The following is a 72,089-nucleotide window of genomic DNA, read 5'->3' as shown; positions in this document are numbered from 1 at the left end:
CCAAAGTTCTCCTGTCATTATAATTTTATGCACATGCGCATTCTGTGCTACACACTTCCTGGTTCCCGAGTTGTTTGCGACGAGTCTTTTTTTCTGCGAGTGTTGGCGTTAATTATTAATCTTTTTTTAAAAAATTTCTACAAATAATTTTCCAGTATCCTCTTCATTTTTATTGTACTGTTGCTTTCCTCTTTGTACTTTACACTTTCGCTTTCCTTTTTTGTTTTTTTAATCTCTATCTCTTTTCGGACGAATGCCGAGACCGGAAGCTTATTTTTTTTCTTCTCCTCCTGCATAAAGACCACAAGCGGAGGCCAACCACATTGGATCTGCTTTAATATCAACAGATCTTCGAATAAGGTATGTGAATCCTTTCATCATGGCACACCTTCAACCTGTTCAGTGTGCTAAGTGCATGATGTTTAGTCATTCTTCCTCCGTCACTAGCGACAGCTTTATTTGTGATAAGTGCAGATTAGTTAGCTCTCTGATGGAGAAGATTATAGTGCTAGAAGCGTGTGTCCAGGCTTTAGAGAAGGCCAGTGAGCGTTAGAACAGTGTAGTTTCTGTAGGGGAAAGTCTGGATGCCCTAGGTGGAGTTAGCAATCCCCCAACTCTGGCATTAGAGCCCTTACAGCAGGGTGAATGGGTGATGACTTGGCGGCATAAGCGTACAGCCAAAGCTACCGCTGAGGCTCACCCACGGGAGCACCATTCCTCTCCGCGTCATGTGTCGAACAGGTTTGCTCTCCTTAGTGATGCACCCACTGAGAAACATGAAAGAGCTCTGGTTATAGGGGACTCTATCATATGGCACATGAAATTAGCTCAGCCTTTAGGGGCACCAGCAGCTTTAGTCAGGTGTATACCGGGAGCCAGGGCGCCGGACATAGCAGGTAATCTTAGGGTCCTAGGCAAGCACAGGTTCTCAAAGATAGTTGTCCATGCAGGAGCTAATGATATATGCCTTCGTCAGTCTGAGGTTACTAAGAGTAACTTTGTAGAGGTGTTTAAATTAGCGAAGGTGATGTCCGAGGCTGTAGTATGCTGTGGCCCCATCCCAATGTGGCATGGCGATGTAGCTTACAGCAGGTTATGGTCACTGAACTGCTGGTTGTCCAGGTGGTGCTTTGAAAACAGTGTGGGCTTTATAGATAATTGGGCTAATTTTGAGGGCACTGCTGGCCTGTTAGGATGAGCAGCACCTTCCTGAGTGGGATGGATACCGATCCATCCCACTCAGGAAGGTGCTGCTCTCATTTCTTGCAGCATAGGTCATAGTCTCAGAACAGGCCTAGTTAATTTCTGACAATCCAGAGCCAAGGCCAGGGAGCAGACGAACAGGCTAAACTGACTGTCTGCTAGCTGCACAGAGTTGTCACTCAGGGTCCACTACATCGAGACTGTGTCTGTTCGCTGTGCTCAACAAAAAAGTAGAAATACTCAGAGTGTTTATTCCAGTAACCTAATCAGTATAAAATTAGATCATACTGACTGTACAGCCGCTGCCAGCACCTTTGATCTAAAGGTGGGGCTATTAAATATTAGATCTCTTACATCTAAAGCGCTGATGGTTGATGAACTTATTACTGATCAGGAGTTTAATCTACTGTGTTTAACAGAAACATGGATGATGCTCAATGTATAGCATTAAATGAAGCGAGTCCTCCTGGATACAGTTATATACACCAGCCTCGTCAAACTGGCAGAGGAGGAGGCGTTGCGGTTATTTATAATGATTATCTAGGTGTAACACAAAAACCTGGTTATAAATTTAATACATTTGAAGTTCTTCATACTAATATAATGTATGTAGCCTCGAAAAATAGGTCTACCCAGTTAATTCCGTTACTTATTATTTACAGGCCCCCAGGGCCATATTCTGAGTTTCTTTCTGAATTTGCAGATTTTATCTCAGATCTGGTTATTTCCTTAGACAAAGCTTTAGTTGTCAGAGATTTTAATACTCACTTCGATAACCCAGAAGACCCTTTAAAAACAGAGTTTGTGCCCATTTTAGATTTAGTAGGGATTAATCAGAATGTTATAGGATTGACTCATAATGGTGGTCACACCCTCGATCTAATACTAACATTCGGGTTAAATGTAGAAAATATAGTCATACTTCCACAGTCTGAAGTTATCACAGATCATTATCTCATCTCATTCAAAATATGTCTGAGTAATAATATATGCACCTCACCACGCTACTATATTAAACGTACATTCACGTCAACTACTGCACAGAGCTTTATAAATGATCTCCCAGAGTTATCAACTTTGATTGGGTCACTGTCAGCCCCTGCAGAACTTGATCAGGCAACTGAATGCTTAGAGTCAACATTCTGCCATACCTTAGATAATGTAGCTCCTCTTAAAAGGAAAATGGTCAGACACAAAAAATTAGCACCCTGGTATAATGATGACACTCGCACATTAAAACGGACCACACAAAAATTGGAACGTAAATGGCATCAAACAAAATTGGTAGTGTTCAAATTATCATGGAAGGAGAGCTTCCTGAAGTTAGAAAAGAAAAGCTCTTCGTGCTGCTACATCAATATATCTCTCCTCCCTAATAGAAGATAACAAAAATAATCCTAGATTCCAATTTAATACTGTAGCAAAATTCACCAGGAATAAGTCCACTATAGACACATGCACACCTGTAGTATGTAGTAGTATGTAGATTTCATGAATTTTTTAATGACAAAATTGAGAATATCCGACAAAAAATTCAAACTACTCATGTAAGGTCAGACAATGTAGGTGACTCTGTAGTTAACAATATAACTCTATCAGATCATCAATTAGAATGTTTTACTCCCCTAAAAGAAACTGAATTACTTTCATTAATCTCCACATCAAAAGCCTCGACTTGTGTACTAGATCCCTTACCTACACATCTATTCAAACAAATAATACCTGAAGTAATTGAACCACTTCTAAAAATAATAAATTCTTCTCTTAGGATTGGCTATGTACCCAAATCCTTTAAACTAGCAGTTATCAAACCCCTGATTAAAAAACCTGATCTTGATCCCTGTCAGCTGTCCAATTATTGGCCAATATCAAATCTCCCCTTTATCTCCAAGAGCCTTGAAAAAGCTGTGGCACAGCAGTTATGCTCATATTTACATAGGAATAACATCCATGAAATGTATCAGTCAGGATTTAGACCTCATCATAGCACAGAGACATCTCTGGTTAAAGTAGTAAATGACCTACTGTTGGTGTCTGATCAGGGCTGTATCTCGCTGCTTGCAGGGACGTGCACAGGATTATAGAGGGGCAGGGGCTCAAAGTCAGAAAAAGGGCAGCAAGTGCATGATTTTTTTTTCCCGGTCCTTTCCAAAATATGGAAATGTAGAATTAAATTTAACATACTAATAGGAAGGTAAGTACTTACAGTAGCTATGTGTCCTGTGTTGATGAAAGTGATATGCAATTGCCATTTCTTTTGTGTCAGCAAAATTGTCACTCACATTATCATAGGCTTGGAAGACATGCAAAGCAATAAAACACTGGTGCATTATTAGGCTTTTTTTACTGTTAAAGATTTAACATTGAACAGTGAAACCTGAACTTTGAACAAATAAGTAAATAGCCTAATGGACAAAATGATAAAAATCAGTTAGGCTTCTACCTTATGAGAATAAGGTAGAAGCCTAACATTCCAGCGGCCTTAAAGCAGTAACCTTCTGGGGGCCTTGTCCCTGTAGATATTAATGACCTCATTGTGATTTATGGATATGTCTTTTTCAATCGAGAGGAGAAGGAGATCAGAGAGCCACATTTGATTTGAGCACGTTGCGGAAGAGGTCGACGACTAGTTATATATACAAGAGGAGGATGTAAGCTTCCCGACGATATATGATCCTTGCATGTTCACCGAAGCACGGCCGAGGCAATCTATTGTGAACAGTAACAGGTCAGGTCACGCCAGTTAACAAGCAGATTATTAAACTACAGAGACTTAAATTACTCGCACAAATGTCAGTAGCCCTACAAACGCCCAAATGTCATGTACATACAGTTTGAAAGGGCTAACTGTTAGACCATAACTCACATGTTCAAGCTGCCTCACTGTCACATCTCCTCTGTTATCATTGTGGCAGCGCGCGCAGCGGCTTCTTCCCTCTCACTCCTGTCCGTGCGCCCCCTCTCTCTGGCCACACTCGAGCGAAGCAGCAATGGACAGAGAAGCAGCAGCTCAACACACACAACCACCCCGTATTACAAGAAAATTGGTTGATTGCCATGGAGTTTTTGTACCGCCGTTGTTTTAAACTTCTAACAGGACTGTATTATTTATTATTAGGATTATTATTATTATTTTAAAAGGGCAACATTTAATTAGAGGCAAAAAGGGCAGGGGCTCAAGCACCCCTAAAGCCCTATGTGTGCACGTGCCTGGCTGCTTGTGTTGTTTGACCTGAGTGCAGCATTTGATACCACTGATCATTTCATTCTTCTGGATAGACTAGAAAATGTTGTGGGAGTTAAGGGAACGGCCCTCTCCTGGCTCAGGTCTTATTTAACTGATCGCTATCAGTATGTTGATATAAATGGTGATATTTCTCGACGTACTGAGGTAAAGTTTGGTGTTCCACAAGGTTCTGTCTTGGGTCCACTGCTTTTTTCTCTATATATGTTACCTCTGGGTGATATTATTCGTAAACATTGTATTAGTTTCCACTGTTATGCTGATGACACACAGTTGTATGTTTCTGCAAAACCTGATGAGAGACACCAGCTTAATAGAATTGAGGAATGTGTAAAGGACATTAGACACTGGATGTATATCTGTGAAGATACTCAGTCATCCAGGTACATAGTAATCTGTGGTTGGTAGAAGAGAGCAACTGGACTTGCTTGAAAAGTCTTGAAGACGTTTCGCCTCTCGTCCAAAAGGCATCCTCAGTTCTGTCTGTCTAATAGGGAGTATCAAGTATTTATCATCTCATGGATCATCATAGAATCCGAATCAGAATGCTGATGGCTGCATTGTAGGTGGCTGATAGATGTCATAGACACCCACCTCTGTTCAGTGATGGTCGTTCCAGGTTGACAAAAATGAACAATCCTCTCTGGCTAAGATGTCTGCCAGTTTTCTGGAAGTCCTTTCATACTCCCGCACCAGTCGAAGGGAACTCATCCCAAAGTGCGTAGAAACATATCTGTGAAGATACTCAGTCATCCAGGTACATAGTAATCTGTGGTTGGTAGAAACTGGCAGACATCTTAGCCAGAGAGGATCGTTCATTTTTGTCAACCTGGAACAACCATCACTGAACAGAGGTGGGTGTCTATGACATCTATCAGCCACCTACTGTACAATGCAGCCATCAGCATTCTGATTCGGATTCTATGATGATCCATGAGAGGATAAATACTTGATACTCCCTATTAGACAGACAGAACTGAGGATGCCTTTCGGACGAGAGGCGAAACGTCTTCAAGACTTTTCAAGCAAGTCCAGTTGCTCTCTTCTACCAACCACAGATTACTATGTACCTGGATGACTGAGTATCTTCACAGATATGTTTCTACGCACTTTGGGATGAGTTCCATTTGACTGGTGCGGGAGTATGAGAGGACTTCCAGAAAACTGGCAGACAGCCAGAGAGGATCGTTCATTTTTGTCAACCTGGAACGACCATCACTGAACAGAGGTGGGTGTCTATGACATCTATCAGCCACCTACAATGCAGCCATCAGCATTCTGATTCGGATTCTATGATGATCCATGAGAGGATAAATACTTGATACTCCCTATTAGACAGACAGAACTGAGGATGCCTTTCGGATGAGAGGCGAAATGTCTTCAAGACTTTTCAAGCAAGTCCAGTTGCTCTCTTCTACCAACCACAGAATAGACACTGGATGCTTATTAATTTCCTTCTGCTTAACTCTGACAAGACTGAAGTTCTAGTACTCGGACCACATGCAGCTAGAAGTAAGTTTTCTGATTACACAGTAACTCTGGATGGCCTTTCTGTTTCTTCACGTGCAGCAGTAAAAGACCTCGGAGTGATTATTGATCCCAGTCTTTCATTCAAAACTCACATTGATAACATTATCCAGATAGCTTTCTTTCATCTTAGAAATATTGCTAAGATAAGAAATTTAATGTTACTACATGACATGGAAAAACTAGTTCATGCTTTTGTTACCTCCAGGTTGGATTATTGTAATGCCTTACTGTCTGGATGTTCCAATAAGTGCATAAACAAGCTCCAGTTAGTTCAAAATGCAGCAGCAAGAGTCCTTACTAGAACTAGAAAATATGACCACATCACCCCTATCTTATCCACATTGCATTGGCTTCCAGTCAAATTTCGTACTGATTATAAAATACTACTATTGACCTTTTAAGCACTGAATGGTCTCGCACCACAGTGCCTGAGTGAACTTCTGCTCCTCTATGACCCGCCATGCCTACTTAGAACAAAAGGTGCAGGCTATCTGCTGGTACCTCGTATAGTGAAGGCTACATCAGGGGGCAGAGCCTTTTCTTACAAAGCCCCACAGTTATGGAACAGCCTTCCAAGTAGTGTTTGGGAATCAGACACAGTCTCAGTGTTTAAGTCTAGGCTGAAAACATATCTGTTTAGTCAAGCCTTTTGTTAATGGTGTTCACGAGGTAAAGGTGTAGATCTGGAGGGTCCTCAGACATAGAGTGTTTTGGTAAACTGGGATGTATGGATGCTGTCAGTCCCCCACTCGCTTGCTCACTTGAGTTTGTTGACGGTGTAGTGGCTGGCTGCTTTATGTTCCGGGGCTCCCTCATGCCTGTGTTACCTTCTGGCTCTCCCCTTTTAGTTATGCTGTCATAGTTAGTTGCCGGAGTCTCTGCTTGTACTCAGTGCAATATGTATACTGTTCCTACTTATTCAGGTGACATTGGGCATACCTAACAACCTATGTTTTCTCTCTCTTCTCTCACCCCCCCCAAATCTGTCCCTCAGAGTTATATGTCGGTCCTGGGATCAAGATGCTGAACTCTTCTGCTCCTCGGACCTGCCTGATCCATCCTGGTGCCCTGTGTCTGGTTGGAGTCTCATTGCATTGCTCCTGTGGAGGGCGGCCCCATGTGGACAGTTGGGAGTCACGCCTGGAGGATGCTCTGGACTCTTGCAGTGGTGCTTTTGTGGCTGAGGACTGCAGTTGACTTGCTGACTTTAGGACTGCAGTTGACTTGCTGACTTTGGGACTGCGGTTGTTGTGGGCGGTTTTGCGCTCATGTTTCCATCGGTGGGAGGTTTATAGCATCAACGAAGCTGACTTTATGTTAGGACTGTTAATGTTATAGTCATATTGTCTGTTGTTGCCCAAATGAGGCTGGGTTCCCTTTTGAGTCTGGTTCCTCTCGAGGTTTCTTCCTCATGTCGTCTGAAGGAGTTTTTCCTTGCCACTGTCGCCACAGGCGTGCTCATTGGGGATAGATTAGGGATAAAATTAGCTCATATTTTAAGTAGTTCAAATTCTGTAAAGCTGCTTTGTGACAATGTTTATTGTTAAAAGCACTATACAAATAAACTTGACTTGACTAGTTCCACAATCACGATTCATGTCATTTATTTGAAGGCATGGTCTACATTCACCAAATATCTGATGATATAATAAAGCTGTAAGTCTTAACATAAAATTGGATATTGTTAACTACCCTGGTGCAGTTAACAAGATCCGGCATGTTTTTCATGAACACCATATGTGGGCCTTCCTCAAACTGTTGCACAAAGTTCGAAGCACACAGTTGTATAGAATGTCTTTGTATGCTGTAGCAATAAGGTTTCCTTTCCCTGGATCTAAGAGATGTGACCATGTTCCAGTATGACAGTGCCCCTGTACACAAAGTGAGATCCATGAAGGCTTACCAAGGTTGGAGTGGAAGAACTCAAGTGGGCTGCACAGAGCCCTGACCTCAATCACAACTGAACACTTTTGGAATGAATTGGAATAATAACTTCACACCAGACCACCTCCACAATATCTGTCCAAAGTCTTGTGCTATTTTGGCTGAATGGGCAAAACTCCTCACATTCACTTTCCAAAATCTAGAGGAGTGCCTTCCCAGAAGAGTGGAGGCTGTTAAAGCAGCGGGGGGGGGACAAATTAACATCAGTAGCCATGGTTTTTGAATGGAATGTTCAAAACTCCGGTGTCTACATCCATTTGGCCATATAGTGCACGTCCCAGAATATACCAGTGGGTGGTTTGGCTATGTTATATTGTTCCTAGCTGTGAAAGAGAGTGTTAAGGTGTGTGTATGTTGCTCTGCAAAGGACTGGTGTATATTCCTGCTTTATACCCATTATTTCTGGGACAGACTCCAGATGCACCATGATCTTGACAAGGATGAAGCATTTACAGATGAAGAATGAATGAACCTCAAGTAATGCTGCTAGATGTTTGAATTTTTAGAAGCAACGCACCTCACTCACACTAACACACATACATTTGGCTTGTCTATGAGAAAGATGTCTTTAATATTCCAAATATCAAATGTTTCCTTTGTTTTATATTTTTCAAAATTCTAAAACTTTCCATTTATCTAATTTTAAAATTTAAAAAAATCCCATATTTACAATTTAGTCTCTGACATTTGGACCCCACTGCATGTAAAATAAAAAATAAAAAAAAGTTATACATAAGGGTCCTTCACCTGTGTGTGTTTGATTTAAATAACTTTTAAATATATCTATATATTTTTAAAAACCTACAAAATCTGCAGCACTTATAAAACTTTTTTAAAGGCAAAACATAATTATACGTTAAATATAATCTTATTGTTACATTAATGTATTGATCCATATAAAAGGGTTTAAACATCATTTACATCCATTATGGAAAAATGTGAAGAAATAAATATTTAGAATTTCACAAGTCACATGTTCAACAAGAAATTTCATCACCGGACTTTCCTGAAGAAGAAAAGTATGGGGTTTTTTTTCTTGATTTTAATATTGACTGATGAAGTCACACAACTCTGTTAACCAAATTATAAATTGAAAGTAAATATTAACTTCACAAAACATACATTTTAGTTTTTTTAAACAAGCCACAACTCATAATTTTAGGTAACTCAGTGTTCTCATGTAATTAGCAGGCTAGTTAAACACACTTTGTGAATATGCTAATTTGATGCTAAAATATAAAATAAGAAAACCGCTGATATTGGTACAAAAAAGGTATAAGAAAAAAAATCTTAAACTCCTTCGACAAGGGGCATTCAACTAAAATTCAATTTTAAAAAAGCCCAGTTATATTAAATTCCTTATTTACAAAGGTCTGGGTTAACAACTAATGTGACTGAGTGGTGAACAGTTATCCAGTTGTCCTGTAATGCTGTAATGATTCCTCTGTGGACATAAGACAATTTAAAGTGTTGTGTTTCACACTGGTGCTTCATGTTACCACTTTTGACTTACGCTATTATTTAGACAATGAACAGATGAGATTCCTGTTTTGAATAAACACATACAATCCCGATTCCAAAAAAGTTGGGACAAAGTACAAACTGTAAATAAAAACGGAATGCAATGATGTGGAAGTTTCAAAATTCCATATTTTATTCAGAATAGAACATAGATGACATATCAAATGTTTAAACTGAGAAAATGTATCATTGAAAGAGAAAAATTAGGTGATTTTATATTTCATGACAACAACACATCTCAAAAAAGTTGGGACAAGGCCATGTTTACCACTGTGAGACATCCCCTTTTCTCTTTACAACAGTCTGTAAACGTCTGGGGACTGAGGAGACAAGTTGCTCAAGTTTAGGGATAGGAATGTTAACCCATTCTTGTCTAATGTAGGATTCTAGTTGCTCAACTATCTTAGGTCTTTTTTGTCGTATCTTCCATTGTATGATGTGCCAAATGTTTTCTATGGGTGAAAGATCTGGACTGCAGGCTGGCCAGTTCAGTACCCGGACCCTTCTTCTACGCAGCCATGATGCTGTAATTGATGCAGTATGTGGTTTGGCATTGTCATGTTGGAAAATGCAAGGTCTTCCCTGAAAGAGACGTCATCTGGATGGGAGCATATGTTGCTCTAGAACCTGGATTTACCTTTCAGCATTGATGGTGTCTTTCCAGATGTGTAAACTGCCCATGCCACACACACTAATGCAACCCCATACCATCAGAGATGCAGGCTTCTGAACTGAGCGCTGATGACAACTTGGGTCATCCTTCTCCTCTTTAGTCCGAACAACACGGTGTCCCTGATTTCCATAAAGAACTTCAAATTTTGATTCGTCTGACCACAGAACAGTTTTCCACTTTTCCACAGTCCATTTTAAATGAGCTTTAGCCCAGAGAAGATGTCTGCGCTTCTGGGTCATGTTTAGATTCGGCTTCTTCTTTGAACTATAGAGTTTTAGCTGGCAACGGCAGATGGCACGGTGAACTGTATTCACAGATAATGTTCTCTGGAAATATTCCTGAGCCCATTTTGTGATTTCCAATACAGAAGCATGCCTGTTTGTGATGCAGTGCCATCTAAGGGCCCGAAGATCACGGGCACCCAATATGGTTTTCCGGCCTTGACCCTTACGCACAGAGATTCTTCCAGATTCTCTGAATCTTTTGATGATATTATGCACTGTAGATGATGATGATATCTAAGAGGCTGGAAAAGTTAAAGGTACAAAAAAGGAACAGCTGGAGGACCAAATTGCAACTCATTAGGGCAATTGGCAAATGTTTGTCGGCACAGAATTAGGCGAATTGGTGATCCTCTTCCCATCTTTACTTCTGAGAGCTGCTGCCACTCCAAGATGCTCTTTTTATACCCAGCCATGTTAATGACCTATTGCCAATTGACCTAATGAGTTGCAATTTGGTCCTCCAGCTGTTCCTTTTTTGTACCTTTAACTTTTCCAGCCTCTTATTGCCCCTGTCCCAACTTTTTTGAGATGTGTTGCTGTCATGAAATTTCAAATGAGCCAATATTTGGCATGAAATTTCAAAATGTCTCACTTTCAGCATTTGATATGTTGTCTATGTTCTATTGTGAATACAATATCAGTTTTTGAGATTTGTAAATTATTGCATTCTGTTTTTATTTACAATTTGTACTTTGTCCCAACTTTTTTGGAATCGGGGTTGTACATCTCTTTTCACTTGTCTTTAAACATTATATTTTCATCATCAATTTTATTTTAAACAAGCCATGTCAGCAATGCGCTAATCTGACAAGAAAGCGTAAATAAACAGAAAAATCAATTAAACTCTTTTCTTTCTGTTGTAATGTCTCTAGCCCTGTAGCTAGTCTCTGGTCTGATGAGCTGCCTTCAGCTAAATCATTTTCAACCTGATTTTGTTGTTTTAGATAAAAGTCACACATTGTGAAAATAATTTTTTGGCCATGGATTGAACCAGGTGTTAGAACAAATAATTCTGGCAACGTGAGAATTTTTTTATTAAAATCTCACTGTAAGATGCCTTTACAACGTTCATCTAAAAACACGTAGGGGCAGCTTTAAACATTGTAATAGCAATGGCACAACATAAAACATGCAAATAAATAAAAAAATATCTTTATTACCTCAAGCTGATTGATGACATAAGTAGAATGTAGGTGTTTTTTTTTTTTTTTTTGCAGGTCTGTTGTTTGACAACAGGTCTGTTGTATGACAAGTATCAATCTTAAAATACCACTGAACTTGCACACTGGTTTAAGATGTGATCAAGGATCTGCTCTAGAAATTGAGCTAGTTCATGTTTCGAAAACTCGAATCAATGAAACAATCTTTTTTTTTCCCCACATTTATCAGCTCTGCTGCATTATTTTTCAAGTATTTGTTTCTGTCTGAAATTCATCTGTTATGATGGGTGAGATTCACCACTAGGAATGCTCTAGGGTCATGAGTAAAAGAACAAGAAGAGGATATGAGCATACAAGGAACCAGAAACTTATTTGACTTTTTTTTTTCTTTTCAAACCTTCTGATGTGCTCAGGTCAAAATGAGGCATTTCATTTTCTCAAAACAGGTATACACATTAGGAAACAGACCAATGACAGGACAGGAATGGAGACGAGACTAGAACCAAAACAAAGGTACATAGCAAAACAGAAATAGAAACATATGAACTCAAAACTAACAACATAAGCAGTGCTCATTGCACTGAATAATGTGACATGCACTGGGAGGAATTTGTGACAGACAGTAGAACTGGGAATTCCCTCAACAACTTTGATTTTCTTCCTCTTTCCTGAAGTTAATAAAACCAAAAATTCAGCTTGTTTTAGTCTTTTGTCCTAAAAGGAGCATCTGCTATTATAAGCACCTGCAGGGTAGTGTCAGTAACAGCGCTGAAAACCTGAGTTCAGAGCAGCCTCCAAACATGGCCACTCCGGACTACATTTCCCAAACACCACAGCACCCCTTGTCACCAGAGTATTAACAACATCACCTGTCTCTCATTAGCCTGCAATCACTTTTAAGCTCAGCATTCACACTCACTCAAAGCAAAGTATCATTCTGTGTCCTAGTACCTGGCTTTACTGAGCCTTCTGACTTTCCACCTGACTTCTCATTATTAGACTCCATTTACGTTTATTTCCGACTTCGTTCTCTTGCCTGACCTTTGATATTCTGTTCACCAATCAACTGACCCTTGCCCGTCCCTGACTATGTTTTCAGTTTCTTGATTTGGTTTTGTTGCCAGTTTGCTATGCACCTGCCCTACGCTTGCATCTGTAAGTGCCTGCACCCTGACGGGATACTTCGCCAGCAATGGATGCAGCAGAGGAAGTTAAGCAAATCGTGATTAACACTTGGGGCAATTGTTAGGAGAACACCAGCAGATGATCAGCAATCTTAACACCAAGATGTCACAACTCACTGCTGCTGTGTCACAGGCCATCCTCACATGCCCCTCATCCTCCACTAATACAGCTCAGATGGTTCCACCACCTGAAAATTATTCAGGTGAAGTGTCTAACTGCAAAGGATTTCTGCTCCAATGCTCCCTGTATTTCTCTGCTCTCACAGGAGCCACAGAAGATTGCCCAGTTCATCAATCTCCTCGCAGGCAAGGCTTTATTGTGGACTAGTGCTGTTTGAAAGCGTGGGGGTCAACACACCACCTCCTATGACTGATTCATAGAGCTTTTCAAGTGTGTTTTTGATGAAGTTGGTGAGAGTTTGTTGACCATCAGACAGGGAGATAGGAGAGTTGCTGATTATGCTTCGGAATTGTGCACGCTAGCCGCTGGCAGTGCTTGGAATGAGCCAGCACTGAAGGCTAATTTTCATCAAGGTCTATGCCCAGAAGTGCTCACCAAACTGGCATGCTGTGATGAACATCTCTCCCTAGACTCCCTGATTGCTATTCACCTAGACCACCTCATAAAGAACCAACCTTCATTACAATCTACTCCGGCCCCTTCTACTACCTTGGCTCCCCTGACTTCCATGGAAGACTCCCATGGAGGTCTCTCATGCTCACTTACAACATTAAGAGAGAGAGAGACAGGAGATGCCAAAAAGGGCTCTGTTGCTATTGTGGTGAGTCCGGCCATTAGATAGCTAAGTGCCCATCTAACCCTAAGCGGGAGAGTCAGATCTGCCAAGAAACTAGTGCCTGGTGAGTCCTGAAGTAATTCACAAGTCACATTCTTTCAAGGTACCTGTTTAATTAAAACTGCCAGACTTGAGGCATGTTCTCTCTGCATTCAGAGACTCAGGGGCTGAAGGGAATTTCATCAGTAGCACGATCGTCCAGAAATTCCGTTTGTCCACAGAAGACCCCCAAAGACCCATCAACTTGAAAGCCATTGATGGGGGCCCCACTGGTGATGGGCTTGTAACCTCACACACATCACCCCTCGAAATTCAGGTGGGAGAAATTCATTCTGAGCTCATTTCCCTGTTATTTACCTACACTGCCCATCATGATCTCATTTTGAGTTTCATGTGGCTTCAGCTTCACAATCCTCTCATCTCATGGCAACACAAAGAAATCCATCAGTGGTCCCTGTCCTGTTTCCAAAACTGCCTGGAACTCCCCCAGCCCTCTGACTACCTGCCTGACAATGTTCCTTCTTGTTATCTAGACCTCAAGGAAGTGTTCAGCAAGGGCAAAGTTAGTGGCCTGCCTCCTCACCGATCCTATGACTGTGCCATTGACCTCCTCCCAGGTACAACTCCTCCTCGCAACCAAATATACCCTATGTCCATCACCAAACAAGCTGCCATGGAAGAGTATGTCCAAGAGGCATTGAAACAGGGTTACATTAGGCCATCAACATCTCCAGCTTCAACTAGATTCTTCTTTGTAGAGAAGAAAGGAGGAGGTCTTTGACCATGCATAGATTATCAAGGCCTGAACCAAATCACTGTAAAATATCCCTATCCACTTCCCTTGGTGCCTTCAGCCTTAGAACAGTTAAGATCAGCCAAGATTTTCTTCAAGCTGGATCTCCAAAGGACTTTGCACCTTGGGGGGGTTGTCAGTAACAGCGCTGAAAACCTGAGTTTGGTGCAGCCTACAAACATGGCTGCTCCAGATTACATTTCCCAAACACCCCTCATCATTGAAGTATTAACATCACCAGTCTCTCATTAGCCTGCAATCACTTCCCTCAGCACTCACAAGCTCAGCACTCACACTCACTGAACATAAAGTATTGTTCTGTGTCCCAGTGCTAAGCATTCTGACTTTCTGCCTGATTTCTCATTATTAGACTCTGTTTACATTTATTTCTGACTTCATTCTCTCACCTGACCTTTGATATTCTGTTTGCTGATCGACCAACCCTTGCCCATCCCTGACTATATCTTCACTTTCCTGATTTGGCTTCGTTGACACTTTGTGACTCACCTGCTCTCCCCTGCGCTTGCATCCGTAAGTGCCTACACCCTGACCGGTAGGGTGTTAGCTTTCTGTTAAAGACTAAAAACTTTAGCTCAGTTTCAGCCCTGAATCAGCTCTGCTGAACTGCATGAACAGGTTTTTTTTTTTTTTAAACCGACAGGAACTTTCTGACTCAAGAAAGACCTTACTTCATCTGCTCTCTGTTAACACATGAGAAGACAACTTTTCCTCTTTCTGTGTTTTGAAGCAATAGTGTATGAAAGAGTCCACTGCTAATAACTTTTTCTATTTAATTAATAAACATATGGTAATACTTTTACTGAGTAAATGCAAGATGTTAAGAGACAGAGAGACAGCAATTATGACTGAGCTTTATAGGAGCACATAAGTATTGCCATTTGAGTTATAGTTAAGTGCAAATATCTGCACCCACCTCCCTTGTTTGTTCATTTGTTTGTTTAATTTTGTTAAATATTCTACTTACACAATCATAGACTTTGGCTTGCTCTAACTAATGTCTAATAATCTAATGATCTTAAAAGTATAACTTTTCCAATATAATACTGAAGTACAGTAATGAAGTATGGAAGTATTTTCAATTTCTGGGGGAGTGCCAGTGCTGTTTGGGGCTGTAGTTCTCTAAATTCTGGTTCTCCAAAGTGAACTAACTGACACAGATATTTTACTCAGCATATGAGCTTTCAACTTTGTAAGAAATCACACCAGGCAAATAATGAGATGTGGTAGCAAGGGTGTGGTCGAGCATCGGCTGTGAACAGCGAGGAGTCAGGTTGAACCAGCAGGTAACATGTAACAAGTTACACCTGTGTCTAATTACTGGCTGTCGATTAACATGTCTCTGTGTGTCTTTCAGATGGCCAGTAATGAGAGAGGGAGCTGCATCCTGCAACGTGTGTGTATAGAAAAATGGTAGCACTGAAAATAAACATTAAAAATAAAAATGCACTTTGGATTGTAGCGACTGTCTCTCCCAGTTTCCTGATGTCGTATCTCTCCGCCTTCTTCCTGACTCCCCATCTCCTGAGCTTCAGTCACACCTTGGCTACCACCAGGTGATGATTACTGCCAACGTTTGCTCACCTTCACATCCATGAGAGAGCATCGCCACATGCAGTTGATCAATATGTGGTCAATCTGGTTTTCATCTCTGCTGTATGGGGATGTCCATGTCAGCTTGTGTATGTTTCGGTGTGGGAACAAAGTTCCACCAATGACAAAGTTGTTGAAATCACACCACTCAACCAACTTCTTGCCATTTTCATTCCTTGTTCCACAGCCTTCTCTTCCCATCACTCTCTGCAAATTTGAGTTGTCTTGGCCAACTTTCGCATTCAGATCTCCCATGATGAGAAGGACATCTCTTCTGTGTGTGCTCTCAACAGTCGCCTGTAGCTGTTCATAAAAGGTATCTTTGTCTGTGTCATCACTGTCATTTGAGGGTGCATAGCATTGTATGATGCTCAGGTTGTTCTGCCTCCCTCTGAAACATGCTAACATGATTCTGCTGCTCACTGGTCTCCACTCCACCAGGCTCTTCTCCATCTTCTTAGACAAAATAACTGCCACTCCTTCATAGTGAAGGTTATCATCCCTCCCAGAGTAAAAGACAGTTTCACCAGAGCTGGTCTTCAGTCTTCCGTGACCAGTCCACCTACTTTCGCTTACTCCAAGAATGTACAGGTTGTACCTCCTCATTTCTTGGATGACTTGTGCCATCTTGCCTTGTTCATACACAGACGGGGGCCTTTCTGTGTGGAGTTTGAATGTTCTCCCCATGTCTGTGTGGGTTTCCTCCAGTGCTCCGGTTTCCTCCTACAGTCCAAAGACATGCAGATTAGATAAAATACCCGGCCACTGGGGTTGCACAAGCCAGTGCATACTTAGTACTGGTCCCAAGCCTGGGCAGATTGAGGAGGGTTCCATCAGGAAGGGCATTCAGTGTAAAAACCTATGCTAAATCAAATATGTGGATCATAAAAAATTGGGACAGATGATCTGCTGTGGGCAAGAAGGTCCTGGGTTCGAGCCCCGGGGCCGGCGAGGGCCTTTCTGTGTGGAGTTTGCATGTTCTCCCCGTGTCCGCGTGGGTTTCCTCCGGGTGCTCCGGTTTCCCCCACAGTCCAAAGACATGCAGGTTAGGTTAACTGGTGACTCTAAATTGACCGTAGGTGTGAATGTGAGTGTGAATGGTTGTCTGTGTCTATGTGTCAGCCCTGTGATGACCTGGCGACTTGTCCAGGGTGTACCCCGCCTTTCGCCCGTAGTCAGCTGGGATAGGCTCCAGCTTGCCTGCGACCCTGTAGAAGGATAAAGCGGCTAGAGATAATGAGATGAGATGAGATCTGCTGTGGTGACACCTAATGGGAGCAGCTGGAAGATTATTTCCCAAAAAGTGAACAGCACATTAGTACTTTGCTCATAATTTAAAAAAAAAAATCTATATTGTATTAGCTGTATCATGAAGTAGCCAGTTCACTTACCAGCATGCTTTATGGGTTTATGCCAAGGAAGAGCACATCAGATGCAATTTTTGCTCTAAGAATGTTAATGGAGAAGGCTAGGGAAGGCCAGAGAAAGCTACATTGTGTGTTTGTAGACCTGGAGAAGGCATACGATAGAGTGCCGAGAGATGAGTTATGATATTGTATGAGAAAGTGTGGAGTGAATGAGAAATATATCACAGTGGTGCAAGACATGTATGAGAACAGTGAAACAGCAGTGAGGCGTGCAGTTGGAAAGACTGAATGGTTCAAGGTGAAGGTAGGACTTCATCAAGGATCTGCTTTGAGTCCTTTCTTGTTTGCCATAGTGATGGATAGCTTGACAGATGAAGCTACAGACCCCCCCCCCCCCCCCCCCCCCCCCGGGAGTCTCTATACTTCAAGCACCAAATGTTTTTTGTTTGTTGATTTGTTTTACCACAGGATTCTTACCTGAGTGTTTTTCTCTTTTACTCAAGTTGTTATTGCTCTTGTAGCAGTACTTTTACTCAACAGTGTTTTTTGTGCTTTTTTTTATCCCATCCATATGGGTCATGTGACATAATTTGGAGTGGTACAGGATTAACATTTTCTGTCCTTTTTTAAAGGGTGTTAACTTTTCCTTTCTTTTTTTAATGTGCAACCATTTTCCTGCCATTTTTTTCTAATTTCATTTTACTTTTTTATTGTAACCAAAAAAAAGTATAAATTTACATCCTGAAATATTTTAATGTACTTACAATTACAATTTTGTTTATCATTTCAGAAAAAATGTGGAAAGTTTGGGAAAAGTTTTAACAATTCAAAATAAGTATTGAAGGTTTTTCTTTTTAATGTCATTTCATGGATTTGATTAGAGAGCATGCAAAGCTTAACAAAAAATTAATCAATTATTACCCAAATAGTGCCATTGTGCTTGTGCTTAACTTTATATTTTAATTTATGAAATATAAAGTCTCTTGAATAAGTAATGTGTTTTGAGCACTTCTTATAATTTGCGTGCAAGCGTGGACTGAATGTCATCATGGTCATGGTTTCACCATTGTTGATAAAGTCTCATACAAAGGATCAACAAATCAGCCAAATTCTGGAGTTTAGACTGTTTCTATAACAATTAAGCGCATTGAGACTTTATTAAGAAAAAGATGCAACAAAAAAATCTGCACTCACTTAATGTACATATATACTGCAAATAAAAACATACAAAAAGATTAAGCAAACATCTAAACTTAATATATTATATTACTTTAATAACTACAGTAGTAATAGTAATTTCTATTTGGATTTATACCAAACATTTAAAGCACTGATGTACAAACTTCTGTACTTGTTAACAAGCATGTTTTGAATTAATGTGGCAAGACATCCAGTATTTCATCATAACCAAAGTGCATGCATATGACATGAAATAAAGTACAGCTCTGTGTTATACTTCAATTGTTTCATTCCATAACTTGAGACACAAACATCATATACATCCTGTGACAAACCTACAAACATGCACGATCCACAATTATTCCCAGTCTGCACACCGAGCAACCATCTTTACAACTTCACTATTATAAAATCTACCTGATTAAAACCCTTTAAAATTAGTGGATGATTCAGGGAAATGCAAACATGGTAGAGCACTGATGATGTGAACCACATCCTGTACTTCCTGTCTTTTGAGGAACACAAACTTGCCCAATGAAACATTGTGAAATTCAGAGAAACAGGGAAGTCCAGAACCTGACTGAACTTGACTTGATTACCATGACTGCTGATATTTTACATGCTGAAATAAAGATGGGTTCAACCTCCACTTCCAGGTCAATGAAATCCTGTGATTTCTTTTGGACAGTGCCCACGTAATTATGAAATTAGCCATAAGCCACTTGGCTCAAGTAAAAATTCAACCTGAGTCTTTTTAATTAACATGTGATCTTCAATATTGTCCAAGATTTTGTTTGTAATGAAATACTGAGTTGAGCTTTTCAGTTTAAACTTCTGTCATCGACTTGCTTTTCTATTTATACTTGGGTTTACAGTTTCCTACACTACCCACAATGCTGTTTGACTACCTGCTGATAGTGATCCCAGTGGGAATTTATTTCTAACTTCTGAATAAAAACCTGAAATTCCTTCTAATCCCAGATGAAGGCTCATTTTTTACACCTCATCTGAAAAAAGTTTTTGCCTGGTGTCACAGACCGTAAACAAAAACAGCTTGCTGTGACAGGTTGTTTGAGGTCTTTCAAATCTCTGCTACTCCTTCTGTTCAAAGACACTCAGTTCTTCACTCTGATTCCTGATTTTCATAGACAAACCTGTGGTGCTGGTCTGGTTGGAGCAGATTTTCCTCTGCTTCACTTTCTTCAGGTGACCTTGGATGTACATGCGGAACTTTCTGGTGGAAAAGCAGTATACAATTGGGTCCAGAATACAGTTCAAGCCCATGAGGAGCAGCGTAACTTGGTGAGCATCATTCAGAAACTGCAGGGTTTTCTTACTCCAATCGGTCATCTTCAGAACAGCCAGTGTCCAGGGTCCTTGTACTATATGATGAGGAACAAAACAAATTACAAACACGCCTACAACTGCGCACAGCATCCTCAAGGCGCGACGTTTGGTACCATGGGGCCGTCTTCCTGTACTGGGTCGTGGCTGACTAATGGGCTGTGCTAAGAGGGTGCAAGCGATAAGCACATTGCACAACACCACAAGGAGGAAGACTGTAAAGAACAGGCCAATAATGATGAAGTGGATAACCACAACAGGGAGCTTGGATTCAGAATTTTTGTTCTGATAGCCCTCAAAGCATCGTGAGACATTTGCGTGCTTGTCTTCCTGGATCCCAGGCTCAGCAAGCTGATAAGTTGCTGCTGCTAGGGTAACAGCCCAGACTATCACTGAGGTTATGGCACCACGCTTCCAGCAGTCAGAGGAAGCTGCCACCAATGGCCGAGTCACAGCCCAGTAGCGATTGATGCTGATGACGGTGAGGAAGAGAACAGAGCAGTAGGTGTTGATGAAGAACAATGAGCCACTAATGCGGCACAGAATGTCTGAGTAGATCCAGTTGCCACGATTACTGTAATAGCTAATCCAGAAGGGAAGCACACAGATGAAAAATAGGTCTGCCACAGTCAGGTTGGTCATGTAGATACGCATCTCATTCATGGCCCTGGACTCTCGCATGTGATGCAGGACATAGAGGGCATATGCATTGGCTGCCAACCCGACTGCAAACACCACACTGTAGAAAGCAGGGAAGAGGGTGTAGCGGAAGTCTGAGTCCAGGAAAGTGTCGTTTGGGGAGGACTCTAAGCTGTGGTTCACACTGACAGAAGGCTTTGTTGAAACCATCTGAAAAAGACATATTCATTAAGCATGTGATCATTTATCTATATAAGAAACACAAGACAAAAATGAGTTCTCTCATTTTCTTTTTTGTTTCTGATCACTACAAATTGGCAATAATCAAGACAGACAGTGATTTCCCAATGCAGTCACTTTCTTACAGAGAGGATTCTTTATATTTCTTTTCTCATGCTGTATAAAGTGCAGGATGTGTGATGAGAAGGATTTCTTCTCTTTTTACACCACACATTTGGAAGAAGAAAAAAAGGGGTTCTTCTACCTACTTGTTTCTTGGTTTCTACATTGAGCCCTCCCTGACAGAGAAACACCATTGTAGGGTTCTTTAGATGTTCCTCAAATGTGATGAGCAGGTTTAAATTCCTAACAGTGTACAGGATATGAGTTTTCCTGGGTCACAGTGAATCTGAAGCCTATTCCAGGAACACCCTGAATTACATCCTGAATGGGATGCAAGTCCATCCAGTCTGTATGCCATAATGAACACACACATTTTTGGGACGTGGGAATAAACTGGAGAACCCTGAGAAAACCCACAATAACATGGGAAGAATTTGCACAGAAAATGTGTACAGAGAGAAACTCGAACTTAGGATCAAATTGAAACAGTAACACTTCCTGATGATAAGACATGTACATTATGTCATTGGTCCTTGTTGTTCCTGGTTCAACCACTGCTTGAAAATTATTGGCAAAATGATTGTATCATTAAAAAAATAAACATTATGTGCAGATTTGCTAATCAAACAATGCAAGACATTACATATCTACTTATCATAATGTTTTAGTTTAATGAACAGCATTTTTTTTCTCAAAAACATGTTATAGTCTCAAGACTATTTAAAATAGATGTAAACAAATGGCCAGCCTTAAAAATTTACTCATTTTTTAATTGATTTGGCTCCTCTAAGCCCTGAGTTTGACTGTTTCCTGTGTCGCTGGGGTAACAGTATTAGAAATATACTGAAAGTCTGTACAGCAATACAGTTTGTCTAGAACTTCAGAGCAATCCAATATGTTCAAGTTCAACATATTTGTTGGTGTATGTGTTCATTTTATATGTTTTTATGAAGTATGCTATTCATTTTGGAGTTGAATATGTTTTCTCATTCTATTTGCCTGCAGAGTAATATCTCATCTCATCTCATTATCTGTAGCCGCTTTATCCTGTTCTACAGGGTTGCAGGCAAGCTGGAGCCTATCCCAGCTGACTACGTGCGAAAGGCGGGGTTCACCCTGGACAAGTCGCCAGGTCATCACAGGGCTGACACATAGACACAGACAACCATTCACACTCACATTCACACCTACGGTCAATTTAGAGTCACCAGTTAACCTAACCTGCATGTCTTTGGACTGTGGGGGAAACCGGAGCACCCGGAGGAAACCCACGCGGACACGGGGAGAACATGCAAACTCCGCACAGAAAGGCCCTCGCCGGCCACAGGGCTCGAACCCGGACCTTCTTGCTGTGAGGCGACAGCGCTAACCACTGCACCACCGTGCCGCCTGCAGAGTAATATGAAATAAAATAATTTAATTCAAATCTCTCTTGTCAAGTTAATTTTATTTGTATAGCGATTTTAACAATAGGCATTGTCTCAACAGAAATACAGAAATATGTAAGTTCCAAATTCAACTTAAGCATATAAATTAAATTTAAGCATATGAATTTATCAGTTTATGCCGAATGATCAAGCTGGAGGCGACAGTGGCAAGGAAAAACTCCCTGAGACAACATGAGGAAGAAACTTTGAAAGGAACCAGACCCAAAAGGAAACCCATCCTCATTTGGGTGATAACAGATAGCATGACAATAAATAAATTGCTTCTATAACTGTGTCCAATATAGTCACAAAGTACAACTGCGTCACCAGAAAATTCATGATAGCTTTTATATGAAGTCTATTTTGTTGAAGTTATTAACTGTTCACTGACTCTGGTCAGTGAACTGACTCTTGTCATTTTGCATGTTTTCCATATCTACAGTGGCATGCAAAAGTTTGGGCACCCTTACTGAAAATGTCTGTTACTGTGAACAGTTAAGTGAGCAGAAGATGAACTGATCACCAAAAGGCATAAAGGTAAAGATGACACATTTCTTTTCAGTGTTTTCTGCAAGATTTGTGTAATATTTTTGTTTTGTACAATTGGAGAGTGAATAAAGAAAAGGAACACCATGCGAAAGTTTGGGCACCCCAATACATTTGAGTTCTCAGGTAACTTTTACCAAGGTTCCAGACCTTAATTAGCTTACTGAGCTGTGGCTTGTTCAAATTCTTCATTAGGAAAGGTCAGATGATGCAGATTTCAAAGCTGTATAAATTCTCTGACTCCTCAAACTTGTCTCAACAGCCATGGGCTCCTCTAAGCAACTCCCTCACATTCTGAATAATAAAATAATTGATGCTCACAAAGCAGGAGAAGGCTACAAGAACATAGCAAAGTGTTTTCTGTTTCCTCAGATTTTAATGTTATTAAGAAATGGCAGTTCACAGAAACATTGGAGATCAAGGTGAGGTCTGAAAGATGAAGAAAACTTTCTGAAAGAACTGCTCATTGGATTGCTAGAAAGGCAAATTTAAAAAACCCTGTTTGACTGCAAAAGACCTTCAGAAATATTTAGCAGACCCTGGAGTGGTGGTGCACTGTTCTACTATGCAGCGACACCTGAACAAATATGACCTTCATGGGAGAGTCATCAGAAGAAAACCTTTCCTGTGTCCTAGCCACAAAATTCAGCATCTGAAGTTTGCAAATGAACATCTAAATAAGCCTGATGCATTTTGGAAACAAGTCCTGTGGACTGATGAAATCAAAATAGAACTTTTTGGCCACAATGTGCAAAGGTATGTTTGGAGAAAAAAGGGTGCCAAATTCCAGGAAAAGAACACCTCTCCAACTCTGAAGCATGGGTGTGGATTGATCATGCTTTGAGGTTGTGTTGCAGCCAATGGTACAGGGCACATTTCATTGGTTGAGAGAAGCATGGATTTGAATAAATACCAGCAAATTCTGGAAGCAAACATCACACCATCTGTAAAAAAGTTGAAGTTAAAAAGAGGATGGTCCTACAATAAGACGATGATCCAAAACATACCTCAAAATCGTCTCATCTCGTCTTGTATTCATCCGCTTATCCGGGGCCGGGTCACGGAGGCAGCAGTCTGATCATGGAAGCCCAAACTTCCCTCTCCCCAGACACCTCGGCCAGCTCCTCGGGAAGAACATTGAGGCATTCCCAGGCCAGCCAAGAGAAATAGTCTTGGATCTTCCCCGGGGCCTCCTCCTGGGGGGACATGCCTGGAACACCTCCCCAGGGAGACATCCAGGAGGCATCCGAAAGAGATGCCCGAGCCACCTCAACTGATTCCTCTCGATGTGGAGGAGCAGCGGCTCTACTCCAAGCTCCTCCTGAGTGACTGTGCTTCTCACCCAATCTCTAAGGGAGCGCCCAGCCACCCTGCAAAGGAAACTCATTTCGGCTGCTTGTATCTGCGATCTTGTTCTTTCGGTCATTACCCAAAGCTCATGACCATAAGTAAGAGTCGGAACGTAGATCGACTGGTAAATCAAGAGCTTTGCCTTTTGGCTCAGCTCCTTCTTCACCACGATGGACCGGTAAAGTGACCACATCACTGCGGAGGCTGCACCGATCCACCCGTAGAGCTCACGCTCCATCCTTCCCTCACTCATGAACAAGTTCCCGAGATACTTAAACTCCTCCACTTGAGGCAGGACTTCTCCACCAACCTGGAGAGGGCAAGCCACCCTTTTCCGGTCAAGAACCATGGCCTCGGACTTGGAGGTGCTGATTCTCATCCCAGCCGCTTCACACTTGACTGCAAACCACCCCAGTGCATGCTGAAGGTCCTGGTTTGAAGAAGCCAACAGGACAACATCATCCACAAAAAGCAGAGATGTAATCCTGTGGTTCCCAAACGGGATTCCTTCCGGCCCCTGGCTGCGCCTAGAAATTCTGTCCATAAAAATTATGAACAGAACCGGTGACAAAGGGCAGCCCTGCCGGAGTCCAATATGCACTGGGAACAGGTCTGACTTACTGCCGGCAATGCGAACCAGACTCTTGCTCCATTCATACAGGGACTGGACAGCCCTTAGCAAAGAGCCCCGAACCCCATACTCCCGAAGCACCCCCCACAGAATACCATGAGGGACACTGTCGAATGCCTTCTCCAGATCCACAAAGCACATGTGGACTGGTTGGGCAAACTCCCATGAACCCTTGAGCACCCTATGAAGGGTATAGAGCTGGTCCAGTGTTCCACGACCAGGACGAAAACTGCATTGTTCCACCTGGATCCGAGGTTTGACTATTGGCTGAATTCTCCTCTCCAGTACCCTGGAGTAAACCTTCCCGGGAAGGCTGAGAAGTGTGATTCCCCTATAATTGGAGCACACTCTCCGGCCCCCTTTCTTAAAAAGAGGGACCACCACCCCGGTCTGCCACTCCAGAGGCACTGTCCCCGACTGCCATGTGATGTTGCAGAGGTGTGTCAGCCAAGACAGCCCCACAACATCCAGAGACTTGAGATACTCAGGGCGGATCTCATCCACCCCCGGTGCCTTGCCACCGAGGAGCTTGCAAACCACCTCAGTGACTTCGGCTTGGGTAATGGATGAGTCCACCTCTGAGTCATCAGCCTCTGCTTCCTCAATGGAAGACGTGACAGTGGGATTGAGGAGATCCTCGAAGTATTTCTTCCACTGCCCGACAATGTCCCCAGTCGAGGTCAACAGCTCCCCACCCACACTGAAAACAGTGTTGGCAGAGTACTGCTTCCCCCTCCTGAGGCTCCGGATGGTTTGCCAGAATTTCTTCAAGGCTGACCGATAGTCCTCCTCCATGGCCTCACCGAACTCCTCCCAGTTCCGAGTTTTTGCCTCCGCAACTGCCCGAGCTGTGGCACGCCTGACCTACTGATATCTGTCAGCTGCCTCAGGAGTCCCAGAGGCCAACATGGCCTGATAGGACTCCTTCTTCAGCTTGACGGCATCCCTTACTTCCGGTGTCCACCACCGGGTTCGGGGATTGCCGCCACAACAGGCACCGGAGACCTTGCGACCACAGCTCCGAACAGCCATATCTACAATTGAGGTAGAGAACATGGTCCACTCAGACTCAATGTCCCCCACCTCCCTCAGAAGCTGGGAGAAGCTCTCCCAGAGATGGGAGTTAAAGACCTCCCTGACAGAGTGCTTGGCCAGACGTTCCCAGCAGACCCCCACCATACGTTTGGGCCTGCCAGGTCTGTCCAGCTTCCTCCTCCGCCAGCGGATCCAACTCACCACCAGGTAGTGATCAGTTGACAGCTCAGCCCCTCTCTTCACTCGAGTGTCCAAGACATAGGGCCAGAGATCAGATGAAATGACAACAGTCGATCATCGACCTCCGACCTAAGGTGTCCTGGTGCCACATGCACTTATGGACATCCCTATGCTCGAACATGGTGTTCGTTATGGACAAACCGTGACTAGCACAGAAGTCCAATAACAAAACACCACTCGGGTTCAGATCGGGGAGGCCGTTCCTCCCAATCACGCCCCTCCAGGTGTCACTGTCATCGCCCACGTGAGCGTTGAATTCCCCCAGTAGAACAATGGAGTCCCCAGTCTGAGCACCTCTCAGTACCTCTCCCAGGGACTCCAAGAAGGCTGGATACTCTATACTGCTATTCGGCCCGTAGGCACAAACAACAGCAAGAGCCCTCTCCCCAATCCAAAGGCACAGAGAGGCGACCCTCTCATTCACTGGGGTAAACTCCAACACATGGCGGCTGAGCTGGGGAGCTATAAGCAAGTCCGCAACAGCCCGCCACCGCTCACCGTGGGTGACTCCAGAGAAGTGGAGAGTCCAGCCTCTCTCGAGGAGCTGGGTTCCAGAGCCCAAATTGTGCATGGAGGTGAGCCCGACTATCTCTAGCTGGTACCTCTCAACCTCCCACACAAGCTCAGGCTCTTTTCCCCCCAGCGAAGTGACATTCCATGTCCCAACAGCTAGCCACTGTGTTCAGGGATCAGGTCGTCGAGGCCCCTGCCTTTGACTGCTGCCCAATCCACACTGCACCGGCCCCCTACGGCTACCTCTGTGGGTGGTGAACCCACAGGAGGTCGGGCCCACGTCACCGCTTTGGACTGAGCCTGGCTGGGCCCCGACACCTCAAAATCTACAATGGAATACCTCAAGAGGTACAAGTTGAAGGTTTTACCATGGCCCTCACAGTCCCCTGACCTAAACATCATTGAAAATCTGTGGATAGATCTCAAAAGAGCAGTGCATGCAAGACAAGGATGAATGTGTGAAAATCCCCCAGGTAAGAACTGAAAGATTATTAGCTGGCTGCAAAAAGTGTTTACAAGCTGTAATACTTGCCAGAGGGGGTGTTACTACGTACTAACCATGCAGGGTGCCCAAACTTTTGCTTCGGGCCCTTTTCCTTTTTTGTCATTTTGAAAATGTAAAAGATGGGGGCGTTGTGGCTCGGGTGGATGGGGCGCCGTGCCATGGGTCCGGGGACCCGGGTTCGATTCCGACCCGGGGTCATTTCCCGCTCCCTCCCCGTCTCTCTCCCGCTCGTCACCTGTCTCTGCGCTGTCCTGTCTAATAAAGGTGGAAAAAGCCCAAAAAAAAATCTTAAAAAGAAAATGTAAAAGATGAAAATAAAAAATTGTTTTTGCTTAAAATATAAAGGGAATGAGTCATCTTTAACTTTATGCCTTTTGGAGATCATTTCATCTTCAACTTGCTTAACTGTTCACAGTAACAGTAATTTTGACCAGGGGTGCCCAAACTTTTGCATACCACTGTACATGGCAATGTCTTCTTTTCTTTGTTGTACATTTACAGCTAGACTTGCTCCAGTGTGTGTACTGATCTTGGGCTGAGTCAGAGACCTGTCATTTATGGGGGGGGGGGGAGGAATCAAATACATTTCACATGTGATCATGTTTTTCCACAGGGTGATGATGTGAAGAATAGATGATTACATGTGAGATACATTTGAAAGTGCATTTCAATATGACTTTTCTGTAAGATTATTTATTCGTTAACCACATTTATAAGGCTACCAGTCAGGCAAGCCAAATAAATACTTTTACAAACTGCAAAGACTGTAAAAGGGTGGATTTCACAATACATGACAGAGTACATTATGCCTCTAGCCACTGAGTTGGAGTTTCCCATGATGACTCAATTTTGTGATCCACCAGAGGCTTCCACACTTCAGCTAACATAACATTTTTACTGACTGCTGCAATTCATCTGTAATCTGAACACAGGCATAATTCTCTGAATGTAAAATTCCATGGATTTTTCATTTAGGTACATTGAAAATCATACTTTAACTATACTCTTGGTGCTTCAAGAGTTCTTTAAAGGTTTATTGGATGATTAAGACCCCGTCCACACGTAGCCGGGTATCTGCTAAATCGAAGATATTTTTCTACGTTTTGGCCTGTCATCCACATGAAAACACATCAAAAACGAATATTTAAAAAAACTCCGGGCAAAGTGAAGATTTTTGAAAACTCCGTGTATGCCTTTTCGTGTGGACAGAGATAACCGGAGGTTTGCGTTTTAGAACGTCACAATCTGTGCCAAAAAAATGACAACAAATCTGCCCTGACGTCAAACGTGCGACCTTTGTTTACTGCAGAAGCCAGATTAAGCATGGACTTAAGCTAGCCGCACACCACGGCGATCCACGCGGTACCGAGCCGACTCCCGACAGGGCACGCACATATCCCCCGACTGTTGACGAGTGCAGTCGCGATTGAAGCGACACGTGACATCTTAATAGCTTTGTGATTGGCTATTGGATATAGTTACTGTTAAATCCAACACTTGAAGATGCTACAGGCTGAATTACAAATGACACAACATGGAATATGTAGCGCACTATCTAGGCTGCATGAGCTATTATTCCCAACCTTAAATAGTGCACTTGTATAGGGGAGTTAAAGCGATTTGGAATTCAGCCACACAACTTGAGCAGAGTGGCTTTCCAGCCCACTGTGTCTATGGATAAAGCTTCAGTCTATGGAATTACAGTATATACCTGCATTAGGTGCTACCAACACGTATTTCTCGCGCTAGAAATTGTGTTTAATGATGTCACGTTATATGCGAAAGATATGATTGGCTATTGCTAGCGACTCTCGCCGATCAGTCTGGCTCCCGATTAGTTTTTCGAATCGGCTGTGAGATGAGTCGGTACCATCGAAAACTAGTCTTTATGCCTGACTCGCGACTTCAGTTGGCTCGGTACGCTGAAAATCGGCGTAGTGTGCGGCTAACTAAAGAGTAATGGATCGGAGTAGTGCCTTGAAAGCGTTAATTATTGTGCAGGTGCTATTTACATCTTTAATTTTAGAAGCCCAACTACTGCTCCAAGAGCACAGGCGATGTGATTAGGGGGTAGGATTTGGGGAAATAGCCATCTACAGGTTTGGAATGCTTATGAATGTGATTGAAAACGCAGATGTTCGGTTATGTGTGGAAGGGATTTTTTTCGAAGACGAGGTGGTGTGGATAAAACATTTTTATAAACGGAGGGGGGGAAAATGTTCGGTTTTAAAAATATCCGGCTACGTGTGTACATGGCATAAGGCTTATTAGCCACCTAAAAAGAGCTCTGTAAGGAAACACTATGAAGCAGGGTTTTACGTTGAAACTTAGACCCCGTCCACACGTAGCCGGGTATCTGCTAAATCGAAGATATTTTTCTACGTTTTGGCCTGTCATCCACATGAAAACACATCAAAAATGAATATTTAAAAAAACTCCGGGCAAAGTGAAGATTTTTGAAAACTCCGTGTATGCCTTTTCGTGTGGACAGAGATAACCGGAGTTTTGCGTTTTAGAACGTCACAATCTGCGCCAAAAAAAAAATGACGACAAATCTGCCCTGACGTCAAACGTGCGACCTTTGTTTACTGCAGAAGCCAGATTAAGCATGGACTTAAGCTAGCCGCACACCACGGCGATCCACGCGGTACCGAACCGACCCATTTCAGAGCCGACTCCCGACAGGGCACGCACATATCCCCCGACTGTTGACGAGTGCAGTCGCGATTGAAGCGACACGTGACAACTTAATAGCTTTGTGATTGGCTATTGGATATAGTTACTGTTAAATCCAACACTTGAAGATGCTACAGGCTGAATTACAAATGACACAACACGGAATATGTAGCGCACTATCTAGGCTGCATGAGCTATTATTCCCAACCTTAAATAGTGCACTTAAATAGGGGAGTTAAAGCGATTTGGAATTCAGCCACACAACTTGAGCAGAGTGGCTTTCCAGCCCACTGTGTCTATGGATAAAGCTTCAGTCTATGGAATTACAGTATATACCCGCATTAGGTGCTACCAACACGTATTTCTCGCGCTAGAAATTGTGTTTAATGATGTCACGTGTTATATGCGAAAGATATGATTGGCTATTGCTAGCGACTCTCGCCGATCAGTCTGGCTCCCGATTAGTTTTTCGAATCGGCTGTGAGATGAGTCGGTACCATCGAAAACTAGTCTTTACGCCTGACTCGCGACTTCAGTTGGCTCGGTACGCTGAAAATCGGCGTAGTGTGCGGCTAGCTAAAGAGTAATGGATCGGAGTAGTGCCTTGAAAGTGTTGATTATTGTGCAGGTGCTATTTACATGTTTAATTTTAGAAGCCCAACTACTGCTCCAAGAGCACAGGCGATGTGATTAGGGGGTAGGATTTGGGGAAATAATGCCATCTACAGGTTTGGAATGCTTATGAATGTGATTGAAAACGCAGATGTTCGGTTATGTGTGGAAGGGATTTTTTTCGAAGACGAGGTGGTGTGGATAAAACATTTTTATAAACGGAGGGGGGGAAAATGTTCGGTTTTAAAAATACCCGGCTACGTGTGTACATGGCATGAGTAACCCAAAACAAAGAATGCTTAAGGACTCAAATGTTTGTGTGCAGTGCCCAAAATATGCTATATCAAAATGTACACGCGCAGCTTGTACCACTATACCACTTGCTGCTGCTTAATAATAGAAACTATATTTTTCTATCTCATATATATATATATATATATATATATATATATATATATATATATATATATATATACACACACACACACACACATATATATACATGCACGCATAATACATATACACACATACATACCACATATACCTGTATATACACACACACATATATACACACTATATATATATATGCCTAGAAATTCATATATTTTTTCACCAGCCAGACAGACTAGTTACCTTCCAAAGTAACTAGCCAAACAGAAAATCAACTAGCCAAAATTTGTTCATGTCTGAATTTTACTTCTGTCAAAAATAACACAAAAGAGAGTAGTTACCATTGTTCATGACTAATGTGCATTTATTTCAAGACCCAAGTATTTTGATACTGTTGTTAAATACATAAATGAGAACAACACAGAGCATCATAATAAAATATCAACAAATAATAATATATTGGAAAACTTGGCAACTTGGTGTATGAGTATTGAAAACAAATATATTTACTATCATGGCTATAGCACCCAAAATATGTCCAACATGATTTCTGTATTTAACCATTTATGAGAGAGAAAGCATTAGGAGCTTCATATTGACTAGGAATCAACTTTTAAAAAAATTGATTATTCCATAAAAATCGTATCACAGCCAAGGCCTACCCTGCTCCCACGTTTGCTTATAAGTCCTTTGTCGTTTCTCCTTCTCGTACGCTTTATCGGCAGCCTTTTTCTCCTCTTCAGACCGAGGTCACTTTGTCCCCATCTCTGGCGGTTTCTGTACACCTTTCAGAAAATTCCACATCGCAACATAGCTTTGGCAGATGTAGATGTAAACAACAAAAAAAAACACGTGTTTAAATGGGCGATAATGTGGCCACATCTATTGAATTTGATAACATGATTACCGCGATATTCAACGAGATGCGTTATATGCATGCGCAGTAGTGAAAAAACCGATAGCCTGACTCGTACATGATATGATTCGGAATTCTTCGGTATTTTCCGTCCTGCCGATAAACACATCGATTAACACAGGCATGGCACATGCTTAATATGTGGCGGCTTTAGATGACTGTGTGTCTGAATCTTCGCTTCATATATATTTTTTATTTTCAACTAGCCAGCTGGGCTGGCTAGTGACAGGAATTACTCGCCAAATGACAAATTAAGTCGCCTCGGGTGACCGGACCACCGTGAATTTTGAGCCGTGTATATATATATATATATATATATATATATATATATATATATATATATATATACACAGGGGTTAAATTGGGCCGGGGCTGTCCGGGGCTGAGCCCCGGCACATAAGCTCGGAGCGGATGGCATATGATCACGCACACATCAAAAGCAACAAACCCTTTTCACGATTTTCAGTTCTGAATAATTAAATATCGTTTTATTAATCAATAAACCCATTACTTTTATGAGATAGATCATAGTTTTCCTGATAACAAGACGACCTGTCAAAGCTATTTAGAACAGAACTTGCGATCAGAGATTCTGGTTTCTGGAACACTGCGTGGGTTGCCAATTCCGCTTTTTATAAGCGACTTTGGGGTTTCTTTTTTTTGTGAGCTCACTTTAAAAAAAAAAAATCAGAAGTTGTGGTTTGCGGGTTTTTGGGCTTGTGTTTCAGCGTTGTGACTTGTTTATAATTTTCTCCATACACCGTCTCCCCTTTTACCTGATAACAAGACGATCCTAATACGATCCTAATCCATCAGAGGTGCTTGAACGAACTGTCTGTGCATTTGGCGAGTTCAATTTCCATAGTCCCCAGTTATCGACAGAAATTAGCCAGGGGGAAGGGGGAGATGTCAGTTAAAGTTAGCTACTGAGATTGACCAAAAGTTGAGCCTAACGTTGCCTCAAGTTAGCTACCTTTGGCAAACATAAACAAAACACTCGTCTTGTGCTCTAGCCTTAATTAACTGTCGATACAGTCAATTTCACTTTTATACAAGAAGGTTAATAAATTGTTTTGTTGTCTTGGATTTTTAGAGGTCAGCAGCTAAAGGTTAAAAATGAGGAAAGCAACGAGGAGGAAGCTTACAGATTTCTTCAAAAGGTGGGCAGCAAACAACATATCTGTTAAAATGTTAATTTAAGGTACTGTACTGGTAGCCTGGTTAGCACCAGACCATATCACATATGGTCTGGGGACCCTCCTATTCTAAATCCCGTACGGGAGTGTGGTTTACCTAAACCATAGCCAATTAATGCATTTTCATTCACAAGTTCTCTGAAATGTTTTACTTAGCCTATGCCAGCAAAAAGTAAACTTTTCTGTGTGTGGGCTGCATACTGAAAATATAAACCATATTCTCTTGACAAAGTTGCACTATTCTTTCTCTCCCAATGTTCCTCTTGCGGATACAGAGTTGAGCAGAACAGGGCATGTGATCAGAAAAGAGGAGAGACTGTACAGGAGACAGGAGCAGAGAAAGCTGTTTTGGAGGGCAGAGGAGCAGAGGAAGATGTGCAGATGAGAGGAGCAGAGGAGGCTGTGTTGGAGGACAGAGCAGAGGAGGCTGTGTTGGAGGACAGAGCAGAGGAGGCTGTGCAGATGAGAGGAGCAGAGGAGGCTGTGCAGATGAGAGTAGCAGAGGAGGCTGTGCAGATGAGAGTAGCAGAGGAGGCTGTGCAGATGAGAGTAGCAGAGGAGGCTGTGCAGATGAGAGGAGCAGAGGAGGCTGTGCAGATGAGAGGAGCAGAGGAGGCTGTATTGGAGGACAGAGGAGCAGAGGAGGCTGTGCAGATGAGAGGAGCAGAGGAGACTGCGTTGATTACAGGTGTAGATGAGGCTGTGTTGGGGGACAGAGGAGCAGAGGAGACTGAGCAGATGAGAGGAGCAGAGGAGGGAATAATAGGAGCTACAAGGGAGAACTTACCTGACTGCTGGAAGAGAGACCAGTTTGAATATTTCACTAAGGCCTATCCTTTTCTTGTAGTAAAAGATAAAAAGCTGGGATGCAAAACATGCAAAGAAGCATCGTCACTTGGGGCAGAGAGAAAGGGGAAACTGAGGTACACCTTCGCTACCGAATGGCAGAACTGCCTGGTGAGCCCATATGGTAACAGCAAAGAGAAGCAGATGAAAGCACTGAGAAAGAAAATAAATGAACATAGCGTCTCACAAAGTCACAAAATAGCTGAAAGCATTCTGAAAAAACAAAATGAGAAAGCACTAGAGTCAAGTTTTCTTAAAACACAAACTGAAATTTTAGCCTCAACTCAACGTGTCTTTAGGACAGCCTATCACATAGCAAAAACGAACAGACCTTACACTGATCATCCTAAACTGATCGACTTACAGATTTTAAATGGTGTTGATATGGGCCGTGTTCTGCATTCAAATGTCTCATGTGCAGACATAGCGCATTTTATATCTAAAGAGATGAGACAGGCATTACTGGCCAGTATTAAACAAACCCAACGAAAGCTCACAGTTATTGTGGATGAAAGCACCTCATTAAGCAAGAAGGCATGTCTTATTGTGTACCTCAGAACATCTGTTTGTGACTCTGAGCCACTAACATTCTTTTTGGATCTGCTGGAGTTAGACAGTACGACAGCAGATGGAATTACATCTGAACTACTATGCTGCCTAGAAAAACATGGTCTTGACAGTTTTCTACGCGATTGTTTGGTGGGCTTTTGCTCGGATGGGGCAGCTGTGATGGTGGGGAAGAAGAATGGGGTATATTCCAAGCTTAAGGACAAATTCCCCCGTCTTATAGGGTGGCATTGCCTTAATCACAGACTGGAATTGTCTATGTCTGATGCAGTCAAACACTGCACAGAGACTAATCACTTTACTGCCTTCCTCGACAAACTATACTGCCTATACCACCAGTCAACAAAGAATCTCAGGGAACTTGACACTGCAGCCTCTGAAGTGGGGGTTTGTTTGAAGCGAATTGGCCGTGTGTTAGGGGTGAGATGGGTGGCGTCCTCATTCAGAACTGTGAATGCTGTCTGGACAATGTATGCTGCCCTCTACCAGCATCTAACCGAGGCTAGTAGGGATGCTGGTAGAACATCAACAGAAAGATGCATGTATGAGGGACTTGCAAGGAAATTAAGGTCTGTTGCTTTTCTTAAGAACTTAGGACTGATGATGGATGCCCTCGAGGAGTTGAAAGACTTGTCAGAGGCTCTGCAGTGCAGAGACATCAGGCTGTCTCAATCAGTGCATCTCATAAAAAGGCAGGTGGATGTGTTCAAGTCTATGTCCAGCAACCCTGAATTAGGCCCATTTTATAAGCAGGCATGTGAGGCAGAACAAGTTGGATCTTTTCATGGCATTACCCTCCAGAGAGACAATAGAGAGAAAGAGATTGATCCAAATCAGTTTTATGAGGCACTGTTTGAAGGCATGCAGACAAGAATGGTCACAGTTCAAGAGGAGTCACTGTTCAACAAAATCAATATCCTGGACAAGACCACATGGCCAAACCCTCTGCCTTTAATGTATGGGGAGAATGAAGTCAGGGAGCTCTGTGACTTTCTTAACATAGGGTTTGCTGGGATGAAACAAGGTTACAGGGATTTCAAAGACAATCCTAGTATAATTCCCAAGTCTCTTGTCACACTCAAACAGGCCATCGACACCATTGCTGTGAGCAGTGCAGAGTGTGAGAGGGGGTTCTCTGAGATGAACAATGTTGTAATACCATTGCGTTCAAAGCTAAACACAGGAAACGTCTCTGCGCTTATGTTTATTAAAATTGTTGGCCCTCCGATCAATTCTTGGGACCCAACAAAATTTGTGAAAAAGTGGGTTGCAACAAGAAGGTCTGCTGACCATTTGGCATGTAAAAAAAGGTGTACTGTAACAGAGGTGTCTCCCTATCAGCCAATCTGGGATTTAATGAAGTAGCTAGCCTATCTTGTTTACTATGCATAAATTCTGCTTTCGTTGCTTATCAGAATTTTTTCTGGAAGTGATAGTGTGCTACAAAATAGTCACATACTTCTACTGCTGTTACAACTACTACTAATAATATTAACAATACAGTGAACATAATCATTATCATATTTTTTATTATTAAAAACAAAATATCAAATAATACTGAAGAGGGGAAAATAATACTGATCTAAATATGTTGTGTTTTTATTTTTAGACAGTATGTGTTTCACATACTGTCTAAAAATAAAAACATTATGATTATGTTCACTGTATTGTTAATATTATTAGTGTTTTATTATTTATTGTTAATATTTAATTTAATGTTAATTTATTATTATTTATTGTTAATATTATTAGTGTATTATTAGTGTAATTATTATTGTTATTATTATGTATTTAATTATTTATTTGGCATGCGGTGCTTTTTGTATTGTCTAGAACATACATAAGATGAGCATATTATAGCAGCAAAATAGAAGCACAATCATTTGAATGCAGCAAAACTGCTGCATTCAAATGATTGTGCTTCTATTTTGCTGCTATAATATGCTCATCTTATGTATGTTCTAGACAATACAAAAAGCACCACATGCCAAATAAATAATTAAATACATAATAATAACAATAATAATAAATGCTTCCAATGTTATAGTGTTGTTTGTATTTGGTTGCATTCACTGCATGAATATATTTGATTGACAATTTGACTGACAGTGTTTTGGCATATTTAACATTTATCCTCCAAAATAAATCAACTGTTTTGGTTTAAGATTGTGCAAGCCTTCAAATTTTCTCACTGAACATTTCTCCTTCACATTTTTCACCTGTAGGCATGTGACAAGATTTAACATGATATTGCTCAACCTACCTCTGTAAAGTCAGCTAACAACTTATTAAAATGCACCAGAATTCAGCAAATAACATGTATGATAATAAAAAAGTTCTGGGGGAGGACCCCCAGACCCCCCACTAATCATTTCCTTCAAACCAATGTACAACAACCTGTACAATCTGTTACATTGGCCAACCAATCTACATTCAAACTGCCATAATGTGTAGGGGGGCACTACAAGACACACATAGGCCTACAACACACAGATAAGGTGTATATCTCTGTGCAATATGATATGGTTATCAAATTAGAGGGTTATTTTCCAAAAAGTATATTGGGGCAGGGCGGCGGGGGCAGGGGCGGGTACGAGGCAGAGCCCCCCCACATAACCAATCCCAATTTAACCCCTGTATATATATATATATATATATATATATATATATATATATATATATATATGGGCGGCACGGTGGTGTAGTGGTTAGCGCTGTAGCCTCACAGCAAGAAGGTCCGGGTTTGAGCCCCGTGGCCGGTGAGGGCCTTTCTGTGCGGAGTTTGCATGTTCTCCCCGTGTCTGCGTGAGTTTCTTCCAGGTGCTCCGGTTTCCCCCACAGTCCAAAGACATGCAGGTTAGGTTAACTGGTGACTCTAAATTGACCGTGTGAGTGTGAATGGTTGTCTGTGTCTATGTGTCAGCCCTGTGATGACCTGGCGACTTGTCCAGGGTGTACCCCGCCTTTCGCCCGTAGTCAGCTGGGATAGGCTCCAGCTTGCCTGCGACCCTGTAGAACAGGATAAAGCGGCTAGAGATAATGAGATGAGATGAGATAAAATCTCTTGCGATGGTGATCTCATCAAGATGGCAGCAGTTACACTTCGGTTAAACAGCAAAAAGAAACATACAATACAATAACAAAACAATGCTAACTGCATAGATTACAAAAAGTGGCTATGAACAGACAACAGCACATATCACGTATCATATTACGGCAGGAACATCCATGCCCTTACGCTTAAAGCTCGACAAAGGAAAAACTTGACAGCAAGCTAATTAGCATTTGTTACCGGCTACAGTCGGTACTCGGCACATTAAAAGTGGGTCAACGTTGTAACGACATAATGTTACTGTACAAGCAATGCTTATTTAACCGTAACAAACTTAAGCCCTATATGTTGAAATTCCTATCTTATTCGTTCGTTAATTTATCACACAGTCTTACCTCAGTCAACTTCTTCCCTCCTTCTGTGAAAATTAAACGTCTCAGATGCGGACACAAGTGGGCGGGGGATGTGTTTGATTAAGTCTCCTGGTTGGCTGGTGATAGATTGGTGTCATTATAGCACGTCGGAGCAGTTCATGCCAGGCTCGAGTCCGATCCACCACTGATGAATTGCCCAATAAGAATCCAGAATGTCATCAAAAGACGTTTTTTTTTTCTCAATAGACGCAGGTGATGTTAAAGCCTATTGGCAGTCGCAAGGAAGACTACAAAACTGCAAAACCGCAGGGCATCAAGGCCACTGTGGCCTTACGGCAGATTTTTTTTCCAAGGGCACAAGGCCAAATTGAAAGGACATGAGAGCCGTGGCCCTCGTGAAATTCCTGCCCTGTGGGATAGGCTCCAGCTTGCCTGCGACCCTGTAGAACAGTATAAAGCAGCTAGAGATAATGAGATGAGATCTTTTACATTTTCAAAATGGCAAAAAAGGAAAAGGGCCCAAAGCAAAAGTTTGGGCACCCTGCATGGTTAATACCTAGTAACACCCCCTTTGGCAAGTATCACAGCTTGTAAACACTTTTTCTAGCCAGCTAACAATCTTTCAGTTCTTACCTGGGGGATTTTCACACATTCGTCCTTGCAAAAGGCTTCCAGTTCTAAAAGTTTCTTGTGCTGTCTTGCATGCACTGCTCTTTTGAGATCTATCCACAGATTTTCAATGATGTTTAGGTCAGGGGACTGTGACAGCCATGGCAAAACCTTCAGCTTGTGCCTCTAGAGGTATTCCATTGTAGATTTTGAGGTGTGTTTTGGATCATCGTCTTATTGTCGGACCCATCCTCTCTTTAACTTTAACTATTTTTACAGATGGTGTGATGTTTGCTTCCAGAATTTACTGGTATTTATTCGAATCTATGCTTCCTTCGACCAGTGAAATGTGCCCTGTGCCACTGGCTGCAACACAACCCCAAAGCATGATCAATCCACACCCATGCTTCAGAGTTGGAGAGGTGTTCTTTTCCTGGAATTTGGCACCCTTTTTTCTCCAAACATACCTTTGCACATTGTGGCCAAAAAGTTATATTTTGATTCCATCAGTCTACAGGACTTGTTTCCAAAATGCATCAGGCTTATTTAGATGTTCATTTGCAAACTTCAGACACTGAATTTTGTGGCTAGGATGCAGGAAAGGTTTTCTTCTGATGACTCTCCCATGAAGGTCATATTTGTTCAGGTGTGGCTGCATAGTAGAACATTGCACCACCACTCCAGGGTCTGCTAAATATTTCTGAAGGTCTTTTGCAGTCAAACAGGTTTTTTTTTTTAAATTTGCCTTTCTAGCAATCCAACAAGCAGTTCTTTCAGAAAGTTTTCTTCATCTTCCAGACCTCACCTTGATCTCCACTGTTTCTGTGAACTGCAATTTCTTAATAACATTACAATCTGAGGAAACAGCTACCTGAAAACAGTTTGTAATGTTTTTGTAGCCTTCTCCTGCTTTGTGAGCATCAATTATTTTCTTTTTCAGAATGCGAGTGAGTTGCTTAGAGGAGCCCATGGCTGTTGATTTTAGGGACAAGTTTGAGGAGTCAGAGAATTTATACAGCTTTGAAATCTGCATCATCTGACCTTTCCTAACAAAGAATTTGAACAAGCCAAAGCTCAATAAGCTAATCAAGGTCTGGAACCTTGGTAAAAGTTACCTGAGAACTCAAATGTATTGGAGTGCCCAAACTTTCGCATGGTGTTCCTTTTCTTTTTTCACTCTCCAATTGTACAAAATAAAAACAATACACAAACCTTGCAGAAAGCGCTGAAAAGAAATGTGGCGTCTTTACCTTTATGCCTTTTGGTGATCATTTCATCACCTGCTCACTTAACTATTCACAGTAACAGACATTTTCAGTAAGGGTGCCCAAACTTTTGCGTGCCACTGTATACACACACACACACACACACACACACACACACACACACACATATATATATACACACACACATACATACATATCACACATACGGTACATACATACACACACACAAATATATATATATATATATATATATATATATATATATATATATATATGTATATGTGTGTGTGTGTGTGTATGTATGTATACACACACACACACACACACACACACACACACACATATATATCAGAAATATATGTATCAGAAAGATGGCCCCAAAGGATGAACTGCTAAGTGAATGTCTCAGGCAGCAGAACCCTGATGAGAGTGCAGAGGAGGAGGAGGAACAGACAACCTGGAGAGACAAACCCCTACATGGCATGTACCACCGTCAGATAGAGGAAGTGGCTGATATCAAGAAATCCTACCAGTGGCTGGATAATGCAGGACTGACAGACAGCACAGAGGCACTAATCATGGCAGCACAAGAACAGGCCATAAGCACAAGAGTCATAGAGGCCAGGATCTACCAGAGTAGATCAGACCCAAGATGCAGACTGTGCAAAGAAGCCCCTGAAACAGTCCAGCACATAGTAGCAGGGTGTAAGATGCTAGCTGGATCAGCGTACATGGAGAGGCACAACCAAGTGGCTGGGATAGTATACAGGAACATCTGCAACCAGTATGGAATAGAAGTACCCAAGTCCCAATGGGCCATACCACAGAAGGTGGCTGAGAATAACAGGGCCAAGGTTCTGTGGGACTTCAGCTTCCAGACTGACAAACAGATCCTGGCTAACCAACCGGACATAGTGGTGATGGACAAAGAGCAGAAGAGGGTGGTGGTGATAGATGTGGCGATCCCAGCTGACGCCAACATCAGGAAGAAGGAACATGAGAAACTTGAGAAGTATCAAGGGTTGAAAGAGCAGCTGGAACGGATGTGGAAGGTCAAGGGTTGCGTGGTCCCCGTGGTAGTGGGGGCACTTGGGGCAGTAACCCCCAAACTGGGAGAGTGGCTCCAGCAAATCCCAGGAACAACATCTGAAGCCTCAGTCCAGAAGAGCGCAGTCCTAGGAACATCGAAGATACTGCGCAGAACCCTCAAACTCCCAGGCCTCTGGTAGAGGACCCGAGCTTGAGGATGACATGGATACCACCCCCCCGCCGGGGGTGAGAAGGAGATTATATATATATATATATATATATATATATATATATATATATATATATATATATATATAAATACAGTTGAAAAACAGAAAGGAAAAACCAATTTCATTATGTGCTCACAAGATTACGATGAGTAAAAAAGGAAACCTGAGATTAGGAAGGGGGTGATTTACATAGCCATGTCTAAGGAAGTGATGGACAAGACAAAAAATGAGTCACAAGAGACAGTGAACAGTTGATAACAAAATAGACTTCATTTAAAAACTATAATGAATTTCCTGGTTTCACAATTGCAAATTTTCAAGTCTTCATGAAAAATTCCAGAGCTCAATGCTAAGATGTGTCGCATTTCAGGGTATTTCACATATTACACAATACATCATTCGTTGATTCAAATCATGATTAGGTGTCTACACTCTACACACAAACTGTTCCTCGATGTATATTTTGGAGTGCTTAAAGTGGTCTGTTCAACTCTACTTGGTCTAAAGAACTGGCTGTTGAAGAGCCAGTTTGTTGTTATGACAATGTGTGAACCTTTCATTCATGGAAGAAAAGCTTCCTCAAGGCTTCTGTGACTGCTAAAAACTTTTAGCTATTTTCTGATCTCTACTGAAAACCCTGCTCCAGGGTTCAACAATGAAACATCAAAATATCCCCCCAAAAGACAAATGCCTTTTGAGTCATATATTGTATTAAATCATAGAAGATTCAGTGATTCAGTGAAGATTGCTTGTAAATTGTCAAATATTGAATCATTATATAGTATCATGTTCACACACACACACACACACACACACACACACACACACACACATTCCAGAAAAACTGGACTTTTGGACAAATGTCCATCAGTTGCTTAGTTCAAGCAAAGGGCTACTGAGACTATGAGAGTTTGATAAACCAACTAATATTCAAAATTTCATGAGGGTCCAGCTTTTTCTCTGTTTACTTCATTGCTTCTATAACAATAACTTGCAGTACCAACAGAGATGTCATTAATTTTATGCCCATTGCTGTTCACTAATGTTCATCAATGTGATGTCCATTGTCTCGTCTTGAAAAAGGAGAACACTTTCATTCTGACAACAAAAAAGGTTCATTCTGTCTTATATACACACACACAATGGTGCTAGAAAGTTTGTGAACCCTTTAGAATTTTCTATATTTCTGCATAAATATGACCTAAAACATCATCAGATTTTCACACAAGTCCTAAATTTAGATAAAGAGAACCCAGTTAAACAAATGATACAAAAATATCATACTTGATCATTTATTTATTGAGGAAAATGATCCAATATTACATATCTGTGAGTGGCAAAAGTATGTGAACCTTTGCTTTCAATGTCTGGTGTGACCCCCTTGTGCAGCAATAACTGCAACTAAACTTTTCCAGTAACTGTTGATCAGTCCTGTGCACCGGCTTGGAGGAATTTTAGCCCATTCCTCCATACAGAACAGCTTCAACTCTGGGATGTTGGTGGGTTTCCTCACATGAACTGCTCGCTTCAGGTCCTTCCACAGCATTTCAATTGGATTAAGGTCTGGACTTTGACTTGGCCATTCCAAAACATTAACTTTATTCTTCTTTAACCATTCTTTGGTAGAATGACTTGAGTGCTTAGGGTCATTGTCTTGCTGCATGACCCACCTTCTCTTGAGATTCAGTTCATGGACAGATATCCTGACATTTTCCTTTAGAATTTACTGGTATAATTCAGAATTCATTGTTCCATCGGTGGTGCCAAGCCATCCTGGCCCAGATGCAGCAAAACAGGCCCAAACCATGATACTACCACCACCATGTTTCACAGATGGAATAAGGTTCCTATGCAGGAATGCAGTGTTTTCCTTTCTCCAAACATAATGCTTCTCATTTAGATTAGATTAGATTAGATTAGATTAGATTAGATTAGATTAGATTAGATTAGATAAAACTTTATTGATCCCTTTGGGTGGGTTCCCTCAGGGAAATTAAGAAACCAAAAAGTTCTATTTTGGTCTCATCTATCCACAAAGCATTTTTCCAATAGCCTTCTGGCTTGTCCACATTATCTTTAGCAAACTGCAAATGAGCAGCAATGTTCTTTTTGGAGAGGAGTGGCTTTCTCCTTGCAACCCTGCCATGCACACCATTGTTGGTCAGTGTTCTCCTGATGGTGGACTTATGAACATTAACATTAGCCAATGTGAGAGAGGCCTTCAGTTGCTTAGAAGTTACCCTGGGGTCCTTTGTGACCTCGCCAACTATTACACACCTTGCTCTTGGAGTGACCTTTGTTGGTCAATCACTCCCGGAGAGGGTAACAATGGTCTTAAATTTCCTCCATTTGTACACAGTCTGTCTGACTGTGGATTGGTGGAGTCCAAACTCTTTAGAGATGGTTTTGTAACCTTTTCCAGCCTGATGAGCATCAACAATGCTTTTTCTGAGGTCTTCAGAAATCTCCTTTGTTTGTGCCATGATACACTTCCACAAATGTGTTGTGAAGATCAGACTTTGATAGATCCCTGTTCTTTAAATAAAACAGGGTGCCCACTCACATCTGATTGTCATCCCATTGATTGAAAATACCTGACTCTAATTTCACCTTCAAATTAACTGCTAATCCTAGAGGTTCACATACTTTTGCCACCTGCCCACCCGCCAAATGCGGGTAAAATTCAGCTTTGGCGGGTAATGACTTTAGTCCCACTAGCCACTTTGGTGTGTGGTTTATTCTGTGGTATGACAATATATTTTAATTGTAGTTTTCTCTGAAGGCATCTGATATAATATTATGCGTCTACAACTCCCGTGAGCACCTACATAAACATTGACAACATGTTAGAATTGTTTAGAACGTTCGTTAATGTCTCAGATAAAATCAATGATACGGTAACCTGCGGTTAATGAACGAAGCGACAAAGTTGCTGACGACTGACAAGCGCACTATGTGGCGGCATATAGCTGGAGTTTCAAACCCTGCTGCTCAGGAAAAACGGGGCAGAGATGAGCAAGCCCGGAGGTAGCATTTTTAAATCATTCATCTGATGATGAATGTCATGAGGACATTTAATGTCTCTCTCTACACATGTTCACACATGCAACACACACACACACACACACACACACACACACACACACACACACACACACACACACTATTAATAGATTATACATAATAATACTTGATAATACACATAATACTTGCATATCAAAACATCAAATGTTTTTCAATGATAAATGCTTTGAATTTGACTTTTAATATTAGAATCAGTTCAGTTGTACTGAATGTTATTATACATATTATACGATATTTCATATTGTAAGGGGCTTGAATTTAAGTTCAATAAACAGAATACTCTGTTTATATTTTTGTCTGAATTGGTTGCATGTTTTCATATAGGGAGCTACCTTAACAGCACTGAATACTTGAGTGCTACTGTAGAGATACATTATACGCTGCCATTCATAATTAAATCTTGATCTTCCGAACTGTAACGTATCATGCTGAAGAAAAAACTGTGATTCCTGGCAACAAAATTGTGGCTAGTGAAACGGCTGAATGGCTAGTGACTTGGGAAAACCACTAGCCACAGTGGCCAGTGAGCAAAAAAGTTAATGTAAAGCCGTGATATATATATATATATATATATATGTGTGTGTGTGGGTGGGTGGGTGTGTGTATGTGGGTGTGTGTGTGGTTTGACTCACCTTAATTGAATCTTGCCAATGCCCTGCTTTGGAGAGCTGTCAGAAAGTTGCGCTCACTGTAAATGTTCTCTTTTTTTAATTAAAAATACAGTTCCTGTTATATATACTTGCGGTTTCTTCTTCATAAAGAAAGCTTTGAGCACAGTGACTGTTTGCTAGTTTGTTTAAATAGTCAATATATACCTCCAGTATGTTTTCTTCATATGTGACTATTTAACAGCTAACAAGCAGGGCATTAAAACAGACCAGTGTCTTGTGTTAACAGCAGCTTCCGTGTTGAGCATGTGTAAGTGGAGCAACTTTTATTTCACATGTAGATTTCACAATGCAGTGTCATTGCCACTCCTCCTAATACAAGTCAAGTCATGTTTATTTGTATAGCACTTTTAACAACAGACATTGTCACAAAGCAGCTTTACAGAAAATTAAAGACCCTTTAAACATGAACTAATTTTATTCCTAACACATTTATTTATCCCTGATGAGCAATCCTGTGGTGACGGTGGCAAGGAAAAACTCCCTCAGACAACATGAGAAAGAAACCTTGAGAGGAACCAGACTCAAAAGGGAACCCATCTTCATTTGGGTGACAACAGATAGCATGATCATAAATAACTTGCTATATAACTGTGTCCTATACAGTCATGAAGTACAACTGTGTAACCAGGAAATTCAATATAGTTTTAGTATGAGGTCTATTTTGTTGTAGTTATCAACTGTTCATTGATGGAGACGAGTGCAAAACTGTTCATGTAGATTAGGGATAAAATTAGCTCATGTTTTAAGTCACTCAAATTCTGTAAAGCTGCCTTGCGACAATGTCTATTGTTAAAAGTGCTATACAAATAAACTTGACTTGACTTGTTCATGACAACTGCAGTCCTAAAGTTTTCATGGCAATTGTAGTCCTTAGCCATCACAGCAAAACTGTAAGTGTCCAGAGCCATCTTCCAAGTGCGACTTTCTGGGCCATCCTCCACAGGAGCAATGTGATGAGACTCCAGCCAGATGTAGAGCATCAGGATGGATCAGGCAGGTCTGAAGAGCAGAAGACGTCAGCATCACTGGTGTTTCAAGAATGTCATGTAACTCGACAGAGAGAGACAGATGGGGGAGCAGGTTGTTAGATATGCCCAGTGTCACCTAATGGTTAAGAACAGTATACATTTTGTGCTGAGTGCAAGCAGGGACTCCAACAAGACTAACTATGACAGCATAAATAGCTGTCATAGCTGGAAGCTGGAAGGTAATACAGACATGAGGGAGCTCTGGGACATAAAGCAGCCAGTCACTCCAGTGTCAACATACCTGATTGAACATGTGGGGGGAGGACAGCATCCATACATCCCAGTTTATCAAAACACTCTATGCCTGAGGATCCTCCAAATGATAAAAAAAATTATTAACAAAAGATTTGACTAAAAATATACATTTTCAGCCTTCACTTCACTTCACTGAGACTGTGTCTGAGTCCCGAACACTACTTGGAAAGCTATTCCATAACTGTGGGGCTTTGCAAGAAAAGGCTCTGCCCCCTGATGTAGCCTTCACTATATGAGGTACCAACAGATAGCCTGCACCTTTTGATCATGGTGGGTCATAAAGGACCAAAAGTTTGCTCAGGTACTGTGGCACAAGACCATTCAGTGCTTTAAAGTTCAATAGTAGTATTTTGTAATCAGTGGGAAATTTCATTGGGAGCCAGTGCAATGTGGATAAGATAGGGGTCATGTAGTCATATCTTCTAGAATGTTAAAGACTGCTGCTTTGATTTCATTATGTGGACATAGGATCCTTTTTGCCAAAGTGTAACTTTGTTTTGCACTAAGGTTAAGCAATACCAGCAGAGTGACATAGTCCTGATGAGATGCCAACAATAGGTTATTTACTACTTTAACCAGTGCTGTCTCTGTGCTATGATGAGGTCTAAATCCTGACTGATACATTTCATGGATGTTATTCCTATGTGCATATGAGTATAACTGCTGTGCCACAGCTTTTTCTGGGATCTTAGAGATAAAAAGGATATTTGATATTGGCCTATAATTGAACAACTGACAGGGGTTGAGGTCAGGTTTTTTAGAAAGAAAGAAAGAAAGAAAGAAAGAAAGAAAGAAAGAAAGAAAGAAAGCATAACTTTATTCATCACACACTTGTGAAATTCCTCTCTGCAGTTAACCCATCTGAAGCAGTGAACACATACATGCACACATGTGAGCAATGAGCACACACACACATACCCAGAGCAGTGGGCAGCCATGCGAACAGCGCCCGGGGAGCAGTTGGGAATTAGGTGCCTCGCTCAAGGCCATCCCATATTAACCTAACCGCATGTCTTTGAACTGTGGGGGAAACCGGAGCACCCAGAGGAAACCCACGCAGACACGGGAAGAACATGCAAACTCCACACAGAAAGGCCCTCACCAGCCACTGGGTTTGAACCCAGAACCTTCTTTAATCAGGGATTTGATAACTGCTAGTTTAAAGGATTTGGCTACATAGCCAATTCTAAGGGAATAATTGATTATTTTTAGAGGTTCAATTGCTTCTGGTATTATCTATTTGAAGAGTCATGTAGGACAGGGATCTATGACACAAGCTGAAGATTTTGATGTGGAAATTAATCAAGTTAGTTCAATTTCTCTAAGTAAAACATTCTAATTGCTGAGCTGATGCAGTTATATTGTTAACTACAGGGTTATTTAAATTGTCTGGCCTTAAATTAGTAGTTTGAATTTTTTTTGTTGGATAGTTTCAATTTTGTCATTGAGAAAACTCATGAAGTTGTTGCTACTACATATTGCAGATGTGCATGTGTCTATAGTGGTATTTTCCCTTACTATTTTTGCTACAGTATTAAATAGGAAACTAGGATTAATGTTGTTATCCTCTATTAGGGTGGAGAGATACATTGATCTCACAACACTAAGAGCTTTTCTATACTTAAGGAAGTCATGCTAATTGGAATACTACCGATTTGTTTGACACCATTTATGTTCTAATTTTCGAGTGGTCTGTTTTACGTTGTGAATGTAATCATTATACCAGGGTGCTAGTTTTTTCTCTCTAATCATTTTTCTTTTAAATGGAGCACCATTGTCTAAAGTATAGTGGAACATTGACTCAAAGCATTCAGTTACCTGATCAAGTTCTGTTGGCTCTGACAGTGATCCAATCAAAGTTGATAACTCTGGGAAACTATAAAACTTTGTGAAGTGGTTGACATGAATGTATGTTTGACACAGTAGCATGGCGAGGTGCATACGTTATTGCTCAAACATATTTTGAATAAAATGAAATAATCTGAGGTAGCTTCAGACTGTGAAAGTGTGACTATATTTTCTATATTTAACCCAAATGTTAGTATTATGGTAGATAAAACAGGTGGTGTCGATAATGTAGAGGCTGAGCTCCTAAAGGCAGACCTAGAAACAACAACACACAAACTGTATGACATCATTAAACTCATATGGGAGAAGGAAGGGATACCAGTTCAGTGGTTAAGAGGATTAATTGTGAAGATCCCAAAGAAAGATGATTTGAGGGATTGTAGCAATTGGAGAGGCATTACGTTCCTCATAATTGCTAGCAAAGTGCTTGGCAAGATCCTTATGAAAAGAATAAAAGATGGTATAAGTGACAAGCTAAGACCTGAACAGGCTGGGTTCCTCGAGGGCAGAAATACCACCAAGCAGATCTTCATATTGCAAAATATCATTGAACAAGCATGTGAATGGCAAGCTCATCTGAATATTAATTTCATCGAATTTGAAAAGGCGTTCAACTTGCTCCACAGAGACAGTCTTTGGAACATTCTGCAATCCAATAGTATCCCAGTGAAGTTAATCAACATCATAAGACTGTTTTATCAGGGTTCTGAATGTGCCATCCTTGATAACGGAGAAACATCAGAATGGTTCATGGTTAAGACTGGAGTGAAGCAAGGCTGTGTAATAGTGAAGAGGAGGCGATGGAAGTGGCTTGGCCATGTGTTGCCGATGCAGATAGGTCATCATTGCATCACGGCACTGTCCTGGACTCCCGCTGGAAGACGGAAAGTAGGGTGACCAAAAACAACATGGTGCAGAACCAAGAAGAAGAAGAAGAGAAAGGAGGCGGGATGGGGGTCATGGGACCAAGCCAGAGTTTGTGCAAAGGATAGGGTGAGGTGGCACAAAAGTGTGGAGGCCTTATGCGCGACTGAGCACAAAGAGACGAGGTGAGGTTAGTATTAGATCAAGAATGTGACCACCATTATCTATGATGTTCTGATTAACCCCTACTGAATCTATAATGGACATGAATGCTATTTTCAGAGGGTCCTCTGAGTTATCAAAGTGAATATTAAAGTCTCCAACAACTAAGGAATTAACCAGGTCTGAGATGAAATCTGCAAATTCAGAAAGAAACTCAGATTATGGCCCTGGAGGCCTGTAAATAATGGAATTGACTGAGTCAACTTATCATTAGTCCAAACAAAATGGAGGTCTTTCTTTAGGAGACCACATATCATATGTGTCATCTTGGACAGAATGAATATAAATGTGAACATGAAATGTACTGTCCCCAGGAAACTCTGCAGTTCCTGTTTGTTGGTGGGTGGCTGCAATTTCAGAATTGCTTTTGTCTTCTTTGGACATGATTCTACACCATGTGCACTGACCACTCATCCAAAATAACCAATCTTTTGCTTCTTTATGTGTCATGGTCCTTCCTGTGGGCTTCTCTCTTCAGGTAACATCTCCACTCAGCATTACCGGCCACACCCGCACTCACTTCCTCTTATTAACTTCCAGTGGCTGTCATTGGCTGTTGCCAATCACCTGCTTCCCCCCTGTGTGTATTTAAGCTGCAGTCCTCCCAAGCTTCTGTGTCAGATCATCTGCAACTTCCAGCGTGATAACCTGCTCTGTGTTCCTACTACTCTGACTCCTGACGATATTCTGTTCCGTCTGACTCTGTCTGCTCTCCAGCCCCGGTAACCTGATCTGCCTTCTGTCCTATCGACTCTGCCTCTTGCCTGCCTCTCCTGTACCTTCACCTGATCTCCAGCTCGCCCAGCCCTGCTGCTCGCCTGCCTCTCCATCTGCCTGGTGTGAGCAGCCCTGCCTGGAGCCCTACTCTTCTGCCCTGGTAACCTGACCCTGCATTTCTGTCCCCTATCTTGCTGCCTGATTTGTGACTCTGTGTTCCAGCCTGCTCTCTGTCTCCTGCCTGCTGAGGGACTGCTTGCTGGGAGACTGCCTGAAACCCAAGAGCTGTCAGCCTACAGCCACACCTCTCTGACTGTGCCTGATCCCGTCTGATCTCAGAAGTTAAGCAGGGTTGGGCCTGGCCAGTACTTAGATGGGAGACCTCAGACACTCCCACCAGCCTCTCAGTCCTCCTGCCACTGAACTTCACACACACACATTTTCCCAACTCCCTTTTTCCCCTGTTATTAATAAACTGTGGTTCGAGTGCATTTGATCTCCTCTCCTGTCTGGTCCTTGACATTATGTGGCCTTTGTTGGGACTGAAATTGATGCCTGCTGCTTGACCTTTTCTGACAGTTTCAAGAAGGTGGATATCATGCCTTTCTTCAGTCCGGTTTGTTTCCTGAAATGGCGGCCGCTGATTTTCTCCAAAACGCTAGACCGCTGTCTACCAGCTTCGTCTTGACTGAGATTAAAAGTGAACTCGCTTTGATTGAGCAACTTATTTCAGTCCTCCTACAAAAACAAGCTGATCTTGGTGCACGTCTTACCTTTTTGGATGATCCACGGATACCTGGCCCGCCTGCGTTGGATGCTACTTTGACCCCCATCCCAGGTTGCTCTTCCTGGTCTACGGTGGCTGGTGGTAGGACTCGCCGCTCTCCTCCTCCGGTCTCGGCTTGCCAGGCCGGGATTGCTGCGGAGTTAGATCTCAGCAACTCTTTTGCTCCTCTCGCGGATCTCCCCACATCACCTGCCCCGCGGCGGAGTGGATTTGAACATCCGGAGGACCAGGATCGGGAGACGTGCCCCTCGTCCATGCCGCCTGCTTTCCTGCCGGGACGACCAGCTCTTTCCTCACCGCCGCGTCAACATGGAGTCCGTAAGGCTACCTCCAAGCGAAACAGGTCTCCAGGCAGCGACGTTTCAAGTCCTGTGCATGGCTCCGATAAGCGGCTCAGAGTCTCTTCATCTCCGACGGTGGCTGCATCAGTTGCTACGGTTTCCCTCTCTCCGACGGTCTGTATTGGCCTCCGCTCCTCGGGTCCGTCTGACAGTCTGTCTGTTGCTCCGTTGCCTCCAGCGAGCAGTACCCTTGTCGACTCTGCCGACACTGACTGTTTTCAACTTCCTCCTTACACTACTATCCACTTTAACCGTGATATTCTGTGTAATCACGAAATTCTCATTGTTGGTGATTCGATTGTCAGAGACCTAATTATTCCTAGTGCTATCACTTACTGTATCTCAGGGGGAAGGGTTATTGACATTTCTCAACTCATTCCCTCACTACTTGACCGACATCCTTCCATCAACATTGTCATTGTCCACGTGGGAACAAATGACGTCATGGCCAGAACCTCTATCAAGCTTCAGGACAAGCTGGAAACTTTATGTCTCACCATAGAAAGTCACGGAAAACACTGCATCATGTCTGGCCCGATTCCATTTAACTCCAGTCACTCTGAACGTTTCAGCAGGTTGTACAGTCTCCATACCTGGTTAAAGAATTTCTGCAGTGCAGCTGGTCACGATTATATTGCTAATTTTGATATATTCTGGACAAAATCTAGTCTTTATCGATCTGATGGTGTGCACCCAAATAAACTGGGTCTCCTACAGTTAACCACTAACTTTATTCAGTTTATTGCTTTCAGTACACCTTGACATGCATCACAGCATGACCCAATTCAGTTCATAAATACACCTAGCTCTAGTATGGGTCCTGCTGATTCTTGTTGCTCTCCCTCTCCTGTTTTAGCACTTGGGGATCAATCTGCACTGGTAAAGTGTAGTTCCCCTCATCACCTGCAGATGGCCCTTCTAAATATCAGATCGCTCCGTAATAAAACATTTCTGGTAAATGACATTATCACGTCCCATAAGTTAAACTGTATTTTTCTTACTGAAACATGGCTTGATTCCTCAGGTAATTATGAACTTCTTGAGGCATCACCATCTGACTTTTCTTTTGCTCACTGCTCTCGTTCACATCAGAAAGGGGGAGGTGTAGCAGCCCTTTTTTCTCATGTGCTACCCTGTAAGACTGTTTCTTTTGGTACTTTCCCTGCTTTTGAATATTTAGCTCTGAGACAATCTAACAATTTTCTTATAGTCATAGTCTATCATCCACCACAGTATAGAGTGGGTTTTATTTCTGAGTTTGGGGATTTTTTTATCTAATATCGTGACAAGGTATGATTGTATTCTTATCTCTGGTGACTTTAATATTCATGTTGATAACATGGCTGACTCTTTTGCGATTCAGTTCATAGAGCTGTTGACATCTTTTGAGTTCATACAACATATTTCTGCTCCTACTCACAGCCACGGCCACACCTTAGACCTGGTTATTTCAAAAGGCCTAGAAATCTCTATAAATGGCACCTTAGATGTTGGTTTTTCTGACCACCTCTGTATATTTTTCAGTATTTCCTGGCCGACGACTAGATATGTATCCGGTGTGAAAACACTCTTAAGGCGCAGGATTAGGGAAGACACCTCAGATAAATTTATTATGACTTTTAATGCTGCTCGGTCATGTGACCTCAGCCAGGTATCTGTTATGCCAACTCCTATCTCTCCTATGGGTTCTGTATGTGACTCTGCTGTATCCCCCTGTTGTGACACCTTAGTCAATTCTTTCAACTCTTCTGTCACACGTATTATGGACAGCATTGCGCCATTGCAAATTAAGACTATTTCAGGTAAACGTAGGTCACCCTGGAGAACATCACAGAATATCAGCACCTTTAAAAGAACCTGCCGCTTTTATGAACGAAAATGGCGTAAATCTAAACTGCAGGCTGATTTTGTAAATTATAAGAATTATATTCTTATGTATAACGGTGAACTTAAAAAAGCTCGAAGGCAGTACTTCTCTCAGATTATTGCTGAAAACTCAAATAACTCTAAAATACTGTTCAATACTATTGATAAACTTATCAACCCTCCACTTACGATTCCCACAGAACTTCATTCTGTAGAGAAGTGTAATGAGTTTGCAACCTTTTTCAGTGAAAAAATTTTAACTATCAGGAGCAATATCAAGATACCCTCTCATACTGATGCCAGTTACCTTTCTCCAAGCCGATCTCTGCTTGTTAGCTCAGCCTGTTTCCCCAGTTTTACTCCTATTCATCAAGGTGAGTTAGGAGAGATAGTTCAACAGCTTGGTTCTGCTACCTGCTCACTTGATCCGAGCAATTCCAGCGTTATGGACGTGACACTTGAACTCAAAATGGCAACAAATGACCCAGTGCATGTTTTATTGTCTCCCAGTATTTAAACAGGTGTTGCATATTTTAAGGCTGTACCATACTGGAGAAGTGATAGAACAAGAACAATTCCCATAGTACATCTAGGGCATGCCAGAAAATGCCAATAAAAGATGCGTTATGGATGTGACAGAAAAAGTATCACTTTTCTTGGGTGACTGTACATTTTTATCAAACTCTGTGAAATTGTAAACCTAATGTCGAAATGGAGATATCCATTTGACAGAGGGGTCCAAGGTGAATATTAAAAAATCTTTGTTTAAAATATTTTGTATTTCATGCAGAGTTTCGGAAGGAAAAGTCAGCGTTATGGATGTGACGAAATTCCGTTATGGATGTGACGCGTCTGAAATAGACATGGCATATGTTTAGAAAATCAGCAATTTAACCACCATAACCCTTTGAAAAACTCTCTAAATATCAGCTATAACTATCAAAGTTCTTAAATAATATTTAGGATGGCTATTGCTTTGCTGTTTTGTGGATTTTAGCATACATTTCTGTGGCTTGTGGCAATAATATAGAATTGTACATGATCAAAGTTGATTTTAGCTTGGGGTTTACATTATAAGAAAGAAAGACTGACAGTGACATATTAGGTTGGTTACAAATTGGTTCAACTTATTCACATCTGTAAAATACAGGCCTAGGTGATATCTCTGGGAGTGGTTTTGATGTATTACATGTTGCTTTATTTTTGCATGGAGAGGTTGACATTTACATGGAATTGCCCATCCGTTACCTACCAAGCTGCTCAAACAGGTTTTCAGTTGTTTAGCTAGTGACATTCTCAATATTGTTAATACGTCTCTCCTATCTGGTACTTTCCCTTCTTGTCTTAAACATGCGTTGGTTACTCCTCTACTAAAAAAACATACCCTTGATCCCTTGGCTTGTGAAAGTTATAGGCCCATTTCTAACCTACCTTTTTTAGGTAAAATTCTTGAGAAGGTTGTTTACAAGCAGCTTTACTCTTATCTGTCTCATAACACTCTCTTCGATGCCTATCAGTCTGGATTCCGTGTGAATCATAGTACAGAGACTGCTTTGGTCAAAGTTATAAACGATTTCAAAATTGCCACTGATAACCATAAAGTATCTGTTCTTGTGCTTCTTGACTTACGTGCTGCATTTGATACTGTGGATGTTAGGACTAGGACTGTTTTGGCCTCTAGAGGCCGCTGTTATTTCCTTTTCATGTCGTGTTTATTTTGGCCTCTAGAGGCCGCCACTGTTCCTGTGTTTTGTGTTTGTGTTAATTGCCTAATTATCTTCACCTGTCTCCTTAATTAGTTTGTCTATTTATACCCCTGAGTTCAGTCCTCTTGTCACGGAGTCTTTGTGCTGTTATGTTTATCTCCAGTTTCCTTTGTACTGTGTTTTTTGATCTTCTTAGCTTTTGAATTTTTGCACTTTGCTTTTCTTTTGGATTATACTCTTTGGTTTTTTTTTTGTCTTTTGTTTTGCCCTGTATATAGTGTATATAGTTTAAATAAACCTTTTGATTCTTTTTCTACTTCCGCCTCTGTATTTGAGTCATCCCCCTGGTGGCCTAGTGGGGGTTTGCTGGATTATCACACCAACGAACCAGGTTCGAATCCCAGCAAAACCCTAACAGAAAGACTCCGTCATGACCGACTCAGCAGAGGCTGCTTCAACTGTCTACCCGGCCAACCTTCAGGGAATTATGGCAGCTTTGACACGCTTCGGAGCGACCATGGACGCTCATGGACGTACGCTCACCAGCCAACGTGAGGCCCTTGCTCGCCACGAGGAACTGCTTCAGCAAATTGGGAAAACCCTGGCACAGCTGACATCTCTGCCTGCATCTCCTGCTCCTGATCCAGTTCCTGCTCCTGATCCAGCTCCCACTCCTGCTCCAGTGCCTCCTGCAATGCTGCCTTCTTCACCTCGCGAACCCAGCCTTCCTGCACCACAGAGGTATGACGGCAAGCACAGTGAGTGCCGAGAGTTCCTTACCCAGTGTCAACTCACCTTTGAGCTTCAGCCTACCACCTACACTACGGATCGCCGCAAGATTGCCTTTGTGATCACCTTATTAGCTGGTAAGGCGCGAGCCTGGGCTACTGCTATCTGGCAAAGACAGGGACCTGAGTGCTTTGATTTCCAGCTGTTTTCTGAAGAGATGCTTCGGGTCTTCGATCAGGCAGACATCAGTACCGACGCAGCCCGAAAGCTCATGTCCATCCGGCAAGGAGGAAGCGTCGCAGATTACGCCATCTCGTTCCGAACACTCGCAGCAGTAAGTGGATGGAACGAGACTGCCCTGGTGTCAGCCTTCCACCATGGTCTGTCTGACCCCATCAAGGACGGTCTGGCCTCTATTGGATGCCCAAGTGACCTCGAAACCCTCATCTCACATGCTATTCGTCTGGACAACAGGATGAGAGAACGCCACCAAGCCTTGAGCCCCCCCAGCCTCCCTACCTCTACCTGGAGACCGTCTACCTCCTTCAGTGACTGTCCAGAACCCATGCAAGTGGGTCGTACTCGCCTCTCCGCATCTGAGAGGGAGCGCAGAAGGAGGGACAAGTGCTGCATCTACTGTGGCAAGCCTGGTCACTTCCGAGCATCATGTCCCGAACTCTTGGGAAAAGGACCGCCCCGTCCAGCCGAGGGAGGGTTGTGACGGGGCCTACCCTCTCTCCCGGACTCCCTGGCCAAGGAATCTACATCCCGGTCTCCATCTCCTGGGGTGAGTCTGTCCACTCTTGTCAAGCTTTGATAGACTCAGGGGCGGCTGGGAACTTTATGGATATTCACTTCGCCCAAAGCATCAATATACCTACTGCACCTCTTGAAGTCCCTCTGTCTGTGTCTGCCCTCGATGGCCAAGCGTTAGGTGATGGAAGAGTCACCCAAGTTACTTCTCCAGTCTTCCTCCAGTCTCAAGGTCACAAGGAAGAAATATCCCTGCACCTGATTCCTTCACCTGAGTTCCCAGTTATTCTAGGCCTTCCTTGGCTTACTCGCCACAACCCTCGCATAGACTGGGTAACAAGCCAGGTTGTGGAATGGGGCCCTGCATGCCATGCCTCTTGTCTGCTCTCTAGCTCTCCTGTGTCTCCTGCCGAGCCCCCTGATCTCACCGAGTTATCTCAAGTTCCCACAGAGTACTGGGATCTCAAGGAGGTATTCAGCAAGAGCAGGGCCGCCGTTCTTCCTCCGCACCGGGCCTACGACTGTGCCATCGACTTGCTCCCTGGGACTACCCCTCCTCGTGGCAGACTGTTTTCACTCTCTCAGCCAGAACGCAAGGCCATGGAGGAATACCTCAAAGATGCCCTGGTCTCTGGGTTTATTCGACCCTCCACTTCACCTGCTGGAGCCGGCTTCTTCTTTGTCGGCAAGAAGGATGGGGGGCTCCGACCATGTATTGATTACAGGGGCCTGAATAAGATCACTGTGCGCAACCGATATCCCCTTCCGCTGATGTCCACAGCTTTCGACCTGCTCCAAGGCGCCACCGTCTTCACCAAGTTGGACCTACGGAACGCATACCACCTCATCCGTATCCGACAGGGAGACGAGTGGAAGACTGCCTTTAACACCCCGTCTGGGCACTACGAATACCAGGTGATGCCCTTCGGACTCACCAACGCACCAGCTGTTTTTCAGGCCCTAATCAACGACGTCTTAAGGGACATGATTAACCTATACGTTTTTGTCTACCTCGACGACATCCTTATCTTTTCCAAGACCGTGCAGGAGCACCGCCACCATGTCCGCCAGGTTCTCCAGAGGCTGCTACAGAACAATCTGTTCGCCAAGGCCCAGAAATGCGAATTTCATGTTCCCGAGGTCTCCTTTCTGGGATTTATTGTACGGACAGGCCAACTCCAAATGGACCCTGCCAAGACCCTGGCCGTCCGGGATTGGCCTACTCCCAAGTCCGTTAAGGAGGTTCAGCGGTTCTTAGGATTCGCTAACTTCTACCGCAAGTTCATCAGGAACTTCAGTTCTGTGGCAGCACCCATGTCAGACCTCACTAAAGGGACAGGTGGATCTTATGGCTGGTCTCCTCAGGCAGAAAAGGCGTTCAAAGACCTCAAGGACCGCTTCTGCACGGCACCCATTCTGGTTCTCCCGGACACCTCCCAACCATTCATCGTGGAGGTGGACGCCTCGGACAGTGGTGTCGGCGCGGTGCTCTCTCAACGTTCGGAAGGAAAGCTGCACCCCTGCGCTTACTTCTCCCACCGCCTGAGTCCTGCTGAGTCCCGGTACGATGTGGGGGATCGAGAACTGCTAGCGGTCAAACTGGCCCTTGAGGAGTGGAGGCACTGGCTGGAGGGAGCACAACATCCATTCCTGGTTTGGACTGACCACAAGAACCTGGAGTACCTCCAGCAAGCCAAGAGACTGAACCCTCGACAGGCTAGGTGGGCCCTGTTTTTCAGTCGGTTTGACTTCACCCTCTCATACCGCCCCGGCTCCAAGAACACCAAACCTGACGCACTGTCCAGACTGTTCTCTGCCACTAACAGGGAGAATGAAGTCGGGCCTATTATCCCTGTGTCCCGGATTGTGGCCCCTGTCCGCTGGGGTATTGAGGAGGCTGTCCGACGAGCCCAACGCCAGGACCCCGGTCCTGGGACGGGGCCACCAGGCCTCTTGTACGTCCCACATCAAGCCCGGGCCAAGGTTCTCCAGTGGGGTCACTCTTCCCCTCTCACCGCCCACCCGGGAGCTCGGAGGACCCTGGACTTCCTGAAAAGACGCTTCTGGTGGCCTAACATGGAGAAGGAAGTAAGGTCATTTGTCCTGTCCTGTGAGGTTTGCACCAGAACCAAGAACCCACGACAGCGTCCCCAGGGTCTCCTGCATCCTCTGACCATTCCCCGGCGTCCCTGGTCCCACGTGGCAGTCGACTTTATCACGGGTCTCCCTGAGTCACAAGGTAACACGGTCATTTTGGTCTTAGTTGACAGATTCTCCAAGGCCTGCCGCTTCATACCACTGTGCAAACTCCCCTCTGCTCTTGAAACTGCGAAACTTTTGTTTAATCATGTCTTCCGAGTCTTTGGTCTTCCACAGGACATCGTCTCAGACCGAGGGCCCCAGTTCTCCTCCCGAGTGTGGCACGGGTTCTGCAAGGTCATCAGAGCCACTGCCAGCCTCTCCTCTGGGTTTCACCCACAGTCCAATGGTCAGACGGAGAGGCTCAACCAGGACCTGGAAACCACCCTGCGAGGCCTGGCTATGGATAACCCGACATCGTGGAGCACCTGGCTGCCATGGGCGGAGTACGCCCACAACACCCTGCAGTCATCGGCCACCAAGCTGTCGCCATTCCAGTGCCAATTCGGGTTCCAGCCACCTCTGTTCCCGGACCAGGAGGAGGACGCGGGGGTGCCCTCGGTCAACCAATATGTGAGACGGTGTCGCAAGACCTGGAGCAAGGTCAGGAAGACCCTCATACAGACCTCCAGAACCAACCAGACTCAGGCCAACCGCCATAGAAGACCTGCACACGCTTTCCGCCCTGGGCAGCGTGTTTGGCTGTCCACTAAGGACCTTCCACTGCGGGTGGAGAACCGCAAGCTTGCTCCTCGCTACATTGGCCCCTTCAAGGTGGTGCGCAGGGTGAACCCTGTCTCCTACCGGCTCCAGTTGCCCCGGACTCTGAGGATCAACCCCACTTTCCATGTTTCCCTGTTACGGCCCGTACTGACGTCTACGTATGCCCCTGCCCCTAGGAACCCCCCACCCCCCCGCATCTTCCAGGGGCAGACTGTGTTCACTGTGAATCGCCTGCTTGACTCCCGCCGGGTCCGCGGCGGGTTGCAATATCTGGTGGACTGGGAGGGCTATGGTCCTGAGGAGCGCTGCTGGGTTCCTGCTCGGGATGTCCTTGATAAAGAACTATGTCGGGACTTCCATTCGGCCCATCCGGATCGCCCTGGGAACGTCAGGAGACGCTCCTAGAGGGGGGGGTCCTGTTAGGACTAGGACTGTTTTGGCCTCTAGAGGCCGCTGTTATTTCCTTTTCATGTCGTGTTTATTTTGGCCTCTAGAGGCCGCCACTGTTCCTGTGTTTTGTGTTTGTGTTAATTGCCTAATTATCTTCACCTGTCTCCTTAATTAGTTTGTCTATTTATACCCCTGAGTTCAGTCCTCTTGTCACGGAGTCTTTGTGCTGTTATGTTTATCTCCAGTTTCCTTTGTACTGTGTTTTTTGATCTTCTTAGCTTTTGAATTTTTGCACTTTGCTTTTCTTTTGGATTATACTCTTTGGTTTTTTTTTTGTCTTTTGTTTTGCCCTGTATATAGTGTATATAGTTTAAATAAACCTTTTGATTCTTTTTCTACTTCCGCCTCTGCATTTGAGTCATCCCCCTGGTGGCCTAGTGGGGGTTTGCTGGATTATCACACCAACGAACCAGGTTCGAATCCCAGCAAAACCCTAACAGTGGATCATATTATTTTAATTCAACGCCTGCAAGATCTAATTGGCATTCGCGGTACAGCTCTTGCCTGGATCTCTTCTTACTTAAATGGGAGATCTTTTTCTGTCACTATTAACAATTTCTGTTCTGACACTATGGACATCTCTTATGGGGTACCTCAGGGGTCAATCCTTGGCCCTCTGCTTTTTAATTTATACATGTTACCACTTGGGTCTATTATCCGGCGCCATAATATTTCGTATCATTCATATGCAGATGACACCCAACTTTACATTTCTTTTTCCCCTGACGACCCCAGTCCAGTAAATGATCTAATTAGTTGCATATCTGACATTAAAAACTGGATGGCTCAGAATTTTCTGTTGTTAAACAACAGTAAGACTGAGATTTTAGTTGTAGGCCCTAAGGCTCGCAGAGAACATCTTTGTACCTTTTTTACCCCCCTTCTGGTAAAACCTTGTGATGATGTCAGAAATCTGGGTGTGACCCTCGATTCCGATCTTAATTTTGAAAAACATATATCTCTTATTACTAAGACAGCCTTTTATCACCTGAGAAATATCTCTAAGGTACGTGGCTTCCTGTCTTTTCAGGACTCTGAAAAGTTAGTACATGCTTTTATTTTCAGTCGCCTTGACTATTGTAACTCCCTGTATGCTGGGCTTACTAAACAGGCGTTTAACAAACTCCAGCTGATTCAAAACACAGCTGCCAGAACACTCACAAGAACATCTAAATTTGACCATATCACTCCGATTCTGAAATCACTTCACTGGCTCCCTGTAAAACAAAGAATCCAGTTCAAAATACTTCTGATCACTTTTAAAGCAGTAAATGGCCTAGCCCCAACCTATATCTCTGACATTATCCCTCACTATTATCCAACTCGTTCTCTCAGGTCATCTAGTCAAAGTCTTTTATCTGTCCCCAGAATTAACACAAACATGGCTCACGGTGCTTTTAGTTATTGTGCCCCAACGCTTTGGAATTCCCTTCCCTTGGAATTAAGGTCAGCTCAGTCTACTCCCTCTTTTAAAAAGGCTCTTAAAACGTATTTATTTTCACAAGCTTTTGGTTGAGTTGACATTGTTTTACCCTGTTGAGTTGACATTGTTTTACCCTGTTTTACATTGTTTTACCCTGTTTTTTCCTATTGAGCTGACATTGTTTTACCCTGTTTACATTGTTTTATGACGTTTTAGTGTCATTTTTTTATATATATATGTCTAGTGCTGTTTTTAATCTTATTTTATTCTTTTCTTTTTTACAGCACATTGAGTCTGTGTTAGCCACATGAAATGTGCTATATAAATAAAATTGACTTGACTTGGATCCTTGGACCTTCACATCATATGCACATGGAAATGTGCCTACAATATCAGCCAAAGTGCAATCCATTTATTCACAAAACATTTCTAATGAGAAAAATAGCCCAAATGGTAGCCTTATAAAGCAATACTTCTGTATAATGTAGAGTTGAAGGCTCAGTTTATTGGTCAAATAACTGCTTTTGGCATCCATTTATTATCCATAACCACTTATCCTATGCAGGGTTGCAGGCAAGTTAGAGCATATCCCAGCTGACTATGGGCGAGAGGCAGGGTACACCCTGGACAAGTCATCAGATCATCACAGGGCTAGCACATAGAGACAAACAACCATTCACACTCACATTCACACCTATGGTCAATTTAGAGCCACCAATTAGCCTAACCTGCATGTCTTTGGTCTGTGGGGGAAATCAGAGCACCCAGAGGAAACCCATGCAGACAAGGGGAGAACATGCAAACTCCACACAGAAAGGCCCCCATCAGCCACTGGGCTCAAACCCAGAACCTTGCTGTGAGGTGACAGTGCTAACCACTACATGACCGTGCCGCCCACTTTTGGCATCTAATGTTGAAAAATATTTGCCATTCCAGAAGCTGTGCTGGGCATATTCTAGCTAGTGTAGTAGCATAGTATTGCTATGCAATGTAGTGTAGGGTTCTGATCAGGTACTTATTTGGATTTTTCAGGTCTAGACAGACACAAATGTTGACATTTTTCTTTGTGACTACAACAAGATTATGGACCAATTCTGTGGTTTCTGGATAAGGTCTTATAATGTCTTCCCTATTCATCTTGTCTAGCTGTTCCTTGAGCTTGGGCAGTACACTAAGAGCAACTGCACGTGGCAGTAACTGTACAGGTTTGGTCTCTGGGGACAGCTTCAGCTCTATTTCTCCATCAAACAGACCAACAGTTCCATCAAATGTTGCTGGAAATATGGCTTTTCGATCTTCAAGAGGATCACCTGTCACTCAGTGGTAGATGTATGTTTCATTTCTTTTCCAGAGCAGTGTAGTCTACTTCACTCTCTTCAGTGATATAGACAGCCTCTACTTGTTCACACTGTTCATAGCTTATCTTTCTCTGTACACAAGCATCTGTGATTGATGCCAAGCTGAAATGCTTGCAAAACTCTAGCCCGAGTAATAGTTTGGTTCCAAGCTCAGTCAAAATGACCTTTACTTCTTTGGTTATATCAATGCAGGTCACTTTAGCTTTCATCATGTTCATGTTTCATGTTTCTTCATGCCAGAACCTGTCACACCTCGCAGGCCTGCATTACTCAGCATTAGGTCTTTGTTACACAGTCCAATCCATTTTAGAATGGACAACAGCATGCATGTTACCATTGCACCTATGTCAACTTTACCTTGGAATTTGCTGGGTTGGTTTGTGTGGAACTTCACACTGGCAAGCACTGTGAGGGCTTTGTTTTTCACTTCGCTGATCATGATCACACCCTTGGTCATATAGTTCACACTCACTTGAGTCAGTTTCATATGCATCTATAACATTCTGCCTTTTTGGCTTGCTTGTGTCCTGACATTTAAACAGGCATGCCTTCTCAAAATGGCCTTTCTAGTGATAAAAGTTACACATTGCCTCCATGGTTGGACAGTCTTTACAGGAGTGCCTGTGTCTCTTACACCACTGACAAGAACTTGTGGCAGAAAAAAATTGGCCCTGATACAGGTGGAAATAACAGAATGCAGGTGTAGAGTTAAAAACAATGAGGTATATAAATTTTGTTGACCAAGCGAGGCATATAATTTTATGTGATCAAAAATAGATAGAAATGATAATAGCGGCGGCATGGTGGTGTAGTGGTTAGCGCTGTCGCCTCACAGCAAGAAGGTCCTGGGTTCGAGCCCCAGGGCTGGCGAGGGCCTTTCTGTGTGGAGTTTGCATGTTCTCCCTGTGTCCGCGTGGGTTTCCTCCGGGTGCTCCGGTTTCCCCCACAGTCTAAAGACATGCAGGTTAGGTTAACTGGTGACTCTAAATTGACTGTAGGTGTGAATGTGAGTGTGAATGGTTGTCTGTGTCTATGTGTCAGCCCTGTGATGACCTGGCAACTTGTCCAGGGTGTACCCTGCCTTTCGCCCGTAGTCAGCTGGGATAGGCTCCAGCTTGCCTGCGACCCTGTAGAAGGATAAAGCGGCTAGAGATAATGAGATGAGATGATAATAGCAGCAAGACAGGTGACTAAATTGGAGTCAGAGAAAAGTTAGGAAAAGTTTGCTTCGAGAAAGAGCAGTGAGAGAAAAGTTAGAGAAAAAGAAATGCTAGTGCTCTCTGTAGTGTGTGTCAATTAGTGAGGCATTCCAGCATAAGAGGCATTCCAGTGGTGTGAAAATGCTTTGATGTTTTAATTGTGTAAATCTATGATATTACTCTGTGATAATTGGGACTATTAATGTCATTAATGTCATTAGCATTGTGAGATAGGACAGTGCTTAGAGGCTTGAGTGTGGGAAGGAAGTGTGTGTCTGTGTGTGTGAAAAGGAAGGGTGTATGTGTGTGTCTGTGTGTGAGAGAAAGAGGTGTGTGTGTGTGATAACAAGGCCTTGGAAGTTTAATCAGAATTCTGAAGGACAATTAATTAGTTTTTGAGATATAATTAGTCTGAAGTATTTCCGAAGTGTTACAGGCGTCACTGAAAAAAAATATTTTTAAATAGTTCATTTTAAGTCGTTTACGTTTGAGATTTGTTTTGGTATTTAAAGGAAGTACACACTGTCAGTCTTAAAACGGGTGGAGCTTCGAAAGTGGGCGGAAGCGACGCTGCCTCTAGTGGAGATGTGTACAACAGCATGTTCATACAGTGACCATCAGAGGATACAGTTTGTGAGTTTGTGTAAGAGGATGAACTTTTTGATAATGCAAGTTTAAATCAGTTAATCATAGCCAGTTAAATTAAACTAACAAAATTGGAAGAAAAACAGAAATGAGAAGAAAAAGATAGGGAAAATGAAAACAAAGAGATGCGGTTGCAGGTATTGGAATTATTTGAGGCAGAAGTGCAACAGATGAAAGACAAGAAAGAGAAATATGCAGATGAAAAAGAGGAAAAGATTAAGACAAGTAGGGAAAATACAGAAGAGAAGGCATAAAATTAATAAATAATGTTGATTAAAAAACATAGGATCTTGAGGGGGGCGGCACGGTGGTGTGGTGGTTAGCGCTGTCGCCTCACAATAAGAAGGTCCAGGTTCGAGCCCCATGGCCGGCGAGGGCCTTTCTGTGCGGAGTTTGCATGTTCTCCCTGTGTCCGCGTGGGTTTCCTCCGGGTGCTCCGGTTTCCCCCACAGTCCAAAGACATGCAGGTAAGGTTAACTGGTGACTCTAAATTGACCGTAGGTGTGAGTGTGAGTGTGAATGGTTGTCTGTGTCTATGTGTCAGCCCTGTGATGACCTGGCGACTTGTCCAGGGTGTACCCCGCCTTTCGCCCGTAGTCAGCTGGGATAGGCTCCAGCTTGCCTGCGACCCTGTAGAACAGGATAAAGTGGCTAGAGATAATGAGAATGAGATGGGATGAGGATCTTGAGGGATGTGCAGGATGCCTAATCAGAGTTCATAGGTGTTGTAAAATGGATGACAGTGGTCTCAGATTTTTCAGGAGTTCAGTGAGCATGTGATTCACATGATGGAAAGACACAGAAAAGATGAGTAGCAAATCAAAGACCAAGAAAACAGCACTGAGAGAATAGCGCCATTGCAGCTGGGAGAATTAACAAAAAAGAGACAGAAAAATATCAAGCTCAAGCCAAAGTGAAGATGCAGCTCGGGTACTTCAAAGGCATTTCCAGTTCTGAGTCCACATCATCAATTTTCCTAAGAAACAAAGGAAAGGCAGACCCAACTCATTAAGTCAAAGACAAGGTGGAAAGCATGAAATGGCTCATTTGAAGTTACATGCACCCAGTCCCAGCTGAAGAGACTGTCCTGTTACTCTATGGTGTGGCTCTGGTGGATGAAGGGAAAATGGAATCCTGACAGTTCACTCAATGTCAATCCTAGTCTAGTAGATTTTTGGGCAGGGCCAAAATATTGGGTCGTCAGCTCTTAATAACATTAATAGGTGCTAATTTTTATTTTCTTGGGAGATAAGAGATTTAGTACAGAGAAAAAAAAGATAAATGGCGAACTTCATTCAGGGAGTAAAACAGTTCAAGTTAAATTATCCCTAATGAACAAGCCTAATATTTAACCACTTTTCTTCTAATTTAGGATCCTGACTCTTATCAAATCTAATTGCAATTTTACTGTACTTGCTGGGAATCAAACTCAGGACCTTCTGTTTTGAAGTCCACCACTACACCATGGAGGATTCAGTTGCAGCAAAGAAATTAAACATTCCAATAGATTACCCAACCCTAACCCCAGCTCCTAATTCTCCTAGGTAAATTTAGAATCACCAAGGTGAATCCAGATTCACCTGATTTCAAAAATACATTACATTGGTACTATCTCTAAATATCACACAACAATAATATTTTTTCCACTACCGACAAATTATTAAACCCCACCAAAGCAATACCAGCTGAACTCCTTTCCTTGGAGAGATATAATGAGTTTGCCAATTTTTTCCAAGATAAAATCACACATACTATACTGGAAGAATATTAAAATATCTCTCACACTCTCATGGTGGTAGATTTGTTCTTTCTTGTTCTGCATATCCATCCACTTCCAAGAGTACTTTCTGTAATTTGCTTTAATTTTTCTCTGTATATTCTATTTGCACTATGAATCCTTCCTTAGAGAGGAAGGACAAGGTGAAACTCCATATGGACAGTAACGTGAGCTAAGGATTGAGGAAGGATGCTGGACCAGTGACAGAGGTTTATTAGCTACTTTAAATTACCCCTATATGTGTCAGGGTCAGTATGTGTGTCCTTTTGTCCCTTTGCTTAGTGATTGATACTATCACATAGAGTATTATAAATGATTATATGTTTATGATATTCTAATATCAAAGAATTAAAGCTGACATCCTGCTCTTTATCCTCATAGACATTATTTCATTTTTAATTCAATATGCTACACATGTATTGGCAGGGCAGAAATTAAGAGTGACACATTACAGGACATATTTACTTGAGTATATGGCTCACTGTAGTACTACTTTTTTTGACTAATTAAAATCCTCGTATGAGTTCTTATAAACAAAATATTCAACTTCACTACATTTGATTCTTGATCGCTGTTACACAGTAAATAACAATAGTGTCCTAAAAATGTTATAATAATAATAATAATAATAATAATAACAACAACAACTAGATAGAGACTGTGACTAAAGTCACAGTAATTTGCGCTAGCTGACCTTTGTCAATTGAAGGTCAAGGAAAAGTTGCACCCTGCTGCACTGAACAAAATAAAAAAAAATTTATTGAAAAAATCATGAAAATTGACAGTTATAAGCAGGGCCACATTAACCCTTGCCGAGGCCCTGGGCAGACACACCCCCGAGGCCCCACCCCCGCCTGTTGTCAACTGCGTTCAGCAAATTCACCCCCTCAGACGTGCCTGTCTAACTAGACACAGAAACTTAAATAATGACAGTGGCACAATTAGAAATACTATTGAACAATAAAACTTTATATCCCATCTCATCTCATCTCATTATCTCTAGCTGCTTTATCCTGTTCTACAGGGTCGCAGGCAAGCTGGAGCTTATTCCAGCTGACTACGGGCGAAAGGCGGGGTACACCCTGGACAAGTCGCCAGGTCATCACAGGGCTGACACATAGACACAGACAACCATTCACACTCACACCTACGGTCAATTTAGAGTCACCAGTTAACCTAACCTGCATGTCTTTGGACTGTGGGGGAAACCGGAGCACCCAGAGGAAACCCACGCGGACATGGGGAGAACATGCAAACTCCGCACAGAAAGGCCCTCGCCGGCCACGGGGCTCGAACCCGGACCTTCTTGCTGTGAGGCGACAGCGCTAACCACTACACCACCCTGCCGCCCAACTTTATATCCATCAACACCTATTTAATCGAGAAAAAGCAATGGTGAAATAGGCAATTGCATGGTGAAAAAATCCATCAGACATCACGGTTAACAAGTCTGGTTAACTAAAGTTTAGCCTCAAGAAGCCTTTGAATGAGTGAGTCAATGAACAACATGTCAAGAACATAACCTAGGCCTACAACAGTTTCTTTAGTATTCAGAACAAGAACATTCATTTGGTGTATATAACCGTTCGTTTTCATTTTGGAATCCAGGCGACTTTTAACTTGTGAAAACAAAGAGCGATAACAAAGAAAGAAAAATATCTTGCTTCTCAGAAATAAATCTCAAAATGTTAGGCTATGTGAAACATTTCATCCTTTAACACACGCAATGTCCCAAACAGCAGTGGCACACAGCTTTGCGCATTCAGTTTGACAGCCATGGGTCAACTTACAAGGACACTTTCCTACTTTTCTGGAAAGCGAAGTCATTAATTAAATCATTGAACTCAAGCTGGGGTAGCATGTGAAGACATGGTGGACAGTGATCATATTGACAATGACGGGTGATTTATGCGACGGGACACGGTGGGCTTCCTTACGGGTGGTGAAATGCATCAAAAATGTTATCAATATGATCAAAACTTCTGAAAATATCATTTCATATTTTCCGATCTCGCTACCTCCGAGGCCCCCTAGTGGACGAGGCCCTGGGCAGCTGCCCATGAAGCCCATTAGGATAACGCGTCCTTGGTTATAAGTGATTGGGGGGAAAAAAAATTTCTTGGATCATTCCAGTTTGGTGATCTGGATCAGCACCAAAAGTCATAGCACTATAACTCAGTCCAGAGGTATTTTTCATGTGAAATTTTGTGATGATTGGTTGAAGACTGAGGGAGAAATAGTGTCCTAAAAATGTAATAATAATAATAATAATAATAATAATAATAATAATAATGCATCTATTCTCAAATTATCATAAGCAAAATTATTGAATTTTGTCAGCTAATCAAAATAAAGTTGTTTCCTCCCAAGAGTTTATACTTCAGGCACAAAATGTTTTTGTTTGTTTGTTTGTTTGTTTGTTTGTTTGTTTGTTTGTTTGTTTGTTTTACCACAGTACTCTTATTTACTGGGTACTTTTCTATTTTACTCAAGTGTATTATTGTTCTTGTAGCAGTACTTTTACTCAAGTCCGTGTGTTTTGTGCCTTTTCTCCCAATCTATATGGGTCATGCGACACAATTTGGAGTGGTACAGAATGAACATTTTCTTTCCTTTTTTTAAAGGGTGTTAACTTTTCCTTTCTTTTTTTAATGCACAACCATTTTCCTGCCATTTTTTCTGATTTCATTTTCCTTTTTTTATCATAACCAAAAAAAGTGTAAATTTACATATTGAAAGCTTTTAATGTACTTACAGTTACAATTTTGTTTATCATTTCAGAAAAAAAATTAGTAGACATTGGAAAAAAGTTTGAAATAATTCAAAATAAATATTGAGGGGTTTTTATGTCATTTCATGAGTTTGATTACAGGGCATGCAAAGCTCAACAAAACAAAAGAGCCAAATTAAATCAATTATATTTTAATTTGTGCAATAAAAAGTCTCCTGAGTAAGTAGTGTGTTTTGAACACTTTAATTCTCATGCAAGCTAGGACTGAATGTCATCATGGCCATGGTTTCACCATTGTTGATAAAGTCTCATACAAAGGAGGAACAAATCAGCCACATTCTGTAGTTTAGATTGTTTATATAATAGTTAAGGGCACTGAGACTTTATGAAGAAAAAGATGCAACAAAAAATTTACACTCAATTAATGTACATATACACTGCAAATAAAAACACAAAGATTAAACAAATATGTAAACTTAATCTATTTATATTACTGATACAAATACAGCTCTGTGGTGTTATACTCGGATTGTTTCATTCCATAACTCAACACATAAACATCATATACATTCTTTGACAAACCCACAAACATGCACGATCCACAATGATTCCCACTTCCCACACTGAGCAACCATCTTTAAAACTTCCCTCTGTAAAATCTACCTGATTAAAGGGTGAGGGTATTTAAAATTAGCCAATGATTCAGGAAAATGCAAACATGGTAGAGCACCGTTGAACCATATGGTTGAACCACACTGGCAGACCTATGTATCCTGTAATTTTTTTGTGTTTTGAGGAACACAAAAAACTTGCCCAAGGAAATAACATTGTGAAGTTCAGAGAAACAGGAACATCCAGAACATGTTACCGTGACTGCTGATATTTTGCATGCTGAAATAAAGAGGAGTTCAAACTCCACTTCTGGGTCTATGAAATCCTGTGATTTCTTTTGGACAGTGTCCAGATAATTATGAAATTAGCCATCAGCCACTTGACTCAAGTAAAAATTCAACCTGAGTCTTTATAATTAACATGTGATCTTCAATATTGTCCAAGATTTTGTTTGTAATGAAATACTGAGTGGAAGTTTTCAGTTTAAACTTCATTCATGGACTTGCGTTTCTGTTTTCACTTGGGTTTAAGAGATAAACGGGCAAATTCACATACACATCAGGGTCAGGTAGAATGGCAGGGAACTAATTAGAATTTTAGTGGTTTTACAGCTTCAGCTCCTTTCTCGCAGAGGAATGCTGGCATTCATCCAAAACTCAACCCAATACAGGATTTGTTCCCTCCCCCTCTCCCTCCATCTACTTCTCTGCCTCCAGAAACAATGCCTGTGTCACTTTCTGCTGGTCAACAAATGCAGGACCATAATCAATCCATAGAGGAAACTGAACAAGGTGAAAGCTCCACACAGGTAGTGACATCTACTCCAGTGTCATCGCACACAAGGTCCCACACAGTAAAGAAGGGAACTGAAGGCTCCCCAGTGCATGCTGATAAAGATGGGGAGGTTTGCACAGTCATCCACATGCCAGTGGCCGCTGTAGCTGGCCCAGAAGGCCCAGCTATGGTCTTCTGTCCCTGGAGCCCAGAGGAGATTATGCTGATTGCTGCTTAAATAAAGGACCCTAGGCAGCATGGACCCCCAAAAGTGTGCTGAGGAGCTGCTTGATTTCTGCAAGACTTATTTCCCCACCAGCCATGAACTGCGCCGAGTCGTTGCAAAGAAACTAGGTTTGGACTTCAGCAAGATCCAAGACAAGTTTCCTGAAGAAGAGGAGCATGCAAATCATCCAGATTGGATGCACATCAGTCACAGGGCCTACTGAGAGTTCGTTACTAGTTTGCAGGATGCTGTCAGAACGAGGTTCCCAGTCCAAATGGACATCACACAAATACCAATCTGTAAGCAACAGGATGATGAGACAGTAAAACGATATCTGCAGAGACATGCAGTCTATGCAGATAAGAGACAGCAAAGACAGATTAAAAAAAGGACGAGACTCTTGACAAGGCCATGTGTACAATGGGTTTGGAGGTGCAAGTTACACAAGTAAAACAGCAGCATGGAGAACATGGAAGGGCACATGGAAGAGGTCATGGGAGAAGAAGAGGTCAGCAGCACCAAAATGGCTGCTTCATCTGTGGCTCACTTAATCACCGGTGTGAACAATGTCCACATTATCCAAGCAGTCCCTAGATCACCAAGATAGAGGACTGACTGCCAGTCCTAGTGGCTCAAGCTTCTTGCAATGAAGAATCTGCTTTGTGCTCACTGCTTGCTACAGTTTGCACAGAAAGTAGGGTGAGTGAGCAAATGAGGTACATATGCATTATACACTGATGAATTATGCTTGGAAAGTGCCAATATTTTCTCTAACTGTCTCTAATAAGCTTTTAGATTTATTAGTAGATTCAGGAGCGGGACACTGTCATTAGATCCTCAGAGTTTTCTACACAGCAACAAAATCAGCAACTGATTCTGGAAACACTGTGGGTGCCTCTGGACAGCAGGTCCCTGAGAAATGTACTGAGCTACTCCTCTATAGACTAGGTGAGTTTGAAACATTTGAGTTTTCATTTTAATTTTCTTATTATTGTCCAGTAAATATACTGGGGAGAGATCTTTTGCACAGATTAGGCATAAGTCTCCTAAGTACCCCAGAGGGGCTACATGTAGTGTGAATCCCAGATGAGGAGAGCACAGTTATTAGTAATGGTTAAATTAGATCCATCTCCACCCCTTTATGTGTATGGATGAAGGCTGGTGCCCTCAGATATTCTGAATATGAATCATGAGCTGATTGAGATGGCAAAAACATGCACTAGCCCAAGTAATATTGATTATATGTGATCAAATAGCTTACATTGCACCGCTCACATTAGCTATGGGTACCCAGATGTTAAATTTGAGAAGGACTGGTTTGGAAATAAAAAGAGGAAAAAAAAAACAAGGGGATAGGTGGAAGGATTTGGGCCCATGGGTGTTAAAGTGTGTAAATGCAAGTGACTGGCAACATACCACAGATCAAAAATTACTGTACAGTAAAACCATGAGGCGGCATGGTGGTGTAGTGGTTAGCGCTGTCGCCTCACAGCAAGAAGGTCCGGGTTCGAGCCCCGTGGCCGGCGAGGGCCTTTCTGTGTGGAGTTTGCATGTTCTCCCCGTGTCGGCATAGGTTTCCTCTGGGTGCTCCGGTTTCCCCCACAGTCCAAAGACATGCAGGTTAGGTTAACTGGTGACTCTAAATTGACCGTAGGTGTGAGTGTGAATGGTTGTCTGTGTCTATGTGTCAGCCCTGTGATGACCTGGCGACTTGTCCAGGGTGTACCCCGCCTTTCGCCCGTAGTCAGCTGGGATAGGCTCCAGCTTGCCTGAGACCCTGTAGAACAGGATAAAGTGGCTAGAGATAATGAGATGAGATGAGTAAAACCATGAATGCATTTCAAATTAATCTGGATTTTACTGTCTCTGGAGAGACACGTACTGTTAACTGGTGGGAAACCTGTGTCAGAGACTGAGTGGCAATTTGCTAAATTTACAGTTGATTTCCCATGTTTAGCAGAGGTTCCTAAATAGTTTTGGGCACAAGCACAACATGATGTGGGGCTGATAAAGGGGATTGATTTTAGTGATCACCCCAAAATCTGAATTTAGATCCTGTAAATCCTAATATCCCCTGAAACCTGAAGCTATAGAGGGTATTAGATCCATGTTCAATTCTCTAAAGGCAGCAGGGGTAATTGTAGATTGCCCTAATTGGCCCATGCACACTCCTATGTTCCCAGTTAAGAAACACACTGAGTGAAGATTTGTATAAGACCTGCAGGTTGTAAGCGCTTAAGCTCCCAATGTTCCTAACCCCCATACTATTCTTTCACAAATACCACCAAATAGTACACATAGTAAGTGTAATGGAAAGGCTTAAGTGTTTAAGAAGATTTTTAACATCTAAGTTTAAATGTGCAATTTCTACCATCT

General features: G+C 42.5%; 1 protein-coding gene across 1 annotated transcript; it reads right to left on the bottom strand.

The window, feature by feature from the left end:
* Positions 1–18,588: 18,588 nt before the first annotated feature.
* Positions 18,589–44,764, bottom strand: ptafr (platelet-activating factor receptor). Its single transcript, XM_060932915.1, has 2 exons — positions 44,502–44,764; positions 18,589–20,683 (listed from the first exon to the last, which is right to left on the bottom strand). The coding sequence occupies exon 2, from the start codon at positions 20,681–20,683 to the stop codon at positions 19,583–19,585; it is 1,101 nt and encodes a 366-aa protein (XP_060788898.1). The 5' UTR covers positions 44,502–44,764; the 3' UTR covers positions 18,589–19,582.
* Between the last annotated feature and the right edge of the window lie 27,325 nt (positions 44,765–72,089).

The sequence above is a fragment of the Neoarius graeffei genome, chromosome 11, assembly GCF_027579695.1.
Source record: "Neoarius graeffei isolate fNeoGra1 chromosome 11, fNeoGra1.pri, whole genome shotgun sequence".
NCBI lineage: Eukaryota > Metazoa > Chordata > Actinopteri > Siluriformes > Ariidae > Neoarius > Neoarius graeffei.
The sequence above is the reverse complement of the archived record's forward strand: the minus strand, read 5'-3'. Positions and strand labels throughout refer to the sequence as shown.

Coding starts and splice junctions, on each gene's coding strand:
- ptafr (XM_060932915.1), bottom strand. CDS start 20,683: ATGGTTTCAACAAAGCCTTCTGTCAGTGTGAACCACAGCTTAGAGTCC.